The sequence below is a fragment of the Nymphaea colorata genome, chromosome 5, assembly GCF_008831285.2.
Source record: "Nymphaea colorata isolate Beijing-Zhang1983 chromosome 5, ASM883128v2, whole genome shotgun sequence".
Lineage (NCBI taxonomy): Eukaryota > Viridiplantae > Streptophyta > Magnoliopsida > Nymphaeales > Nymphaeaceae > Nymphaea > Nymphaea colorata.
In genome coordinates this window covers 6,208,348-6,273,118 of record NC_045142.1, presented here as the reverse complement: position 1 = coordinate 6,273,118, position 64,771 = coordinate 6,208,348, and the positions used below count along the sequence as shown (strand labels likewise).

Below are 64,771 nucleotides of genomic sequence, written 5' to 3'. Positions count from 1 at the left end.
CCTGAACCTTTACTTGGTCGTCCTTCTAGAAGTACCATACTTGAAGAAAGCCGAATGTTTTATTGGGTTTCAGAAACTTTACAATTCATGTCGGCATTTTCCTTCCAGGTGAGAGACTGAAAAGCTCTTTTTTTTAATACTCGAATCAACTTGACTTGGCTTCATGAGACACGATCTTATTGCTCTATTGTCAATTGAAAATTTACTAATTATATATATATATATATATTTCCCTCATTTTTTTTCATAAGGGCATTTTAGTCATTTGGCACCCAAGCATTGAACATCCCATCTAGATATGCCTACTTTCAGCTACCAACTATTAAGTGAGCTCCAAATTCAATGCCCCACATGACAATTGTAGCAGCCAAACTAGCATCCTACACAAATCAAGATCTTTATTTCAATAATTCTTTATTAATAGACCAAGATGTAGACAAGCTCATGTGCTACATGAGCCACGGACCCATCAATGTCATGGTGCACCCTAGCCTTTCAGCCATCTCCTTCAGTCGGTTCCAACTTGTAGACCAAATTCAAACTCAGTTGGAACGCTCAATTGAGAGAATGGTGAACCCACCCATGATCTCATCTCATGCTCAAGTTGCATCAACATGTTTAGATTGTTTGGCCTTAATTAGTTTCACATGCTTTTGCGCCGCGATTATAAGTGGACTCAATAGCGACGCGAACGAAATAATCGTCGTGATTTAGACAGGAAAATGTGCTTGATCAATCAATGATCCCATCTGCATGCTGAGTGAGTGTCCATTTGAATGAAAAGGAAATGAACAGCCTAAATGCTTGCTGCACCACTGTATCCTGCTAACGTTTTGTGATCAGGTGGTGCACTGCTTATGTGGCCAGCTTTCTCCTTGTAGATGAATGATGTCCAGAAGTTGGGAAACTTAATTGGATCCATTTTGGATCTCGCGTCGCTTTCTTTCAATATCGGACTTAATCAACGAGATAGAGATTCACTCTCAGGTTCAGATCCGATTAAGGACGTGCATCGATAGCGATACGTGTCGGGTTATTGCAAAAGGATGCCCTCATAATCAGGAGCAGAGCTAGAAATTTTTCATCAAGGGGGCCGAATTAAGGTTTTTAAATTTTGACTATGGCCGAAATATCATTTTTTTCAAATTTTTTATGTAGAATAAGTGAAATGTTCTAAAGTTTACATTTTCTTTTGAGGTGGGGCCAGGGTCCTACGTTGGCTCCACCTCTGCTCATAATTGAGTTCGTAGATGTGATTTAAATTAACTGGGTTGTGTATACATCTGATCCATTTGTGCCATGTAGTTTAATTTACATGGAAAATGTAATTAACAATATTATTACCTAAGCTTTTTTATAATTGACAAAAAGCTACATCACTCAAGAGTTTTTCTACCCAACATTATTCACCAAATTAAAGCTCTAACAGACTATATTTAAGATGCATACCGACTTCTTCAGTAAATTTCAGAAGTGTATATGAGGTTTTTACAAACCTTAAACTTAAGGTTTTGCTGACAATATAGAAATCTACATAAATATTGGCTAGAATATTGTGCATAATTTCATTATTGTCATCACATCAGAAAAAAAAAAAAAGGAAAGAAAAAAGAACAATGATTCTCTTTTGGCATTATATTAAAATCTGAATGTGAGAACAAAATGTCAAGGCAAGCAAGCCTTTTGTTCTTATGTGAGAGACGCAGGACCCTCCAATCTTGTCTTGTTCCTTGGCAAACAAACACATTGATTTTGAAAGTTTGGCTGCCAAGAGAATGGGTAAATGCCTCAAACGTGAAGGAACACAATGGTAAAACAAGCAAACTATCTTCCCTGGCTTAGAAAGGAACACGTTTGGATCCTTCTTTCAAGATGCTGATCTCATTGCTGATCTCGTGTGCATGACTTGCCAAAGATGAGATCATCGTTCCATGTCTTGCCAAAGATGAGATCATCAAGTCTCTCAACTTCAAGAGAGAACGTTAGCAGCCATGGCGATTCAAGCGAGCAGCCAAATGCAACTGGAACTCAGAAGGCGCATGATTGGTTATTTTGGATTTTGTTGGAAGCTCAAACTCATCTTGGATCTGTAAGGTCCCGTTACAGGACATTATGTTAAAGTTTGATCTAAAATTCGAGGCGATTTGAGATCTTTTGATCTATAGAGTCTTGATTTTTCAAACACCAACTTAAGCTTTTATGTTTGAAATATGCGTGAACTAAAACACAACTTAAGTTCTTTAATTCAAGGTTCCCAAGTGAGAATTCCTCCTCCTCCTCCTCTCTCTCTCTCTCTCTCTCTCTCTCTCTCTCCAAATGTCCTATTCGTCGGAGAAAATGGGGATATTGAATCCATGGTTCTCAAATCTGTTGTTTGCTAGAGTGGATGAATTAAGTTGAGGACGACTCAGATTAGACAATGGATCTCTGATTTAGAGTATATCAAATGGGTCATTAGGGTTTCTCTCGCTCTTTTTTTTTCTCTCTCTACTTGGTCGTCCACAAGGGTTGATGTTTGTTGGCTTTGAATAATGAGTTCTTTTTAAAATTTTTATATTTAATTTTCAAGGTATATTTAACTTTGCAGACCATGGATTAGATGTTCCAGATCCTGCTTCTTTAGAATTTGGATCACACGTTTGATGGGTATAACGTGACTACGATGGTTTAGATGATCAAATCCGGCCAACTGGATCGGCGACACAGATCCAACTCCTTTCATTCCTCACTAGCAAGGACCCTCATTATGATGGTGCAGCAACGACCTGCCGTATCGGGTGGGCGAGTCGAATCGGAAACATGCATAGACGAGTCTTTCTTTCATTTGTTAAAACATCTAAATTTAAAACTTAATATGCAAATACATTTCAGTTATGGTTAAAAATAGGTAAGAAAAATTTAAAGATTTTATAACCGTGTGTCCCTTCTCATTATCATTTTATAATCATGAGAGCAAGTTGATTCACTGAATCAGCCGATTCAATCACGAAACTAACTCCGGTTCGGTAGGCTCGTTTTTTTATCGACTGAGCCGAGTTTGTCTCTATCCCAGTCAAATCGACTCGTTTAGGGGCCGACCTTTCATCTTTGTCTCGCCAGCTTTGTCCCCAACATTGGGTCGTGTCTTTGCCATTCAATAGGCATACAAATTTAAAGGCATAATGTTCCAGTACTAATGGCTTTGTTTCAGAGAAGTATATGGTAGAAAGAGTCAGTCAACCAAGAAGTGTTGTTCGAATCAGTTCTTGTATTGTCTCAGAACTTTAGAACATGCCCATTGGCCCATCACCACTTTAGCTGGGCATTGGGCGGGGTTGCCGGCAGGTACTTGGTTCGACTCAGGCCCGGGCCTAGGCTTACAAAAAAGGCACCGGCCGGCCTGCTTGATCAATTATATGGCCGGTTAGGGTGGGCCTGATAAATTCGGGTGGATCGGATAATGTTTTTTAATATATATTTTATTAATATATATATATATATATAATATTTTATCATGATTAATTATAATTATATATTATTTTATATTAAAAATATATATTTTTTAATTTAATCCAGCCGAGCCCAGGCTCGGGTTTCGAGTGTCGGGTCGGGCTGGCCTGCTGCCCAAGCTTTATCACCAAACATTTTATATTGATTCAATTAAAAACAATAAATCAAACATCAGTCCATCCAAAGTTGAATCGGCCAATAAAAATCAATATGGCCCGATTCAGCGCTACATCGGTCCACATTTAACAGCCAGGGGTGGGCATCAGGCCTGGCTGGGCCGAGCCAGCCAACGGGCCCGACTCAGCCCAGCTTGGTTATAATAAAAATAATTTGTTTTAAATTATAAAATATTTCTTAAATTACAAAATATTTTTTATTATCAAATATATTTTTAGTAATAAAATATATATTATTCAATTAAAAAAACTATTTTTTAAATATTAACGGGCCGGGCTAGGGGCCGACCTAGGCCAGCCCACCGCGCCTGGGCCCGTGCCGGGCTGGATCCCGGGCCCCCACCGGTGGTGGCCCAGCCCGACGCCTACCCTTACTGACAGCCTCGCCATCAAGGGGACGATATTGCACTTTGGCTGATAGGGTCAATAAACACCAATATTGATCGCTTCGTTATCAATTGAGCTTATGAAAGTGGGAATGATGTGACACCCACCTGCATTTTGGAGGCCATTCTTTATGGTTGGCAAGGTGAAAACTAGGCATGCTTCTCACTGGGGGGGATTTTAAGGGGACTGGGGGGGATTTTAAGGTCCCCATTCCCTAGCACATGGCAACAAGAACACTAACACAGTGTTTCATATATACTAAAGATTAGAACAAATTTATAAAACATTAGAATGCAGTGTTCTCTGAATCTGTCTCAATCTTAAAAATAAATTCATAGATCACCTAATCTTGTAGTGTTTCGGTTGTCAAAGGCAATGAGAAAAAGGATGCAATTTGTAGGAGACATCAGTTCTATCTAGGCAAAGAAACATAGGAAGCTAATGGTGTGGAAAAAACTGACATGAGATTTTTGTTTCTATTGAAAAAGCTGGGATTAGGCATATCCTTGCCATAATATGTCAATAGAAATGCATCTTCATTATTGAACTTTAGACTTTTTGTGAAGTCAATTCCATAACCTTTTTAGGTGGGTGGATGGAGCCTTATTTCCACACATAATTTTCCTGTGGACTTGTACACTAACAAACTAAGATACACGTCTGAAAGCAGACTCTCTACCGCAATGTAGATAAGTTTCAAGTTAATTAGTATTCTCAACCATAATGTAAGATCTCTAAAGGGGTAGGCTAAACGGACAGAGTGAGGACCGCAAAGCAACCAGTATCTATTTTGAATCCTCAGAGCTTCAACTTTTTGTACTACGAAAAGAGTTGAAAACATAGCCGATGCATCACAGACACACCAAAAAGAAGCATCAACTTCCTGAACTGCGAAAAAGGAGAGAACGATACAGAAATGCAAGTTGAAAACATAGCCTGGGGCGTCAACATGAAACCAAAAACAAGCTTGGTATACGCTAAATGATGGGAAGAAGGTGGGGGTTCAGTCCTTTTGTTGAGTGGTAGAATGAAATATTCTTATTCACCCAACAATTAGTTTCTATTTAGTCTCTTTAACCGTGTCCAATCATATCAATGCATGATTAATTTGGATAGCAAGGCATTAATTCCTAAAAATAGTTGTGAAAGTGTATTTTTCTCTATGAATATTGCTAGAGATTCATCCATGGAAAACCTAATTCTGTTAATGAAATTCAGAATATTCCAATTGTTAATTTTTGGATGGCAACGTGGCAAATTTTGACGGATTTAACGGTTCAATTTTCCATGTGGATCTTTTGTATGAATCATGGTGCTTTAGCAACATCAAAAAGTTAGGTGTGCATTTGAAAATGTTTCTTTGCTTAATATACAAGCAATGGTTGAACTTGAAACCTTTAAGATATTTAATTTTTCTTCTCTTCTTTTTAAATGTCGTTTACTACTGTTTCTGTTAAAGCGATTGCCTGAATTTTGTAGTATTTATAATAAAAAAACCTTCCATGGTAGTGTACATAAACAATATTTAATTGAAGACTAAATGCTTTTTTTTTTTTTTTTTTGCATTAGCCTCTCCATGTGTATTCGATAATTAAATAATTATGTAACTATATTATGGAGAATTCTATGCTACGTGTGGTAGATTTTCTTGGATGACTAAAAATTAAAAATTCATTATTAAAAACATTATGAATTGTTGCTGCTTTATCAACTATCACTAATACTCATGTGATGCCTGCTTTTTAAATGACAGATTTTTAGACATGGTGCTCACGACAGCATAAAAATTCCCATTATATTACATCTAGTTAGCTTTGGTTTCAATTGACATCGGAAATTATTTTCTGAACAACCGTTAGGTAGTGTTAGAAAGTTACATATATACGAGAAACCTAGTTGTATTCACAAAGTTATGCATATTTAAAAGTATGTGTGAACCTTTAAAAGTCACATTTAACTTTTAAATAATCTATGCTCCAACATTCTAAGTTCTAAGTTGCATTAATGATCTTATAGTGCCTTTGCCTTTCCGGCATTCATCTCCAAATTTCTTCTGTTAGATGACTAAAACATAAAACTATGACCTCTTAAAAACAATACATAAAACGCCTTGAGGTGAGGGCCTTATTTCAGAACCCCGAGACACAAGAAGCAGTTCATCATCAATCGCAGGGAGAGAAGAAGAAGAAGAAGAAGAAGAAGGCACGAATTTTTATCTCCTGCTTATTTCATATCAGAAAGTGGATGGATTCCGGTTTCTCATGCTTTGGCAGAGAAAATTACAAGGGAAACAAGAGAAACACCAGAATTCGGCGATGCACATCCCTACCACTTGGTCCCTCTTTCTTCCACCACGAGCAGAAGTTGGAACCATGGAGAGAAACCACAGTATCACGGGACGCTTCATTTTTTTCACCCCTCTGTGAGGATTGGCAACTTCCCAACTCCAACTACAGAGAGGCTAATGGCCATTGAGCTTTTCTATACACCGATTTAGAATCCAAAAGCGGCCAGTATTAGTGGATCACAAGCAAAATCCTCCATTTCTGTACACGACTCTTGTCCGATTACAGACTTGAGAACAAAAAGGGGAAAAAAGAAAAAAAACAAAGGTATGTGCTGAGCAGCGAGTTGATCGAGCTCTAGAAAAAGGCTCGCCGCCGGAAAACTACCAGAACGAAGACAATCCGGCCGGAAGCTCGCTGTCTCATGAGTCGACATCGGAGGCGTATGCGCTGGCGGGACAGGAGCTGGTCGGGGAGTTCAAGGGAGAGCCGCCGCCGCCGACGGCCGCAGCGGCCTTCGACGCCAGTCCGGCAACCGACTGGCCGATCAACCGGAAAATCCTGGCCTTGACTTGCCCCCTCTTGGCCGGAGGGTTAAGGCTCTGTTTCCTCCTCTGGGCAGCAGCAATTCGGCCGGCGTATCCTTCCATTTCTGTGAAAGAGAGACCGTTGGGCGGCTAGGGGACGTCGAACAAGAGTCAAGAGTGGGAGAAGAGGAGGCGTAGCAGAGCGAGTGAAGTCTTAAGGGAGATGAGACGATAATTGAGAAGCGACGACTCAGGAGAGGCATTTATAGAGAGAGAAGGAGCCGCCGGCGGACGCAACTGCGCCGCCGTCAAGAAACGGAACACGCAAGATGGACGACTGCGGCGGCTTCCCGAGATTATTCAGAGTCAGTAACTTAAGAACGATGGAAAACGTGGGCACCACTCCATTTTTCATTATGGGCAGTTTTGTCTATGGGGTCTCAAATTCCTTTCCCCTCCCTTTTCTTTACAAGGGTATTTTGGTCATTTGACATCCACGCATCGAATTTAATACTTGAAAGGCAAACAAATGAGTTTCCTTTCCACGCGATGCAACAAACGAGACCAAATGTGTATTAGATGGCCTTACATATTGAAAGTAAGATCTTTATTCTAAAAGTTCTTTAATTAATAGACCAAGATATGGATAAGCTCATGTGCTACATGAAGCCTAACAGTTGAGCCATCTCCTTCAATCAATTCCAACTTGTAGTCCTCACCATTCAAACTTAATTGGAATTTGGAACAGCCAGTTGATAGAATGGTGCAAGATTCATGAATCCAGGATCTCTTGGAAGTTGCACCAACATATTTCTAGTTTGTGTTGCCATAATTAATTTGACATGCATTGCTGCAATTATAATTGGTAGATTCGATTAATAGCGATGCGCACTAAATATTCACTTAAACACATGAACATAAGCTTAATCAATTACGCCAATGCTCTCTGCATCTATCTATGCATGTGAAAGTGTCCATTTGTTGTCCTTAGTGAGACATGCAGGGCCCTCCAATCTTGTCTCATTCGTCAGTAAAGAAACATGTTGATTTTGAAATTATAATGAGTAACAGTTAAAATGTGAACGTGTACAGAAAGTCAAGACAGAAAAGATGCAAACCATGGCTTAGAAATCAACGCATTTGAATCCTTCTTTCAAGTTGCTGATCTCATTGCTGATGTGTGGACTCTCGTCTGCGTGTCTTGCCAAACGTGAGATCATCGTTTCATGTCTTGTCAAAGATGAGATCTTCAAGTCTCTCAAGTTCAAGAGACAAAGGTTGGCAGCCGTGGTGATGCAAGTTACGGACCAAACACAAACACTCGCTTCGCTTTGCTTCTGCGTGATTCATTTGTTGGAAGTTCAAAATCTGAAAGTTAGGCCAAATTCGTTTTCGATCCACACTAGTTTAGTTTTAGATTTACATCCAATCCATTTTTAAACTGAATCCAAACCATGTTATAGACATTGAGGATGGGATTTTTATTTAAAACTATATCTGATCTGAATCCGGTTAATATTTTTATTTTTACATCCTAATCAGTGTACATCCATTAGTCTTCTTCCGATTACTTAGAACACAAGCTTTCCTTTTACCGATTACTTAGAACACAAGCTTTCCTTTTACAGAGCAAGAGTTGACACCCTGAAAATTCGAAACAAAGACTAACAATCTACAGCCTCCACCTCATCCATTGCGCCAATCTCCTTAGGAACATAATAAAAAAATAAACTATTTTTCAGTAGTTCTAATCTCAATATCGTCAAAATAAACTGTTTTTGCCAACTAAAAAGTGTTTCTCTTTCAGCTGCTTATGTTTTTTTTGCCTTTTTTATTTTGTTGATCAGACATCAAATTAACTTGAAGCAAGGAAAGAAAGAAAGAAAGATAAAGGTGCTAGGCTAGGAGGCTTTCTTGTCTTTAGTAAAACAAGCTGGGTCTGCATGTCTTGTTGCATCTCTTGACAGGAGGGACAGCATATGGATTTGAATCTTGAAAGGATTGGAAGTCATCAAAATGATGAACAAGAAAAATCCAGCACAAAACAATTCAAATCAGTATATACTTTGACAACTTCTCAAGCTACTGAAACAATTGAAATCAAAATATACTTTTGACAATTTCTCAAGCTATTGAAGTGAGTCGACATATTGTGTTCTACACTAGACCTTAGCGAAAAGGCCCAAAAAGGTATAATTGGACCTTTGAACGTCATATCTAATATTACATTCCATGATGAACGCACCAGCAGGCAGCAGGCTTATAGTTGCATTAATGGTCTTATAGTGCCTTTTGCCTTTTCCGCATTCATCTCCAAGTAAAGGCCTGCAGAGGCCAGTTGCTAGGCTCAAACTTAAAACTACGGCCATTGTTGCTACAGGAAAAGCCGTCCTTTGAGCAATTTTTAGCCACTTATTAGTAACATACGGGTAGCTGACCACTTTTCCAAAATCAAGTACCTGAATTGATAGTTCCAACACCTCAGATTGACAGGAATCGGCAGTTCACTTCCGGTAATCTTCTGCATCTCTGCCTGAAATTGCTTACCCACAAAGTATGTGCTCCAAACTTCCCAGTCTGCTCAGGCATTTCCATGGCGCCCAGTTTTCGGTGCAGCAGTCGACAACTCCCCGCCATCTGACAAAAGCAAAGGAACAAGCAGTCATCTTCGTCCTGACCATTCCTGCCACGCCAATTCTCCCATCTCTACGCCAATTGGCAGTGTGGACATCTTTCCCACACCCATTCTCCCCAAACTTTGCTAGCGTGCATCCAAGCTGGACTTGCCGTACCACGCCCTAGACAAGAAAACTCCTTGCAAGCATCCCAGACCTGATCGGCACTCCAGCAGATCTCTTCCTGACTCCAACTTGACGTCATTCCTAAATTTGGTACACGAAGTCGCTAGGTGAAAGCACCAATTGAGGCACGCTTTGAGGGCCTTGTTACTTTTCTTTCTCCACCAGGCACGGAGACACAAGAAGCAGTGAAGCACTTCAGCAACCAGGAGAGAAGAAGAAGAAGAAGAAGAAGAAGAAGAAGAAGAAGAAAGAAGACACCAATTTTTATTTCAAGCTGATTTCATATCAGAAAGTGGATGGATTCCAGTTCCTCATGCTTTAGCAGAGAAAATTACAAGCGAAACAAGAGAGGCACCGGAACTCGGCGATGCACATCCCTACCGGGCCTCCTTTTCTGCAGTCATCCTCCACTACCACATGGTCCCTCTTTCATTCACCGCGAGCAGAAGTCGGAACCATGGGAGAAGCTACAGGCACAGGGTCACGAAGATCTTTCATTTTCTCACCCTTCTGTGAGGAACCGCTACTTCCCGACCCCATAATAGTCATAGAACTCCTCTATACACCGTATTTACAATCTAAAAGCTGCTCGTATAAATGGATCACAAGCAAAATCCTCCATTTCTGTACACAACTCTGTCCGACCAAACCCGTAATTACAGACTTGAGAACAAAAAGGGGGGGGAAAAAGAAACGAAGATTTGCGCTAAGCAGCGAGTTGATCGAGCTGTGGAAAAAGGCTCGCAGGGGGGTAGACCACCAGAACCGAGAGATTCCAGCCGGAAGCTGGCCGTCTCATGAATCAACACTAAAATCAGAGGAGTACGGGCTCGCGGGACAGGAGCTGGTCGGGGAGTTCAAGGGAGAGCCGCCGCCGCCAACGGCCGCGGCGGCCTTCGACGCCAGACCGGCAACCGACTGGCCGATCGACCGGAAAATCCTGCCCTTGACCTGGCCTCGCTTGGGAGGAGGGTTCCCGATCTGCTTCCTCCGCTGGGCGGCGGCAACTTGGCTGCTGTATCCTTCCATTGCCTCGTGAACGAGAGGAGCGTCGGCTGGCTAGAGGACGCCGGAGAAGATCGAGAAGGCGTGGAGCAAGTGAAGTCTAAGGGCGACTGCGGGAGACGGGATGGGGAGCGAGAACTCAGGAGAAGCATTTATAGACCGGAGGAGCCCGTCGGCCGTCGGAGTAGTGCCGCCGTTAAGAAACAGAATATGCCAGATTCCCATGAGCACTGTCCTGAAAACGACGAAAACCGAAAACGTGAAGGTTTCCGTCAGTGGCGTTACCGTGATTAACCATGGCAAGAGGGGCTTTTCTATTGGTGAAACCTTGCGCACGAAGACTGCGTCCGTCCGTCGGGTCCCTTGACCCTTTCAACGGTTTGGATTCATCCCCCGATGTCCTCGACAACCCGATCCGACTCCACGCGCCTGTTCTCGAGGGCAGCCTTGTGAGACACGCCATCTTAGGTAGCGTTTAAATAATTGGAACCAAATACTCGGGATTAAAAGTGCGGGATATTTAGTACCACGTATTGTTTTTCGCCGAATTTTTGTCCTACTTCTTGTTTGATTTCATGAATTTTTTGAACTAAAGTTTCTCCTCTAGGATAAAATTCAGTGTATTCAGACGAAACTTGAAGAACTCAATTATTGAAAATAATTTAAAAACACCCCGAGACATTCCAATATAACTGCTGTCCAGCTAAATTATTCCCATATATTCTAAGTTTGTTTCCCTGCAAACGGTAGCTACCCACTCTTTAAAGATAGAAGGAGACAAAAACAAGGTCCAATTATATACTTATAAATATTTTTTGTTGGCGCATTTTTTATTTATTTATGGAGCAAAATGATAATATATGTTCATTGCAGTACAGGCGATCATTTGCACGTGAAGCTTCAAAAGAAATGTAAGGAAATACACGTTTTGGTTCTATTAAAACATAATCATTGGAACGTGAAAATTTAAGACGCGGCCCCTTTATTCCACATGCGTATTCTTTGAATAGAATATGATACTTCATAAAGTGATTAATATAATATGAAAAATACTAGCATTATTACTGAGCGGGGGTGTGGAGCCACGGGGCTCAAATTAAAGTTTTTAATTTTGAGGTAGACTGAAATATTATTTTTTAAATTTTTTATATAAAATAAGTAAAATTTTCTAATATATATATGTATATATATAAACTGAATAGTGTAAAGTCACACAGCTATATAATATGCATTCATGATTCATTATGAGAGATGGTTAAAAGAAAAAAAAAGTGATGAGTATTTTCATCTTTTAATATTGGTTTACACTTTTTTTTCTTTATTTTTATGTCAACCATCAGTTAGATGACATAGTGACTTTATTTAACCAAAATCAATGTTTAAATGTTAGTATATATATATATGTATGTATATGTATGAAATATCTTTCATATTTAATGTGCATTGAAATATGGTAGAGTGCCTTGTGATTTTGGTATCTTAAGAAAAGATAATTGGGGTTCCAATTCATTTGGATGTGTCATGTGTGTATGGATTGAGGATACTTTCCGCACATGCGCGTGCTAGAGAGAGAGAGAGAGAGAGAGAGAGTCGTTGTCTGTTAAAGTTGTAAAGCTATATAGCTTGTGGTTGAGAGAGAGATGCGGAGTCAATCTCCATTAAAGTTATATAAAGTTATTGTGGTTGAATTTGATTATGTGCTCAACACAGCTGATTTGATAGGATCAACTGGCCTTTCCATTATGCTGATTTGATAGGATCAACATTTTGGCATTTCATGGCTCTTCGTTCTTTAGCGTTGTATACAAAACACATGCAAATAGTTGCATGTTGCATCAAACATATGTGTTGCCGCGATTACTAGTAGATTCAATCAGGAAGCGAACTAAATTAATGATGCTTGCAATTTAAACACGAAAATGTGGTTTAATTGATCAATGATTGTGATGGTGCAGCCTAGCATCTCATTCAATCAATTCCAACTTGTTGGACAAAATATTCAAATTCATCAAATCAATGATGAAAGCTTCATGAATCCACTATATCAACATGTTTAATTAAGTTCACATGCATTGCGGCGATTATAGTTGGTAGATTCAATTAATAGCAGCGCGAAATAAATGAACTTTGTCTTCAACACAATAACATGAGCTTAATCAATTATACCAATGCTATCTCCATCTATACATGTTAAGAAGAGATGTTAAGCAACAACTCAACTACTGTTGCATGACTGTGTACTGGTTTTCTTGTGCGATCGGTGGAAAATGAGAGGCACTATCAATCAGTGGTGGAGTCCAGATTTTTTTGGCTGAGAAACACTTGAGTTGGCTATATAAGTTTGGTCTGGGCACCGCATATAATGTTTGAGTCACGCTAATGTGATATTGAGACATAGTAAACTGTAATGAGATTCTTTTATAGTGCTCACACCAGCCAACAAGTAGCTCCACTACTGCTATTAATACACATTTCCTTTGCCAGCTTTCTCGGAGTGTAGATGACTGATGCTCAAAAGTCGCAAAACTTATCCGATCAAATTCGGATCTGATGTCACTTTCTTTCAGTTTTGGACTTGAATAAGATATTTTGTCAGTGAGATTTCAGATGATTTTTTTTTTTTTTTTTTTTCATTGAGTCCGATAAGGACATGGGCTGCCTTGGATCTCAAGTTTAAGGCTGATCTGAAATCCCTTTTATGTGGCGCCCTAAGAAAAGACTGGATTTCAGATCTGAATGTTTGGATGACACCCCACCAAGAAACTTGGTTTTGGAAAAACCAATCTTGTTTGAAAACCTGGTTAAAAAAACCCCATAACTGGATCATGATGGGGTTCCTAATATAGAACTAAATTAGTTTGCATTAATTCTCTCATAGGGAACTAAATTAGCTTGCATTTCTCACAGAATATATAGGATTTATGACTTTGGCGAAATATAAACCTGTCCCCCCTTTTTTTTTTGCTTCTTCATTTTCACAAACTTTTGCAAACATTCAGGAAATTCTTTGAGATTTAATGCCAAAATTTTGATTCGTTTTCCCCACACAGTACATGCGCCTTCATTTTTTATCTTTAACAATTTGAATGATCTATAGTTGTTCTGACACGCCAAGTAACCATGAACATTGGCTAAAATGTGGTGCATAATTTCATGTTATTGTCATTATTTTCGCCAACGCTTTGTCTCATTCATTCCTTAACAACGAAACATTAAAGTAGAAAAAAGGCAAACTATCTTGGAACGGGGAAGAAAAGCCGAACACTAGGTAGAAACAGGGGCTATTTACAGCAAACTATTACAGTATCAAGGAAGAATACAGTTGACATGCTTCCCAGCTCCCAAGGCAAAGGCCTTCCCCCTTCAACCCTGACTTGGAACCAATCAAAATATCCAATCGATTGTTGCTTCTGATTGTAAGAATGTCACCTTCTGGCTTGTGAAGAACTGGTCTTGGCAGACTTTCATAGCAAGAGAACAGGGGAACAACAGGCGCTCAGCTGTCTTCTCCAGGTGAAGAGGAGATTAACAAACCATCGTTCAGAACTGAGGCCAGAAAGCTGCTGTTCGGAATCAAACTGAGACCTGCTTTTTTCCATATGCCTGAACCCGACTAGCGCCTAGGTGCTTTGTGTTCATAGTGTTCCATCTGTGCTTCAAATAGACGAAGTCAGTCGGTCTGTACCAAAGAGTCGGTTTCCATGTTCCCACATGAGCAAGAAAATCTTTAAAAACAGATCTGACCCAGATGAGCAATATACATAAACTGTTCCCCCAAAAAGGGGTTTGTGCTAAGCAGCGAGTTGTTCGAGCTTCGGAAAGAGGCGCGCCGTCGGAAAACCGCCCGAATCGAGAGAATCCGGGCGAAAGCTCGCCCGTCTCACGAGTCGACGCTATAGTCGGAGGAGTACGCGCTCGCGGGACAGGAGCTGGTCGGGGAGTTCAAGGGAGAGCCGGCGCCGACGGCGGCCGTGGCCTTCGTCGCCAGATCAGCAACCGACCGGCCGATCGACCGGAAAATCCTGGCCTTGACCTGGCCCCTCCTGGGGGAAGGGTTCTGGATCTGATTCCTCCTCTGGGCGGCGGCAATTTGGCTGGCGTATCCTTCCATTGCTCTGCGCACGAGAGGTCGTCGGCCGGCCTGAGAAGAGAAGGCGTAGAGCAAGTGTGAAGTCTAAGGGCAGCGGCTTGAGGTGGGGATGAGAAGCGAGGCCTCCGGAGAGACGTTTTATAGACGGGAGGACTCGTCAGACGTCATGGTGACCGGAAATTCGTCATCATTAAAAGTTAGACGTGTTTTTTACAATATTAGAAAGTTAAAAGCGCTCTTTTATTATTTTCTAATCCTTAGGTGTATTTCTAAAATTTGCTCAGAATGGGAAAAAAAAGACAACTTTGTCTGAGAGCCGTCCCCCTCAATCACCACCTAAAATTATTTCTTAAAAAACAAATAAGAAAAATTGTAGAAAAATAATATAAAAATTATAAAATATTCAAAGAATAATTTAAAATCGAATAAGAAAGAAGAATGAATCTTTCTGGCAAATTCTCAACACCCTTCATGTGAAGATGGCTTGGCGTTTACAGCCGCATTGTGATCCATGAACAAAATGTGTGGAAATTGCACCCCATCATATTTTAAGTTGTTTCCATGCAAAAAACCAGCTGCCCATTCTTTAAAAAGTTCTAAAAGAAAACAATATAATAAAATAATATACGCCTCAATTATTTATTTTATTTACACCAATGCTCGTGATATTTAAACAAAAAGAGTTAAAAAGAGGGAGCCAGAGAAGAAGACGGAGCATTTGCACGTGAAGCTTGGAACAAAAGTAAACGCAATTTAATGCAGGTTTTTTGCCAGCTATGTAAGAATGTAATCCTTTGGAACACGCAAATTTAAGACGTGCTGATGTAAGAGATGAAGGTGGGAGGTAGAGAGGCTCGCTGAGTTTTATCGGGAATAGCTTTAATCAAGTTGAATCGCTAGAAAATCTGAACTAAGGTCAATGGCTGAGCCAAAAAAAATTGGCTATGGGGCACTCGTATATAGTATGGGATAAAATTTTGAAACTAAAATATATGTTATTTTAAAAATAAAGCAAATAAAACAGATTATTTGTTCTATTTAAACCAAGAAAACAATCAGCATTTCATGAAAACAATCTAACAAAATATAACATATTAGACGTTAGACGAAAGCAACAAAGTGACAAAAAAAAAAAAAGAGGAAGAACTGAGAAGATAAATCCTACCGGAGTCCCCCAATGTGGAACAAGATTGCCCATGTGAGAATCAAGATCCGGCTACCACGCGCTTGCACAAAAATCAGACCAAGAGCGTTGAAATTTGTAAAAGGAGGGGAAAATGAAAAAAACCTAACACATTCGAAGAAGAAATGATTCAATCATTCAAGAACACAAAGAAGAATCACCTAGCGCCCACTGCCTTGCCAGCTGCTAGCTGCTGCAAGCGTGCCGCCCTTGGGCCTTGGCCCTTGCAGCCTTGTCCTTCGCTGTTTCGCGGCTTGGGCACTTCACCCCTTCGGCCTTCTCCTTTTTGAGTTTTGATGAATTTGGGTGTAATGGGCGGGTTCATTGTTTTAAGTTTCTTGGTGGAGTTGGATCGCTCATCGCATGGGCAACTTGGTGTCAATACTGGCGTGACTCGTGAGGCTCTATTTCACATGATGATTTTGGGCGTGATGGGCAGGCCGACTGCTACTGCTGGGCCCGATCCATTTGTGGCATGGGCAACCCTACGTCAACAAGATGATTTGCGTGTTATGTTATGTCAACAAGCAAATCATCACATGGAGCTATCTTGTGCTGGCATGGTCAGACGCCCATGCCAGCCCCACGCTGGCTCCGCTACTGGCTAAGGTTCACTTGGTTTGCCCTTAACTTGGCCAGACTCCCCTTTATTAGGCTTGACTTGCCGATTCAGGTTGTTTTAAAGCTTGACTCTTTTTACCGAATCGACGAGTCAACTGGCTGACCTAGACATGGGTTTGCCAACTATGAGGATGAACACTACGTCATTGCACGCCTTAAAACACGAAATCAACCTTTTTCATACATTTAGAAATTGGTAGGCACTAAACCCTTAAATGCTAGACCCACACGAAATCATCTTCGTCATTCATCTTTTAAAGGTGAACAATGGTTAAGAAAAATTCAAATGAGAAAAAGTTATTCATGAATGCTAGATGAGCAAAATCTACTTTTTCTTTGTTTTTCTCTCAACCATCTATCTTAACGGCTTAAATAATTCGTTTTGCATCCAGCACCTAACGATCTGGTACCTACCAATTTTCTAAATAACGATTACATTTACCTAAACAGGGCAACAACGTAATGCTAATTCGGGTTTAATGACAGAATCTGTTTAATGTGAGGAAAATGCTATTCAAACTTCCTCTAACATTGGGCGAGTTGGATTATTCAAGAGGACCAAAAGGTGTAGAGTACAATCCATCACTTTCTCTTTGCCAACTTAGCTATTTTTTATGGTTGAAATGGAAACAAGTTTCTTTCTGTGGGTGTCTCCTCCATCACATAATGGTCCCATCCCATATCTTTTATTTTAAATGTGCACTCAAGTTAGCTGCACCAAGATATTGCTTTATGAGTTTGGTAACTTAGGTGAATAGAATGTGTTTCTAACTTATAGGGACCCAGCTCATTTGGATGCATATATAGATTAAGGTTACTTCTTCACATGCTAGCATGTGCATACACCGCGCATGCACGTGTTTGTGCATGCTTTAGAGAGAGAGTCATTGTCTCTTAAAGTTACAAAGTTATTTTGAGAGAGAGAGAGAGAGAGAGAGAGAGAGAGAGAGTCATTGTCTACTAAATTTGTAAAGTTATTGTGGTTGAGTTTGATGATTTAAATGCGATCAATGTAGTTGATTTGATATGATAAACTGACGCTTCCATTTTGTTTCCAAAGGATTTCCATTGCATGTGCTTTCTCTGTGTGGATCCTAAGTGGTAGAATGTGCTCTATACTCGGCGCAGACGATTGACTTCTCACAAGGTCACCGCTTAGTTTTTTTTTTCCAAAGAGCAGGTAGAGAATCCCACCGCCTGAGAGCGGAAGACCCTGGGGCGGAGCCAGAAATTTTTTATGAGGGTGGTCTAATTAAAGTTTCTATATTTTGATACATGCTGAAATATCATTTTTTAAAATTTTTATATATAACAAGTAAAATTTTCTTTTAAAATATTTTCTTTTAAAATTTTTATATATAACAAGTAAAATTTTCTTACAAGTAATAATGAGAAGATGGTGATAACCACTTGGGCTGCATGAGCCAAGGATCCCATGATCCTGATGGTGCAGCCCGACCTTTCAGCCATCTCCTTCAATCAATTCCAAGTTGCAGACCTAATCCAGTTGGAACGCTAATTGGACAGAATGGTGCAAGCTTCATGAATCCATGACCTCTTGGGCATGCTCAAGTTGCATCAACAATATTATGTTTGTGTTGCCATAATTAATTTCACATGCCTTGCACCGATTGTTGGTAGATTCAATAGCGACTCGAACTAAACAGCAAAGCTTAATCAACGATCACAACGGTGTTTGCATCTATATGTTTTCGAGTGAGCAAGCGGATTAATCCCCCGACTCGGCGAGAGCTGAAGCAGAACCTCCTTTCTTTTTCCTTTTCTGCAAGAACCCGAGTTGCGTCGGTACCAAGTGGTAAGCAGGGCTGGAGCCATAATTTTTTTTTATGGACCATTAAATATATAATTAACAAATTTTCAATTGGTCATAGGGGGCTGGTTCAAATAATTGGACTCAAAACCACCCAGTTTCAATCATTAAAAATAAGTGAAGTACTTGGTGATGGGATTTTTATGTGCTTCAATTTGCACGTAGTCAGGGGCAAAACTAAGGTGGGGCCCTCTTGGACCTAGCCCCACCTCAATTTTTTTATTTAAAAAAATTACTAGAAAATTTTATTAGTCTTATATAAAAATTTTGAAAAATAATTTAGAATTAATTTTATTTCCATGTAAATTAGATGCTATATATGAAAACCAATACCAACCGGACTTCATTTAGCTGGAAGTAGAGAAAATCATGAACGATGTATTATTCCCTAAGGTTATTCAGAATTAATCAACAAAAAAGTTCATGATTTTCTCTACTTCACGGTAGTCACCAAATTAAATTAGTGAAAATTTTACCATTTGTGCTCCAACAAACAGATTCGAGAATCATACTGACCTTTTTTTTTACTAATTTTCAAATTCACATACCAGATTTTTGCAAAACTTTATAAAGGCTAAGAGCATGCTGGATGGTAGAAAAATACACTCAACTTTTTAACGCAGCTATTGCTAATGTTTTAATATTTTAAGCTGCTAACTGACAAATGAGTTGCTATTGAGGGCTTAGCTGATATAGCTCTCTGTAGATCATTCATAACTTCTCTTACACTAAAATTCCACCATTTTAATATTTGTTTAGATCTTTTTGAAGGATTGATATCTAAAGTTCAGAATCTTTGATCTCATTCGCTCTCATTTAAAGAAATTACGGAAGATATTTCTGCAAGTGCGTCGAATAATCGGTTGTCATTTCCATTTGTATACTGTTAGTAATAGTACGGCATGTTCCTTATATATTGTTTATTTTTGCTAGCCGTGATATAAAAATTAAGTCATGACAAAACATGCGTCTCATATCTTCACGGACTTGAGAACCATATCTTAGGGTATACAGTTACCGTGACAACATAACTAAGGCATGTAGGAAGATTGGCTAAAACATTGTGCATAATTTCATTATTAATATCATTATAATACAAAGAAAAAACAAAGGATTTCTGTTTTATAATATGTTTGCAAGCCAAAAGAATTTGAATATGAGAACAAAATCTCAAGGCAAGCCCGTTGTCTCTTATGTGAGACATGCAGGTCCCTCCAATTTTGTCTCGTTTCTTAATAAAGCAAACACGTTGATTTTGAAATCTGGACTGCCAAAAGGATGGGCAATGCCTCAAGTCTGAACAAATATAAAAAGTATGAAAATAAGAAAACTATACTCCACATGGCCTAGAAAGCAACACATTTGGATTCTTTTTTCAAATTACTGATCTCATTGCGGTTGTGTGGACTCTCGTGTCCATGTCCTTTTAGCAACGAATGTATCTTTTGTGACAGTCTTTAGCCAAAAAAAAAAAGTTTTGACTATATATATATATATATATATATATATATATATATATATATACACATATATATAAGAGAGAGAGAGAGAGAAAGAGTCAAATTTCTGATTTTTTTTTTTTATTGTTCAAGTGAGATTTAACTTCAATAAAAAAATTAGAAAGAGCAGAGTAAATTCCAGACCACGGATTGGATGTTTGTGATTCTGCTTCTTTGGGATTTGGATCACATGCTTACGCAGGGTTTAAGTCTGATGTTTTAGACTATCAAATTTGACCAACTGGATCGGCAATACAGATCCAAGATCCAACTCGTTTTGCCCTCCGATATGGTTAAAAAATAAATGATAAACATGCAACATAAAACTGAAAATACATTTCAATTATGGTTAATGATAATAGATAATAGGCAGCAAAAATATAAACATTTTATGTCGGAGTATCTAATACTCATTAACAGATTGTAACCTTGAGAAGATTGACCCATGAACCGGCCTCAAGGGGCGTAGCATAATTAGTTTGGCAGCAGTCACGTAGAAGAAGTGTTGTGAGTTTGATTCCTACGAGTGCTACTTTCCTAGACTGTAAGTGGTAGGACCAAAACATTCTAGTCGACATGTGTACAGGCCACCCAAGTTCTGACACAACGACGCAATGATATGCGCAGGGGGAGTATGGGGTGTCTTTGAGGCATCTTTTCTGGTTGACGGATTATTAACCTCCTATTCACCCGGACTCACGAAACGGCCAAGCTCGTACAAAATTCAGTTTGCTAGGCTTGTTTATGAATCGACTTGGCTGAGTTTTAGATCAACGACAACCAACTAATGAACAATGAAGTCGTCTTTGGCATGAACGACGGCCATTTCCGATGAGCGGGACACTATTTCCACCGCTTCAGTGAAGGATGAAGCCTCATCCCTTCTCCTCAACCCCCGACCCTAGGGTTTAGGACTGCTTAATGGTGTCTGGGGGTGATGCCTCCATTATGCTTCAACTTACATATGGTTGCCCTCCTCCTTTCTGCTGTGTAGTGGCTTGATGCAACTTCAAAAGTTCCGCTTACCAGCTCCGGCCCCAACCGTTACCCCAAGCTCCCTTTGGGGATTTGAAATGAATGACCACTTCCCTATATATATTGTCAAACATAACTCTAAGGCTATGATCAAGGAAATTAGAACCTCTGCCATGCCACATTATTGAATTTGCTAGCAAACATTCAAAATTAATTTGATATATTGATTAATCATGTACAACATATAGGAATCATGTTGCCAGTTTCTGATACAAACAGGAAGGGACAATCAATTTTCTATGCAAATGACCCAATAGGGCCATGAAAATACATAAAAATCTCAACTGAGAAAATAGGAATGTCAATATATCCGATTTGAATTGGATATCCAACCAAACTGATCAGAAAAAATCGGATGTTGATTCGGTTCAAATTTATTTTCAGACAAATATCATATATCTAATGCTCTTACATTTTGAAGATTGGCAAAATTTGGTTCAAAATTCGGATTCTGATATGTGCGAAATCCGAATGAACCGGATTTTTTTTTTAATCACAAGCAAGACTGAGGAAACTTTTCCCACTTGCCAGTGATAACTGAATCAGACTTCTTTTTTTCTTTTTAATAACAAATTGAGCGAACATACAAGCAGGAAAGATGTAGGGGACTATGTGCCAAAACAAGGCAAAACTGAGAAATGGAGAACTTACTTTTGGTGGAGTGACTATGGGCAAATGGGCTTTAATGTAGTATGTAGATGCTATGTACATCGTGCAGGGAGATGTGGAAGGATAAAGATTAGGGATGTTCCTAGATCAGATTCAGATTACAACAACCTTAATCATATCCGCTTTTTCAGATATTTATATATTGGAATTCAAAAATGAATACAAACAAAGAAAAGTCATACCCAAATCTGAATTTGAAATCTAATTTCACAATCTGAATCTAATTTGAATTTGATTTTTACGTTCTAATCGGAATCGGAATCCAAATTTTAGACCAAATCTTGCCTATTTTGAAAATGTGAGAGTATTGAGATAGAATATCTATTTAAAACTAAATCCGATCTAAATATTAATCAGATCAAACATTTAGAATATCCGAACCCGATAAGCTTTTTTAATTGGACATCAATTTTTTTTTTCATATATGATTATTTCAAAATGATTTGGTCAGATATTCTATTCAAATCAGATATATTGATATCCATAATAAATGGTCAAATATTCTATCCAAATTAGATATATTGATATCCATAACAAAAACCATTTGTTCTTAAAGAACAAAGAAGTTCAAAATATAAGCATTGGTGTAAAGTATAGGTTTGGCAGAAAAATCGTTAATAAAATAAGCAAAACGTCATTATTGGCTTTATCGTGAAAGTTAGTGGGCGTAATGTCTGTGATAATTTTTATGACGCGAAATAATAAAATGTCACTGAACATCGATTTTGACGATTTATATTTACCCTTTTTTGCTGAGGGCCCAAGCCTGGCCTGATGATAATAAAGAAATATTTTTAAAATATAAAATAAATTTTTAATATTATATATATATATATATATATATATATACTAATAATAATAAATTATTTTTTAAACATTATCGGCCTCCATAGGGCCGATTCAGGCCGACCCATCAGGCCTGGGCCCAGACCCAGGTCCGTATCGGGCTGAGTACTGGGTACCAGCCGGCTACCTAGCTGGTGCCTAGTTAACCGTCACTAATGATTAAATTTTTTTTAAAACGAACACATCAGTAAAAGTTCATTTTTACTGACACGGCTTATATAGTTTACCCAAACTGGCTTGGAGGGTCTATTTGGATGGGGGTTTCAACCGAATGAATGGAGTTTAATGTGAGCACTGAGAACCCTGTACTGGGGCGTGATTATTTGTCGTTGATCTGCTCCTCTTGTAGGATTGCAAGTTCCATATTTTTGTAGTCATTTAGGTCAGGGGATCATCTCTGTTTTTCTACTGTAAAAGTTAGCAACAAAGGCTTCTTGATAAGTTTTCAATCGGTAGAATTTGTTTATGATTTCCAGGTGAGTGGCCGAGACCAACCACCTATGTTATAGAGTGCGAGGTGCGGGTGCAGGTGCCGGAGCGGTACATCTCAAAAAATTTAGGTGCCACGGTGCGGCAGAAGTATTTTATTATTATTATTTCTTTTAAATTTTATTATATATATATAACAGAATACGCATGTGTATATTATTATTACAATTTAGTTATTAATGTATATAACATACTTGAATAATTGTATATTTAGTAAATGGTTTAGCCATCGAGTTATCTGGGATCAATTACGCTGTTGAATACTGAAGTTCTTATTTTCTGAATTATAAAATGCCACACACTTTACTAAATGTACACAAATACTCATATTACATTACAAGTTATTCAGTTGATGAACAAATCAAACTTAGAGTCCCAAACTACTTACCTTCTTCATCTATTTACATAAAAAAAAAAAGCACTATAAAAGCTATGACCTTAGCCAACCAAACTACCAATCAACTTTCTGACCAGGTAAACCCGGTTTTCAATCGATCTGAATCCGAATCATGAGGTACTAGAACATTCTCAAAGAAAATTATAAAGGATCCAAAATATTCAGGCCTGAGGTTTATGAGCTCATAAAAGCCGATTTCGACACTGTAATTATTTTTTTAATATATATATATATATATATATATATATATATATATATATTAATTCTTACATTTCAACACCCAATTTAATAAAGGCGACTAGGAATAATATATATAATATAAATATAAAAATAAAAAGAGAAGGTCCAAAGGGTCGCTAATGTGGCCTGAAACCGATTGACGTGGACCTCCCCCCAAATCCAGATCGGATAATTTCAATTCCAGCGTGGGATCCACCTTAATTGACATAATATGGAAAGTTTCATGGACCTCTAGGAACAAGTTACATCAAATGCATTTAAAGTTAGTGGGTCAAATTCATATCCACCAATAGATTGTTTTAATTTATTTCTTTGGTTAATGCTCGTATAAATTAAAGTTTCTAAATTTTGATATGCGATGAAATATCATAAGTCTAAAATTTACATGTAAGTTTTTAAAAAATAATTTTTTAAGGTGGGGCCAGGTGCGTGCAACTCACTCTCGCTCCACGCCATGATACAATGTCCGTTTGTTGTAAATGAAAAGCCGAACCTCTTGTTCCTGTCCTTCCCAGGAACAGGCTTCAAACGCCCTCCTCTGTGCAAAGACAGTAATCCAAATGAATGATGTGATTTTGCAATCTTCTCATAAAAGTGTTCTCTATTTTAAGATGTAAAGATATTAATATGCTATCACATTTATAAATAGATTGGTCAACAAGGGAACATGTACTAGTCAAGCCAAAAGGCCCATCAATTAAAAAAAAAAAAGTTCAGTTGTCAAGATCCGAATGCATCATAATCACATTATTGTGCTCATACGGCTCCATTATCATCCCATATGTCGGCATCAGAAAAAGAACATGAATTATTCACCATTCGAAAACATCAAAGCTAAAGAGCAGATGCAAGGAGTGAAGGCTGAGAAAGAAAAGAATGCATCAAAAAATAAGACGTAATATTTAAGACATATATGAAGCAAAATCCAGACATTTTTAAAGTGAAAAAGAAGCATGTAAAACATAAATATTGAATCAAGCACAATATGACATGGGGATGAGTAGAAACGCAAGAGAACATTCAGGTCTATGCCTGTTATAGTAAAATGCATACATTATTATGATAATTAAACATCCAAAAAGTAAGAAGGAAGTGAGTGGGATGCTGCTAAATGATAACAAAGGTGAGAGGAAGCTACCCAAAAAAGGGCCAAAGCCTTTTCCCATTCCCTCCGACCTTGACAGACCTGCAGTATATATACCAATCAACAAGAGTGTTGTACTACTATCATTTATAGTCCAGAAGAGTAGCAGCCATAAGAATCGAACAAACAACTGGGCTCTCGCTGCCTTGCCGCCCGACCAACTATGCTACGGCCCATGAGGCGACTAAATAATAATGAGGAAGGATGGTTAAATAAGCGGGAAGTTGGGAACATGAGCTTCCTCTATTAAAGGTCTTCGTTTGATAGCACTTTTCCTTTCAAAAGCTACTAGTAGTGTAACCTCTCTTTCCTTTATGTAAGAGATAGTACACCATGGTTTTCATCTTTAGAGTTCCATATTCCTCTGAAACAAGATACCCATTACATCTTTAACTTCATATCATCCTCTTCACCAACTACATGGTTGTATTTGGTGAGGCCAGCCATTAGCCAGGTGCGGAACTAAGGAGAGTGGTTGGGGTCATGCGCAAGATTTTGAAAAAATAAATTTTACTGCTTATAATTTTAAGAATTTTCAATTTGGCGAAAGTAAAAATTTCAAAAAATATTGTTTGGCCCTTGCAAAAATTTTGAAAGTATGGTTTGACCCCCCAATTAAAAATTTCTAGCTTCACCCTTGCAACTAGCAGTTTCAATGGTCGGAAAATAACATTCTTCAATGTGATTAGTTGCTCACATGACAGGGAGGGGTTGAGTTGTAATCTCTGAGGCTCTTAGCTTAGAAGTGAAAATTAGTGGTTTAGTTTGCCCAGAGGGATGTGGCAAATTTGGTTGATTAGTGGCTGGTAGGCGGCTAGTCTCTGGTTCTAATATTAGTGGTGGGCTAGTTGCCAAAGCTAGCGGTGCAAACCAAGATCATCAGGAGGTTGGCATAAATGCTCTTCACGACTTTATTACTCATGCAAAAGATCTAGTTACATGTTCAAAGTCCAATTCAAAATTGCTTTCCGCATATTTAGCCGAACCGAATCCAAATCTTTCACACTTCAATAGTTGTTGGTGAAGCCCTTGGGTTTGTCCATACCCATCAAGAACCACTGTTCATAGCTTCATCAACAGGTCAGTTTGATTCCTTAATATGATCCACAGATTGACACATAATGGAAACAAAAGCATAAGGTGGAATCGATAAGATAAACATCAAGGGGCACTTAGATGTTGCTCAATATTTGACAGGACAAAAAAGTGGGTTTGTGGCTGAAAAAGGTGAAGGCAATTGATCACATGGCATCTCTTCATTCAATGAACATTTTGCTTGCTGATCTCACTGCTTAGCTCATCAATGGAATTTGTTGGACAGAAGAGGAAGAAGAAGATGATGATGATAAGATCTTAGGATCCCCATAATGCCAAATGAATCAGTGTGAACACATTGATCTGCTGGTGGGAGCAATAATTGCAAAGAAGAAACTTTTGAATATTTTTGAGAGGAAAATTGGTAAGAATTTGGAAGCAGAAAAACATTTGAAATGCAAGTAAATTTTCTTCCCTTCTTTCTTCTCCTTTTGCTTTTGAAGAAACATTCAAGGGACCAAACCACTTCATGGGTCCATGTTCTTTGTTGTAAATCTAATTACCATGACCTACAAGAATATAACTTTGGAGAATGAACTATTGAAAAGTGTAGTACTTGATCAAGGGTCTTCACTTCAACACCCCTCACTACTTCTTTCTTGCAAGATATTCTCCTCATTTAGACAATTTTTTGGTTTTAGATATATAGAAGTTAATTGGTTAACAGAAGTACTTTGATTCGCCAAAATGCAAGTTTTTTAGACAGTTTTCAAAGAAATTGGTATCTTCTTCTTTGAGTATAAGAAGTTCAGGCCTTGTATCTCCATTATAAGGTTGATTTGTGAATGTCGTCAAACTAAAGAGATTTGACAAGCTTAATAACCACACAAAAATATCCTTTGCCGCGGGTTAGAAGCAACATGAACCCCGTAGTCGGCACGGAATATTTTAAGCTTTTACGAATTGAAGGAGAAGACAAGATCTAGTACTTGAACCAAGTACCCTTTCCTCCTATAAAAATATCATACACTGGGTGGGTCCGCAAAAATGAGCGGGACCCACGTGCATATTACAATGCTGTCGTTAGAGGAGAAAGTACTCAAGCTACTCGGTATGAGTAGTGTATGTAACCAGTAGCAAAGCTAGAAATTTTTGGCTAAGGGGCACTAATACTTTGTATTTTAGTGCTTTAACGGGCACCAATACGTAAATTAGGCAATGGCTATTAGACATCAATCTATAAATAAGCAACTTCTGTGGGACTTGTAAGCAACTACTCACACAAGCCCACACATGCCTTACCATTGAGTGTAAAGTGGCTTTAACTTTAGCCAGCAGGAAAAGATAACACAAAGTTTGGGCCTGAGAATGACCAACTGTGAACTGTGATATAGTCCAAATAAGAGAGTAGTTGCAATTGTTGTGTGTTTCAATTGTTGGCAATGCATATGTTTCCCATGAATCTATTAATTAGCTTAGCTAAGAACATGCAAGGAAAGGTCTTACATTAGCGAATGGCTCGAATCACGAAGTTGTCGCAAAGTAGCGCAGCTTAGCTGGCTAGGCCAATTGTCAATATATTTTCATCATTCAATCTTAGCAAGTTGGAATCTTTTCTAAGAAAAAACTGTTGAAAATCATGGAGATCAAGCAATATGAGGCTGATTAAGAATCTTGAATTCCTTAACTGTATGGTGCCAATTAATAAGAGGTCAGTGGGTTTTGTATCATCAATCTCTAATAATTAAAACAGTTAGATGGAGTGTTAGCAAATCTGGTTTTCTTCATAGTGACCAGAATTTGATGATTAACGTAATTTTTATATAACAACCCAACCCACTCCTGGGCTCGGGTCCTTGGTTCGGTGGATCCTCAGTTTGGGTTTCAATCCTAAAAAGGTTAGAAACCAGGACAATCATCTCATTAAAGCCTCCCTTTATAAGTCCTTGAAGATCCCTCACAATCTTCAATATAGGACTAAACTTCTGGGGTGTTATATTTTATGTACACATTTTTCTTCTAGCTGTGCATTATATTACTGAGATCTTTGTTTGTTCCAACCAAAAATGTGCCGTGGTTGGTAAATACAGTGATAGGGGTCAGTCCTTCAATTGGCTTCTTGATCTAAAAAAGTGTTTCCTGCATCTTCAAACTTCCATAGGAACCAACATGATCTTATAATGGGAACCAATCATTGAATTGGGCTTCCTTATGTAAAAATATGTTTTTTAGATCATCATATTTTGACCTATTATAACCGTCATTGTTGGAAAGTTACAAAATCCAGTTGTCCGAAGGTCCATTTTTATCAAATCAACCATGTAGATCACAGCCATAAGTAAAACAGAAACCTAAACTTTACTTGCATGTAGTCTTTTATAAGAGACATAATCCCCAGCATGTTGTGCTTGCAAGCAAGTTTTTATGATAATGCATGTTGAAGTTTGCTTTGGAAGTAAGTTTTTATGATAATGCATGTTGAAGTTTGCTTTGGAAGTAAGTTTTTATGATAATGCATGTTGAATTTCTTCTTGAGACAGGTACACATGCTTATGCTGTTGTTATCTAACATAAAAATGCATAGCTTTTTATTTCATATCTAGGTAAACAGTAAGTTTTTTTTTACCAATCTTAGGGTAAACTTAAAGTTAGTTGGGATTTCGCCAACATTCATGAGGTCGGCAACAACTCTATGTGAATCCCATGACTTCAAAGAAGAAAAAGGAAAAACTAGAGTGCTCCAGCTGTTTAGTTACCCTCTTAACTTTACTGGTGGAGTCGGAATTTTTTAACCTTCTAAGCGGCCGATCCAACAATCTAAACTATAGTGCGGAGCCAAGGTCGGGAAATTCTTGCTATGGGGCACTAATTATAAATTTTTAAGGAGCACCAATATATAAATTAATAATTTTTTTTTTGACATAAGAAACGTAGGTGGGTCTGTGTGGTCAATTGCCCACACATGCCTCTACCCATTCAAGGGTGCGCACTGATAATCTATGATGGTTTTATACTTTATTGTTGTCATACTGTATTTGAAGTCAAGTTGGTAGGCAAAATTGATTTGTCTACTGGTTAAGAGTTAAGAGTAGGAGCAGAGCTAAGAATTTTTTCTTTTTAAGTAAAGGGGAAGGTGTTGGACTTTTCTTTTTTTCAAAAATTTGCAGGGTCTAATGACATTTTTAAAACTTTTATAAGATTTTTAAAATCCAACAAGTACTTTTGTAAAAAATCAGCAATAGTCAAGGTCTAATACTGAAAATATACATCTCTTCCGACTAGAAAAAAAAAAAGGAAAAATAAGGTTGGCCTTGATATATAAAAGAAACAATGTCGATGAAAGTCGACTTTCACTGATGTTATATTTTCCACGCATCGATAAAACCTTTTTTTCTTAGCGATAAAGTAAGCTAGACCGCAAGCTAGTCTAGGTTTGAACTCATGACAGTTCAAACCTTCTCTCTAACAGTTCATGATAAGGACGGGCAAGTGCCCTCCCTCACCTACATGCGTCTCCACCATGCTTGCACAACGGATATGGATCTTTGCTCTGAATCCAGCTCCAACTATTCTATTTCACTAAGTAAATCTGGATCCGATTCGAAATCCTTACGTACATCCAAACCAACTACATGTGAAATTCTTAACTATGTTTTGAACCTTGCTTTGGTATTTGATCTCACCACCACCAAACTGATTCTGATCCGTTTTTTAGCTTTTTGAGCCAAGTCGTATTTGAACATGTGATTTGTCCAGATCTTTTCAAATTATCATCCAAAAAAAATCTCCCACCTAATGGGCGCCCTGCCAACTTTAAGGCAAAACAGTCAGTATCGAGGATTTCAGATCCGTGGATTTGATGTCCCATGACTTTTGTTTCGTTTTGGTTTTGTCTCAATTAAAAGTTTTGGAGATCTTGTGTCCACCGCCTACCTCGGCGCGACCTAAATTTGTAGGTCCGCCGTTGAAGCAAAGGCTACGAGTGAGATTGACAGACTTAGCAAGTCACATGGTTTATGTGATTCACAGCTCACCCGAGCCCACTTGGACTCACTTCCATGCACCAGACCTGGAAGGACACGTGTTGAGAATGTTTCGGGTCCACAATTGACTATTCATCTACGCCTATATTTTAAAGATAGAGAGAGAGAGAGGTTATGAATATTAGACGAACAAAATAAGATGGTGCTTTGCATTTAGCTACCATTAATTAAACAACATTCATAAGCTCTCTCTCTCTCTCTCTCTCTCTATATATATATATATATATATATATATATATATATATATATATATATATATATATATATATATATATATTCAAATCAATTGGATGTTAAATAGCTAAAACATAAAATCTATCATTTAAACATAGTTACCACATGAGCATGAGCAATATTTTATGATACTTTTAACAAATACTTGTAGCGACATATTTTTAATTTTTAGTTATCTAACAACACTCACAATGGATTCAAAGTAGAATCCGCAGCCGTTCGTGTGAAAGCAAACCACCTAAATACCGTTGAAGACAAAACGAGGGAAAGAAGTGACAGAGAAGCGAAGAAAAGTATCTTCAATGCTTCCTTTTTACCTGAACCTGGTCCGGTTCATTGTCCCAGCCAAACAACATCCACCATGAATCGAATCCAAGAACCAAAATCAGGTCCAGATCCAGGTCTTCGATAGCAGCCCTGGGTTTGGATCTGGATCCCAATCCAGCTTCTAAATGGTCCGGGTGGGTCTAATGAATCCCCACCGGGCCATGGATCCAGACCCAGTTCGGATCCAGATACGAAGTCAATCACGTGACATGGGTGACCGAAGCGAAGCATGTTGGTACGGGTCTGACCCGGCCAGGCGGTGCCTGTGGGTCCAAGGCAAGGAAGAGAGAGAAAAATTATATAAAAAATAAAAGAACTGGACACGTTGCCAATTACGAGAGGATCAACAGCGGGCCACTAACTCTCATGCTTGTACGGACCCATCGAAGGCCCATCTTTTTCCCTTTTCTCTCTCCACCGTTTCTCTCTCTTCACTCGGAAAGGCAAAAAGTAAAATCTCCCTCTCCCTTTATTGCATCTCCTTTTTAGTGGAAAGATCTTCACTTGTTTATTTTTTCTTCTTTTCTTTGTCTTTTGAAAAACTGGGTTTTGGAACAAGATCTCTCATACATGGGGCCTTACGATTGTGAACAAGTTTGGCGTATGAAGATGAACAAACTGCTGAGTCTATCTTTTTGGCATCAGCGTGGTTCTTGAATGAAAATTTGTCCTTGTAATGGTTTTCATATGTACATATAAGAATGAAAGTAAATCTCCTTCGGTCTCTGCAAATAAATTCTTAGCAGTGAAAAAGCAGATATCTGTTTCTCGTACTAAGCTAAGTATGGAACATCTCCTTTTCTCTCTCTTGTTACTACCAATCGAGTTTGCCCCCACGGGCAACGGATGTGAAGCAAATCTCTATTTTTCTCTTTCTTACGTAGTACTAGTCGAGTTTGCCTCCACGGACAACGGAGAGGTAAAGCAAGTCTCTCTGTCTCTCTCTCTTCACCAATAAATATAAACCTTACCCCCCATAGACTTTCTCTCTCTCTCTCGCTCTCTTCTCAGAGATTCATAGCAGTCATACAGCTAATAGATAGGAACCTTTTCCTCAAAAAAGTCTCTCTCTGTTTGCTAGAGGAAAGGATACAGCTAAATTTCCGGCTCTGAGAAGTAGGCTGAGGAAGATGAGAGGAGAGAAGCGTGAAATTTGAAGGTACCTGAATAATCTTCCTTCCCAAATTCTGGGGCTTGGTTTTCTTTCTTTTTTATTTCTCCAATTTTGGGGAGCGGTTATTCCTGGGTGTTTGCTCAATAGCTTCGTTCTATGTTCTTGTTCGTCTAGCTTTTTTTTGTCCTTTTTCATGCTCAAGTTTGGCTATTGGTTTCTTTCTTTCTTTGTTCTGTTGGTCCTTTTGAGTTGCAAGGATTTAATGATCGCTTCATTTAAGAAGATCACTAGGTTGTACTTATTTTGGTCGTTCTTTTAGTACATGTATTTCTTTTCGCTTTCTGTTCAGTTACTGCCAATTTTTCTGAGACAACCTGAAAAGTGCCTTTCTCTTTCCGTTTTTGTTTCATCTCCCTGTTAATTGGGCTGTGTCGTTCTTTTTAATTTAGGAGCTTTCATGATGAAGGGGCTTATTTTTCATTTGCATTTTTCACAAAAGCTGATTTATGTTACTATCCTAACCTGCAGAAAAGAATTCAAGTTTGGCGCTTAAACTTTTATGCAGATTTACGGATACATGATTATTAAGCGTTTTAAACATTTAAATTTTGATATTGCATTCAGAGGCTGATGCACTTTCCTTGATTTCTGCTTCCCACGTTACTGGAGATGTCGCTACGTCCACCAGATATTATTAAACGTTGACCTTCTTATCCAGAAGATGGGGGATGAGTTGGGACATCATTTAGTAGTAGAACGCCATGCAATTTCTGAAGCTTGCCCAAGCTTTCTCGTTAACAATCATGCATGTCAAAAGTAATCGACAAATATCTAACCATTTCCTATTAGTTCTGAACCATTATATTCCTATTCTTGATTTTGAGCAAAATAAGTCATTTTGTAGCATTTCTAGAAGCGTTAAATCCATGATATACCTAGCATGCTGAGAAATCGTTGTGACCATCATGCATCAAGTTTCATGGGATGCATAAAGCCATAGAGTTTTTCCTCAACTTGCGCTGTGGTACCTGTATCCTCTTATTTATTTCCTAAGATATTAGTTTCTAAGGCTCATTTAGACTTGTATGATTGTATAGTCAAACATCATAACGTTGTCCACAGTATAACAGTATATGTGTATCAGTTGATCGATAACCAAGGACATACAGTGCAGTACTTGGTTGACTAGTTGACCACAGAAGAAGTAAGTCTGTGCAAAGCCTGGCCCCGGCTCTGTATCCAGACTGGCACTCTTTGACCCTGCCCAAGCTCGGCTCAGGTGTCTCTTAGTCTGAGCTTCTGCTTGATAATGAGAACAAAAAAGAAATGGTTAGGGAGGATGAAGGATTGTAGTTGGTGTGAGGTCTTGGAAGTGTTTGACTAATTTAAGGCCATATTACTGTCAGCTTTCTTGTGCATTTTAGCTGATCAGTTTATGCCTGTATTCTTCTATGTGTAGGAGAATGGCTTTTCCTTAAGTTTTATGCCTTTAAATGGTGGCGTATCATTCTTATTCATGTCATAACTACAAAATCTTTTGATATTATGCATTACCATGTTCTAAGGACTTCCTATAAAAAGGAAACAGGTGGATTGTATGATAATCTTGAAAGAAGCAATCTTGAGAAAGTGACTAGAATTGCTAGATCATGGAGAAATCTGCTGCATGACTGTTTAAATTTCAACCTTATTGTTCGTAACATGACTTTTCCTAAGAAGAATTGCTTGCAACCATCTGAATTATGCACATGAAGAAGTGTGAGGGGTTCTTGAGAAACTAGTACCAGGTACCTTGACATAATTTATTTTCTATGGTCTCTGGTGTCAACTTGCACACATTTTCCACCATTGTCACAGGTGCACTTTATCAAGTTTGCAAGTGGTTTAAAAGTGCTCTGTGGGCTTCCCTTTCTTGAAATATTGCTACTTGTTTCTAGGGTCATTTCTTTTATACTCTTGATGGAAATGATGTGGGATGGAAGGATTTGAACCTCTGAATAACAGGACCTTGCCACTTAGCCACAGCCTATTTCTGATATGTTCAAGATTAAGAAAGATGTGTTCATTAAACCATTCATTCCTGGGAAGATGTTCCACCTATCTGTCGTATTCAGGCATAGTTCTCCCAAGTTCTTCAAGAGCATTGCCTTTTCACTTACCCAAGGAAACAATTCACCAAATTTGGAGACAAAATAGCTAAAAGCAGTTAAGTCTTTCTAGATTATTTTGGATTTTTGAGTCACTTAAATAGGGCACTTTGTCAAAGTTGGATGACATGCTGCAGATGAAATTGGAGAGAGAGAGAGTAGCTATATGGGACTCTTTTCCTACCTTATATTGATTGACATACGTGCAGAGACTAATTTGTTCAGTTATAACATATTTTGACAAGGTTGTGGTGATGTATCTAAGATTGTTTCCTTGGACATGTACCGGGAACAATTTGCCCAGACACTGGCAAGATCTCGAACTCGTCTAACTGCAACTAAAATAAAATCATGAAAATGCAAAATCCTTGTTTGTAATTTCACTGTCTAAAACTTTAAATGATTGGACCTATGTCCCATCTTGTTTTTACTTTCTGGTTTCAGTTCTATTTTTCTCCTGTGGCATCCATTGACACAAAGGTTAAAATTTTTGTGTCATTATATTGCTGAAAAATTCAAAGTATGTGGATGGATTAAGATATGTTGATATAACATTAAGATACATTAACATGTTGGCATATTAACAGCACCGGCTTGACATTCATGGTTTCATGTGGCATAATCATGCCAAGTATTAACTCGATCAGTTTAGAATCTTTAGATGATCATGATTCTTTTGCTTGCAATGATTACTGTGGATGGGATATTCTCACCAATAAGCACTGATTCTAACAAGTTCATTTTCTGCTCCCAGGAATGTGACATCAAGTGTGTGATTTAAGAAGATGGAGTTGTGTGACTGCATTGAGCCCCAGTGGCCAGCTGATGGGCTATTGATGAAATATCAGTATATATCAGATTTTTTTATTGCCCTTGCTTACTTCTCCATCCCTCTTGAACTTATTTATTTTGTGAAAAAATCAGCAGTTTTCCCATATAGATGGGTGCTTGTGCAGTTTGGTGCATTTATTGTTCTTTGTGGAGCAACTCATCTTATAAATTTATGGACATTTACTGTGCACTCAAGAACAGTAGCTGTTGTGATGACAATTGCTAAGGTTCTCACTGCAGTTGTCTCATGTGCAACAGCATTGATGCTTGTTCACATCATTCCCGATCTCTTAAGTGTAAAGACACGAGAGTTATTCTTGAAGAACAAGGCTGCTGAGCTTGATAGGGAAATGGGCTTGATACGTACTCAGGAAGAAACAGGCCGACATGTGAGAATGCTTACCCATGAAATTAGAAGCACCCTTGATAGAGATACAATATTAAAAACCACTCTCGTGGAGCTTGGTAGAACTTTAGCATTGGAAGAGTGTGCTCTATGGATGCCTTCACGAACAGGTTTGGACCTTCAGCTGTCCCATGCCCTTCGGTATCAGAACACAATCGGATCAATTGTACACATTCAACATCCTGTGGTCAGTCAAATCTTTAATAGCAGTCGTGCAGTTAAAGTTTCACAAAACTGTCCATTAGCTAGGGTCAGACCACTTATGGGCAGATACATGCCAGGGGAGGTTGTGGCAGTCCGTGTTCCACTTCTACACCTCTCAAACTTTCAAATCAATGACTGGCCAGATTTTTCTATGAGGCGCTATGCTTTAATGGTCCTGATGCTTCCTTCGGACAGTGCAAGGCAGTGGCATGTCCATGAACTTGAGCTTGTTGAAGTGGTAGCTGACCAGGTTTGTATGCCATTAATTTTTCATTTCTACTTTGACAAAATTCATGTTTCAAATCAATTTATGATTCAGATTGTTAGATTTTTCATGGATATATTGATTTTGTTAATGTTCTGATAGAGGGATGGCTGCCACTGAGAAAAAAGACTTTCTTGTGCATGGCATTGCAAATTTGCATAGCTTACATAATAAAGTTTTGTATGACAGATTATTTTTCTATGAAGTGTTTGTCAACCATAACGGAGTAATATATCTGATGAACATGAGGAAAACAAAATGATAATGCTGCAGAGTATCTTGTCTGAGTAGAACCTTCCCATAGTTTAACTGTGAAAGTTTGCAGTTTCGCAGTTTGATTCGTTGCTAAGTTCTAAATGTGTTCTATGATCTCTAAAGTTATTATTTAAACAAAGACTTCATTAACTTTATACTGCATTTAAATAACCAAACAAGTTAACATGTTAGGACCATATTTGCCTCAGTTAACATGTTCAACATCTAATGTGATGATTGAGAAGTGAAATGTTTTTGGAATAAGGTTTAGGCCTTGAATATATTCTATTTTGAATCCTTTAATCTGGTTCTCCATAAGGACGTTTCCTTAGAAGTAACGTAGCAAATATTATTGTGCTTTTTACCTGTCACTCAAATTAGCATGCGTACCACTGAGATGATACTTGAAAATGTAGGAAACTTCGTAGATGTAGCAAACCCTATGTGAGACATGCTCAACATTGTATCATTAACTTTTTATGACCTTGTTATTAATTACCTTTTATTTGCTTTTTACTTTTTTATTGTTTGATTAGTTTTATTGTTTTACTATGTTGGCTTACTTTCAGTTTTACAGTGGAATTTTCTCCATGTTTTGCTGTGTTTTCCAAGCTTTTATATGGGAAATGGGTTGAGCTGTGTGTTTTTTCAGTTGCTAACAAGCCATGTATTTTATGGTACCCTTTAAGCAAGTCTGAACCTGTACTTTTGCTGTTTATTTTTCCAAACAAAATATTTGGGTGGATTTTATATAGACAAAAACTGGAGCCTTTTGCCATCAATTGTTAGTGCAGTCTTAAGGCTCTAAAAGTTTCTTTTTCACCTCTTGGAAAACATTTAGCAATGCATGCTCTCTAGTCTATACTGAGGAACCATGTTAAAAGTTGTGTACATCATCAATTTAGATTGAGAGAAAACAAGCATATACCATGTTTTTCTGCTGCAGAATGAAACAGGGCCTAACCAAAGGCACATGGATGACTGTATTCATCTCCTGACTAATTATGATTTTCCTTTTTCTTTTTATTTTCTATTTTTTCTTTTTTTACATAAGGTGTAGATTTGGTCTTTATAAGGGACTATTTTCATTGGCAAGAACTTCTTTCCTTTTTGTTCATCTTCTTTGATTTTACTGGCAGGTAGCTGTAGCCCTTTCCCATGCTGCAATATTGGAAGAATCAATGCGTGCAAGGGATCAGCTCATGGAGCAAAATGTTGCACTAGACTTGGCACGCAGGGAAGCAGAAATGGCAATCCGTGCTAGAAATGACTTTTTGGCTGTTATGAACCATGAAATGCGGACACCTATGCATGCAATTGTTGCTTTGTCTTCTCTACTTCTTGAAACTGAACTAACTCCTGAACAGCGTCTAATGGTGGAGACCATCCTCAAGAGTAGCAATCTTTTAGCTACACTTATAAATGATGTTTTGGATCTTTCAAGACTTGAAGATGGAAGTCTTGAACTTGAGATTGCAACTTTCAATCTTCATTCTGTTTTCAGAGAGGTATTTTATTTGTTCATAATTATGTAATCAGTGTTTTTTGGTTTATGATTAGACCTGAATCTCTTGTCTAGACAAGCATCAGGAAAAACATACATGCTTTGTTTTCTGATGCAGGTTGTTAATCTGATAAGGCCCATCGCTTCTGTGAAGAAGCTCTCAGTTTCACTGAGTTTGGCTTCAGATTTACCAGAATATGCTGTTGGTGATGAAAAACGCCTTATGCAGATTCTTCTTAATGTTATTGGTAACTCGGTCAAGTTCTCAAAGGAAGGGAGCATCTCTGTTTCAACTGGTGTTGCAAAAGTAGAATCTCTAAAAGATGCACGATCTCCTGATTTCAATCCTGTTTTAAGTGACCATGACTTCTATTTGCAAGTTCAGGTTGACATTTTGTTTTAACTTTCACCAACACCACTATTTGTTGTTGCTTAATGCATGTGTTTTTTTTGTGTGTGTGTGCATATGACAAAGTGGTGTTTATGGCTGCAGGTTAAGGATTCTGGGATGGGAATTAGTCCTCAGGATATTCCACATATATTCACCAAATTTTTGCAGTCTCGTAACTCTGCAAATAGAGTTTCTGCCGGCACTGGTCTTGGGCTTGCTATCTGTAAAAGGTATTGTAAAAAATGAAGTTGGTGCTCATTGACATAATGTAGATTAATTCTTCTTGTTTTCCTCATTCCTTATCCAATTTACATTTGGCAAACCAAATAATTTCTGCTCCTTGAATTCTTATGAACTTCTTCCTGGATGTACAGTGCTAACCCAAAATGCTGCATTTCAGGTTTGTGACTTTGATGGGAGGACAGATTTGGCTTGAAAGTGAAGGTCTGGGAAAGGGATCTACTGCTATTTTCATTGTAAAATTAGGGATCTCTCAGAATTCAAATGAATGTCTATCGCAAATTGTTTCTAGAACTCCATTGAATTTCCGGCCAGACAAAGCTAGGTTACAAGTTCTTGGAGCAGATGATAATGATGTGGTCCCAACAAAACCTTGGTATGAACTAAGTGTATAGGAATGTCAAGTGCCATGCTACTATTCTGGCATGGAGTATCTAAATCGACCTCCTGGCAGAAATTGTATACTGGCATTCAAGTTGCTACGCTCCACGTTGAGATGGTTCAGTTCAATGCAAAGTTTAACACATGAATTTTACCATGAAAGCCTGTTTAGATTGCCAAGCATAGACCTGTCTGAATCTGCCCGTCTACAGGTTACTTGGGTAACTTTTACAGACCTTTGTCCTTCTATAATGTTGGATCAGATTATAGAGATCAATGGTCTACAGTATAGGCAAGGGAACTGCCCTTAATTATGACCTTGTTAATCTGAGTTCACCAGAAGCTAGATGCAAGCCCATATAAATTGGAGGCCCTCAAAATTTCTCATTTTCTCCTGAGATTAACTACTATCAGAAGTTTTTCTTTAGATTCTGTTGCTGTAAGATTACTTGGATCAGTTTTAAGTAAATCTGCCTTGAGAGACCTTTGGTTGCGGCACTTTTCACATTCTTCTTTCAAAAGCCACCAGGTAAGGTGCACTCTAGCTCTTACAAGTTTAATGACAATAGAATTTAGCTTTCAGAGGTCGCAGCAGCTATGGCTGTTTGAGATTGACCTGTTGTCCTGCATTATGATCATTTAAATTGAAATTACATATCCTTCGGAAACTTGTATCATTTCATTGACAAAGAAAACATGTAATCTCATATGTCCTGAGAGTCTGCAACTTGGGACTGGAATAAAAATGTTTAGTATTTGATAGAAGCAATGATCTTTTAGTTCTTCGGTAGAAAGTCATAAACTCATAGTTCTTATTTCTTCCTGTTGGTCTTTATGTTATTTGTACTTGTGAAATGATTTTGTAAAAATAAGATGGCATCTCTGGAGTCCTTTCTTCATTAAAGTATGATGTCTTATGTCCTCGAATTCAATCATTTTTTAATTTAATTATCTAATTGTGCGAAGCTTGTACTGCACTCTTACAGTTAGAAATTGAATGGCAGAGTAGTAGTATCTACAAGATAATGAGTATTGATATTTGTCTATATTATCCCTAAATCATATGCTCTCTCTCTCTTTCTCTCTCTCTCTCTCTCTCTCTCTCTCTCTCTCTCTATATATATATATATATATATATATATATATATATATAGATAGATAGATAGATAGATAGTGTGTGTGGGTGTGCGCGCGCTTGAAGACTTCTCGCCCTGTTTACCAATTCAGGATCATAAAGAATGTTTTTTTGTTCATAAACGCTTGAATTTGTGTGTGAAAAAAGGATCCCCAGCTTCGAACTTTTTTGTTGAAAAGGAATTTAACGGAATGCATGAGCGTGAATGAGATTAATGTCTACATCAGAGTTCTCCTTGTTCTATCTGTGTTTCGTTTGTCTGTGTTTTCACCTGCTGTATGACTGTCTGTGATATTGATCTTCTTTTCAAAAGGTTGAGTTGACTTCCTTGGAGTAAAGCTGATTGCTTATAATTACTTTGTCCCATATGTCACACGTTGAAGTTGGCTATGTGTGAAATGAATTTTAACTCCCTCTTTAAAGAGGGAAAACTTGTGGACTGCTTATGTCACATGAGTATGAGATTTGGCTTCCTGTGTGGGTGTGGATGCGGGTGTCAGTGCAACACATACTAAAAAATTTGGGTGCAGAGTGCGGTGAATACATAGTTACATACATATATATATATTTATATATACATAATATTGTCGTTTCTTTGCTTAATCTGTTCTTTTTCTTCGCTTTTACTACTGTACATAAAGAAAGAGGGAGAGAGAGAAGGAAAAAAAAATGAAACCTGAACAAGAGAGGGTGCGGTTAGGGTGTGCGTCAGAACCAGACCTGTGTCATGTTGATGCTGAAGAATCTGTGTGACATAATGGACTAAAGTAAATCCAGCCATAGGAACAAAGTAAAGGTTAGTAACTAGAGCATATATAGCTTTTTTTTTTTTCGAAATTCAAATTCATACCAAGAGAAATATATCAAATTTAAGTGATCTTTTGTGCCCATTAACGAATTTTGCCTTTGTCTTAATACACTATTAAGTAAAAATAACTTGGTTACTAATCTGACACCTGACAACTGAATCATTGGAACCAGACAGATATGTTCTTGAATTACCAAAATTCTTGGGTGTGAAGCTAAATTATTGAAAATATTCAGACTATCTTCTTAAACAATCCAATAAAATGATCTACCAAACCCAAAGTTAGGTTGTTTGGAACTCTGTTGCTTGGTGGGAAGCAAGTGGGTATTGACCACATTTTTAAATAGGAGAGATGCTTTGGTTCCACTATCTTATGAATATCATATTTGAACTTTATTCAGTGCCATGAATTTTCATACATAGTTTAAGATGCTACTTTTTGGAGACAACCTTTTTGAATTAGCTGCAGACTTAGTCTTTCATGGAGAACAGGCCAAATTTTGTCAAATTTATGCTGCTTGTCGTTTTCTCTTTTCATCTCTATCTGTTTTGAACTGCACGTGAGAAATATCCAGGTTATTCTGCCTGGCATTCAGAGGAGAATCACTTGACAAAACGGATACAGAAAATACGACCACGTTGGCTGCGTTGTTAGCTATAATAATGAAAAGCTAGCACAGAAACAATTCAAAAGAAATCCGAGAACCTTATCAAGATTCGTCTTGTTTTATTCTAGTGATGTCAATGGGTTGGATACAAACAGAATATATGCTCTTTACCTGTCTGCTGTGTAAGATATTCACACACTCGGATTTGAATATAGATGATGAAAGTTTATAGTATATCCGAATTTGAATTCACCATTCAAATCTGATGCAAATCTGATTTTTAAATTCACAACTGAATCTAAACCCAACTTTTAAGCCAAACATGAACTGCATTATGATATATTAACAAACAACATTTAAAACCCAACTTTTAAGCCAAACATGAACTGCATTATGATATATTAACAAACAACATTTAAACTATGTAGATATTGGATATAAGATATTTATTTAAAACTAAATCTGAATCCAATCGGATATTTATTTAAATTCAAAGAAAAATCTCAATGGATATCATTTCTTAAATTATAATTTGATCGAGTGTTAAAAATTTTTCTATATCCAACTTGGGTATTTGTCCCGACCCTATTCCTACTTGTGAGCCTCACACAGGCAAATACCAGCAACTCTGGTTGGAGGAAGTGAATCCATTTGGACACCACAATAAGAGCATGATATGTGCTTAACTAGCTAAATCTGATAGAATGTTGGCATGTATAATTCACACCAACTGTGTTGCATGGATGTGCTATTTTCCATATGCACGCCTGCTGGTGGTACAAGAAAGCAGGCTCCAACACTAGATATGCTCGAATCTTGGGAAAGGAATCACTTAATCAACTTGGGCATGCATTAACGAGTAAACGGTATCAAGTTGAGACGGGATAAAGAGCATACATTAATGTAGGAAAGGCATAAAGTTAAACTTAGGTTGGGATATACTTTTGGCCTAATGTTTTTACTATTCGCAACATAATTCTTCACCAACCCCAAAGTATACGGGTCGGGTTGGTGAGCTGGTGAAAGCCCAATTGTCCGTTCCATTCCCATGAGTGCTACTCTTTTATGTTGTTCATTCGCAGCTAGGTTTTGATGCTTCCCTGGAGGGAAAAATGAGTTTATATGCAAGAAGATATAATTCCCCATCATGCTTGAGCAGTGCAGCATAGTTGGTTGGGCTTGCGGGCATCAATTCGATTCTTGTTGGTGCTACTTCTCTGAACTACAATTAGTGGTTCACCCGGTTCCTAATGCAACTATAGACCCCAAAGGCAAGAGGAATAAAAGGGTTTCAGCTTTTCACATGGGTGGTGGGTTCCCCCCTACTCACCCGAAACATAATTCTGCACCATGAGAGCTTTCTTCGTCGTCATCACCCCAAGGTTTCACTTTCACTTTGGTTGAACTTCATCTTTGACAGGGAGCTTATAAGCTTTAAGTTATTGGTAAAACTCAAATCTCCTTCACTATTTGAAAGGGTGGCTCGTCATGACATTGCAGCAAAGATAACCGTATAGGCTTCGAACTTGTGGCACCCCTCTAACTGACTTCATGACATTCACAAGTGGTAGATTCCTCTAGCTTTATAAAAAAAATCTCTTCAACCTTTAAGAATAGATGCATCAAAAGTTGGGCATTTCATGAATTATATCTACATGAGATAACAATTGAGTGATGATTTCTGCTTCCAAAACAATTCTCTTTTTCCTTTTTTATCATTTTAGAGGATGTTCTATAGGTGCTGAAAATGTACATTTTTTGTCAAATATGCAGAAAGCCATACTTGATGTAGAGAGACAAAGGGTTGGGTGCCAGCTTCGGGCCTCACCCTGTCAAACAGTGAGTCTCTCCCATTTACCTGGAAAGACAAAGGGTTGGGTGCCAGCTTCGGGCCTCACCCTGTCGAGCAGTGAGTCTCTCCCATTCACCTGAAAAGACAAAGGGTTGAGTGCCAGCTTCGGGCCTCACCCTGTCGAACAGTGAGTCTCTCCCATTCACCTGGAAATACTGGAAAAACCATACTTGATCTAGTGTTGTCTGCATTGGATATTAAACCTTCAAATAATACGTTCAGATCATCTTTAAGAGGGCATTTGATTGTCACGGATCTTAGACTTGAGAGTCTGATTTAGTCAGAAATCCATCTTAAATTTATAAGAATCGTGGGCATAATTTCAAGATCAACACTATTCTTCAATACCATCGTGATAACACCCTCCAAAAATTTAACTAAAAAATTATAACACACCAGTAACTCAACCGATTGCACTACTCTCACCGGACAACTAAATTAACGTTAAGAGGTAATGAAGCCAAAAAGGAAAAAGCAAGACTGAGAAAAGAGACGTAGAGGAACAGAATTCTCTATGTTACCAGGAAAGCGGCGGCACTAGTAAAGCCGCCACTATCGTACAAAAAGCTCAAAAGTTCTCCAGTTCAATGCCAGAAGAAATGAAAAGGAAAGAAACAAATTTTTCTTCAAAAAAGAAAAAGAAAGACAAAAAGCAAATGAATTAATATCTCATTCTTTTGATTACAAATTACAAAAAGAAAGTAGCAAAACCCGTTTCTGAAAACAAACTTACTGCCCAAGAAACAGGAGCCAAAAGTAGAGGAAGAAGATCAAGAGACAAAAAAAGCAAAAAGATAAAAGATCCATGAAAGAAGTAGAACTCCCGTGAATCATCCAACAGAGAAGCCGAGAGAGAAGCAAAAGGGAAACCTTGGAAGAGAATGCCAACACCACCCTCTCATCTTCAGAGGGAGAGCCTGAAACAGACGGACCAGGTGAGCCTGCTGCAGGAAATTCGACCAACTTGCCCTCACGGCCACCGCTGACTTAGAGACGAAGTCCGCCGCCTCTCTCACCATCGAATGGAAGATGTGAGCCTTCACTTGTCCTCTCTTTGGAGGTAGACGCCCCATATGAACACCTCACAATGTCTGTACGTAATTGTATTACAGTAGAAGAATGACGGAAGACAGCAGAGGAGGATGAAGAAGAAGAAGAAGGATTTTCTGGAACCTTCTGTTGTATCGGTGGGGATATGGCCGGAGGCCTATCTCTTGAACGATCTCATCTGCAACGTAAAGGCAGGCAGTGGTGGCAGTGAATTACTGGCTGTGTTAAGCGGCAAAGGAGAGAGTCACCTGCACCAGCTCCGCCCTCACCCAGTCGAGCCCTGCATGTGGTTCAGCCTGCAGAGAAATGGATCCTGATCCAGTTTTTCATGATTTTATTTTTTTTTCATGTGTATTTTTTTTCTTTAATTTGATAACGAAGAAATTACTCGCTAAGCTAAGTTGGTTTAATTTATTATACTTAGGGAGTGGTTGACAAGAAAAACATGGTCTTATTGAAATATATATATAATTTTAACAGTATAATGTTTTGTTTTAAGAAACTTAATGAAATGATGTTATTCATGTAGGTATTAAGAACTCCATCCAGAATTATATGACCTCTTCCGTTAGTATTTAATTAAGAATATATATTTCAAAAACATAATACTTTTTTGTCAAAGCGTTTTCTGGTCGTAATTACCTCTTTAATGTCAAAACACGATGTCCTTACCATACATTTTCTCATTATTACTTTGTTAATCTTGCTTATTAAATTTCAATGAAGGGCATCATCGAAAAAAATCTAACACCAGTCATAACTTTTTTAAAAGGAAATAATACTGTTTGAATGAAATGTTATTCTTAATTTGATGAAGAGTTATGTGAGCAATAAATTGCCCCCTCACAAAAAAGAAAGAAAATAATAAAAGGTTTGGATGTTGGGAAACCTCTCTCCTTATCTTGGTTGGTCTATTGTCGCTTGACTCGAATGCGACAACAATGTCCTTGAGAGGGTTGGTGTAACGGTCAGGGCAGGAGTTGGTAGCTACCAACTGTTTTGAATCATCAAAAAGTTAACTTTTAACTTTTTATATACCATAAAAAAAAACCACTGATATGCAAGTTGAAGCACGGCGATGACAGCACAAAAAAAACTGCAGACACTGTATTCCAAAAAGACGAGTAGCTTGTACTTAAAAAGGAATTGAGTAATGGCTTTGACCTTAAGTGGTGGTGGGTTTCCCCATCTACCAAAAAAATGATGACAATAATGATCCTGAATACTATTAATGTATTTTGTGAAATTATTCTTTTAAATGCCCAATACCATTCATGTTGCTTTCATTGATTTTAATATTTCTAGTATCTTTTGTTTACGCGTTTGTGACTTATAGGGAAACTGTATTCAGATTGAGAGACTTTTTCCCTCATCAGACCATTGGCATAAAACTATTGGACTTGTATTCCTATATAAGATTGTTATCTGCTTTGATTTATGATGGGGGTTGACCGTAGTGAGAATTAAACCAGAAACTTTTTATCTTTTGGGATAATTTTATCTTTTTTAGTTAGAACGCTGCTTGTGTCATGGTAAGACGTTCTCTTGACATCCCAAAAACAATTCACCACGTGGCATCTGAGGGGTGCTTTTGCCATTTCAGAAAAAGATAGGGGTGCTTTTGACATTTCAGAAAAAGATAACGGCATTTCTGTCCTTTCATTTATTTTCATCTTCCCAATTTTGTCCCTGTAAAGGGTGGTTATTTTTCAGCATTCCTAGAGTTTGGCTGAGGACATTTCCGTCATTAGGCAACCGACCATTCATGAATGCTGAACTCCAAGCGTTCAATCTCTGTTGCTGTTACCGAGTCTATACATTTATATGTCATCAACAAGAACAACCAGAAAATATATTACAAACTTCAAACGCTTAAGTTAGAGCTCGAACAAAAAATATAAATGGTTTACACAGTATAAATCATTTATCCGTTTGTGGTTCAGGCAAAGAGTGGCATAATTTTCAGCCATCAACTAAAGAAAAGCTTGGTAAGAAAAGAGGTAAAGAAAGGTCATGAGGTGAAGACGATTTCCGATCTAAGAGTTAAATCCTGTTACTCTGTACTGTGTAAGCTTATCATGGCGTCATCCTTTCTAAATTAGCAGGGCGGTCAGAGATCGATTGAGTATCTTCTGTCGAATGATCTGTTCCTTGAAAGGTTCTTTGAAAATCAAAAAGAAAAAGGATTGAAAACTTTTTCATACCACCTCCGATCGTTTGTAGCGTCGTCCAGAACCGTGGCTTTGAAGGCTTCTGTGTGTCGTCGAAGACTTTGAAACAGTTGACCTGCTCGTCATTCGGTAGCCGTGAGCGAGTCGAACTGAGGGATAAGATCATAAGAATTAAGAACGCGTCATTTTGAAGGAGACTTGAACCAAGTCCTCTCTTTGTCTGTCTCTGTCTCTCTGCGTTCTAGAACCCGTTAGATTCATTGGTTTTGTAATAAGACTAGACTTCACTTCTACGATTTGGTTGGGAAAATAACAAAGTTTGCAAGTTGGAAACCAACTGTTCTCATGAATAATGCCATTTTGATGGCAAAATCTAATCACAGATTTTCCTGTAATTGCTTTCTGATATGTAATTCCACTCGGGATTACTTTTTCTTGATATATGAAAATTGGTGAAACGCCTTGACGCTCGATTGTTCCACAGACCTTCCTATTCAAAAGAGGTCTAATGTCTATTTCAAACCAGAGATGAACATGTTTTCTTGGCTGAGAGCAACAAGCAACACGGGAGGAACCATGTTTGAGAACGCTTCAATGAAAGAGGATCATCTGTAATCTGTTCATCTTGTCCGACGCCATTATGGCAAAATTCACTCCTATCTGTTACGCAAGTTTAGGAAGTGATCTCTTGTCATGGATTTCTTAGAGATGTTGGGTCATTATTTCAGAAAGGCTTATGGCTGCTCAACTATTTTTGTTATGATATTCAAGACCGTTGGCTGGTGATCCTTTTTCTATTTCTTATGTATTATTTATAACATCTCTATGTATCCCTGACTAGAGTAAGAATGAAGAATTCTCCTCCCTTTCTAGCGCGGGTGTAGGCACTAAAGTTGAACCACGTAAATCCTCTTGGTCTTTCTTCTTCTTTTACAGTTTTCTATTTTACCTGCTCGTTCTAATACTATCCCCTCCCCCTCAAATATGATTGTTCTTCTGATATCAAAATTTAATCCCATGATTTTCTTTTCCCCAATACTTGGGGTTGACACAAACAGCGCAGAGTGAACCTCCTTAACCACAGGTTGTCTGTACACTTGAAACATGGTTTGCAGAAGAGTACTTTATGAGGACCAAACCATGACTGTTTGAGTGATAGCTCCAGTTCCTCTGTGTGTGTGGGGTGTGTGTGTGTGTGTGAAAGACCATGCCCATATTCTTATTGTTGCTTTAAATACAACAAGGTTTGGCCATCAACTGATTTAGCAGCCTTTCTTTTTCCTTCCAAGCACAGTACATCTTTGACAAGATATCATGACACTAAGAATGAACAATTTATTTCCATGGATGATCTATACAACATAATTAACAAGACCCAAGTTTAGAAAGACTTTGGGAACACACTGTTACATAATTCATCCTCCAAGAGCCAACCCCAAAACAGAAAACCTTACATTGAACAGGCTAAAACAGAGATCCTCTCTGATACTTGAGAAAAAAGCAGTACAGAGAGGATAATTATTACATGTAAACAAGTGTAAAAGGGAGAAAAAAAAAACCTACTAACTTCTCCCACTTCTCTAAAGCAGAAAAGGTGCTTGCTCTAACCCCCAAAAAAAAATATTGGTAGAGCTGTTGCAGAATCTACGGTCAGACTCTTCGTGTACTTGCCCAAAAATTTTGAGTACACAAGAGTCCTTCGAGTCCAGGATGAGAATCCGAACTGCTGAGTCGATTTCAAGGTAGATAAGTGGAGGGCTGATCTCCTCTTTTTGTCTCCTTTTTTTTTTTTTTGGGCAGAGATGATGCCCTCTGGGAGAGAATTACTTTCTTTAAAAAAGAAGGGACACTTTTCTTTTGCAAAAAGCATATTATTGTAAGTTTGTAACTAACCAATGAAATCCTAATTTCCAGAAACCATTTTACCAAAAACTCAGCCGAATCAAAACACAAGCGGAAACACGAAAAGAAAAGGAATCCATCAAACTTCCAGATAAGGACCATCAACTTCTAACTGATCAACAGTAAAATCTCTCCCCTTCAACTGAAAACAGTCTTTGCAGAGGAAGCCAGAATGGTTTCTGTTAACTGACCCTGACCATGTGGGAATCGCTCCCCGACGGGTCTGAGACGGTCTGAGTTGAGCAAGAATTGAGAAGGGCAATCGCTTCCTGAACAGAAGGATCGACATCCTCTGAGGATATCCCCTGGCAAGCCACGACAAGAAGCGCGAAGAGAGACCTGAACAAGGAACGGAAGATCTGAGCCTTGATTTGGCCCCTCTTTGGTACAGGATGATGCCCCAGAACCCTTTCCATGTCTCTATTACATAAAGACTCCATGAGGAGCAACAAAGAAACAAGGAATGAATGAGAGACAGAGAAGGGGAGAGAGAGAGAGAGGAGAAACAAGGACCGCAAGGAGGGAGAGACAGAGAAGGACAGGGTTTGCAGCAGGACAACACAGATCCTCGCCATTTATAGACAAAAAATTACGACAAGGTTTAACATTTAAAGTAGTAAAGAATTTTATGGCTCAAGGGAAAACAATGGTATCGGTATGTATCGCATCTGAGTGGATTTTTAACTGAAATAGGAGCGATAAACGGCGTTAATTTAATGACCATACGCGCATGATAGTTCTAGAAACTTAAGTGCCGAAAGTACTTTGCTTAAAATATCACAAGGGTTTTCCACTCGACAAGATCTACCGATAGTGATTGAAGACAGAAAGAGAGGATAATGACAAACTTTTTTTTTAATTAAATTTCTGATTTTTGCAGTCATCTGAGTGATGTCATATTTTTTGACTGTGGAAGAGCATTATGATCAATCCGTATAGGTATTGATTCACATCTCTATCTTCTTTTAAAATTATTTACTAGTGTTTAGGTAGAGGGATGAGAGTGGGACACTAATCCTTATCCCTAAGCTCGAGTGAATGTTGAAGAATTTTTCTTTTTCTCTTGTTTAAGGAATGTATTTAGTATCTTGAAGTCATGTTTCTTTTATACTTCAATTTGTATATTAGTATTTTTTTCTTTTTATTGACACAAAGGGTTGATACCAGGAGAGTTAGAAATAGAGACCAACCACATACCAACCTCTGCCCCATCCATTTAATTAATGTTGATCCGAGAAGTTTTAAAGATGTTGACGCGGCAAAAGCATATGGAGAACAATGACATGCACTTCTTTTTCTTTCTTTTTAATGAAACGTCCTCACTTCCAAGTTTGGTTGTTCTTTTAGGGCATATTAGATTGTTTAGTGTAAGTCAAACACATAATTACAATAGACTTCCTTTTCTAATTACCGGCACTTTTATTTATATGTATTTGTTTGAATATGTGGAGAAAGGTGAAAACACTCCAAGTTAAGTGCGAATCAACATTAGGCATAGTTCAACCCTGAACGAGAAGAACCAACGGGTTTTGGAGCCATCATCCCATCTATCCGTCGGAAGCTTACAGGATTTTTTTTCTTAATGAAATGATGTCTTTCTCCGGCAAATGATTATATATGATACTCTCGACGAACTTGGTTTTGCCAAAAGTTCAATTTGAATGCAAAATCTGATTATGTAAGTTTGTGTTCATCCAAAAGGGAACTTAATTTGCTTGAAACTCAGGGATGTGGGGTTTAAGAATTTGATCTCCCTGGGATGTAGAGATGCAAATTATGTTGAAAGAATTTGGTTCACTTTTGTCTTTTATATATATATATATATATATATATATATATATATATATATATATATATATATATATATATATATATATGAGTGCGAACAATAACTTTGATAATTCAAGTCATGCAACCATTTGGGTTGTCCATTTAAAGTTGATAGATGGTTGAAGGAAAAACAAAACCCATTTAAAGTTGATAGATGGTTGAAGGAAAAACAAAGAAAAAGTGATATACATTAAATATTATATGACGACAAAGTTTGTCACCTTTTTAACCAATGCCTTTGAATATGATCTGTTGACAACCCCATGGATAATTGTATTGGTTTATTCTGGAGTGAAGAAAACTCATACTTACTCACAATCTCCGAAGGACTTAGAAAACATGTTAATCATTTGTAGAGAAAGAGTTTGAGATATAGTTGAAAGACTTAGATGAAGAGCAGTACATCATGCGCTCACCTTTTACAGTACAAATGACTTGTGCCCACATGAATCGATGTGACAAATTGACTTTAAAACCAGCTTCAAGTTCCACCAATTGATTCTTTCCTTGGCAACCAAGCCACTCCTCTTAACACCATCTTTATATTTTTTCCTTCCTGTTATAAAAACACAGACTTATATTTAATAGAAGGACGACAAATTTGATTTCTTTCGCTTAACTGGGTGGCTGGATTGCATCAAAAGCATGTGTTTGAATATAAGAATCCATATCCAAGTATATATTTTTTGGTTTTTATATATATATTATCAAAACTTGAGCTTGTTTTCATAAAATATCTCAATAAATAATCTAAAAACCTCTTTTCCACATAATAATTCCATTCTAGAACCGATTTTCATATGTTGTTGACCCTTTTAGGGCTTTAACATTGCGTGCAAAGAACGCTTTGTTCCTTTCACCAAACGCCACCTTCTATGTCAAGAACGTCTCCCAAGCTAATACAATTTGAAGTGCCTTTACAGCTCGACTGTTCACACACCTCCCTCTCAAACTGCATAATGCCTTCTAAAGTCTGAAGTCATCTTCAACGCAGTCGGCCATTTTATTTAAAGAGTTTTCATATTGTTGCCATTAAAAACATTCCGTATTATATGTCACGCTATCATTAGAAAAAAAAAAAAAATCTCACAGCATCTATAATATGGTACATATTTATAATTGCTAATAAATATAAGTACTGTGCATTACGGTAAAAATTTATTATCTGTAATTAATATAAGTAGTAAGCAAAGTGTCGAATGATTCTGTGTTGCTTGTCTGATTTATAGTTTTCCGTTTTAGATAGAGATCGGATGCGTTGAATATGTTCATGATTGATTCAACATGATTCTACACTTGCACATGGAAGCCTCTCTCTTGGTGCTCAGTTCAGCCGGCGACGGCGTCCTGCATGGGAGTTTCTGTCTCGTTTCCTGCTGGTTCCTTCTCTGTCAGTGACCCCTCTCTGGACGGCACAAGTGATGGGAATATTCCTATGGGCTAAATCAATGAAAAGAGCCGTATGAGGCCCATTTGAACTAAAACTAAAGAAGCTTCTTGGGCGTCAAGAAATGAAATTTTCAATTAGTTAGTTTTGATTTAGTGCCAGAGTTCAGCCTTCAACCATGAGAAAAAAAGAAATTTTTCATGCTCATGCATGGTGACGCCAGAGTTCTTTTGTCTTTTTGAACTGTAAACTTTATCCAACTTTTCGGCCTCCAATCCCTTAACCCGGCCAGCCTCAACCCAGCCGCATTGCAGCTTGCTTGCAAAATCTTTTTTGAGCTAATCAACATTTTTAGGGGCAGAGCGAAGGGGGGCCTATGTGGGAAAAAAATTACATGTAAATTTGAAAACATTTTAGTTGTTTTATATAAAAATTTTGAAAAATGATATTTGAACATATTTCATCCGCATGGAAGCAAGAGATCAAAGCAAGATTTAGTACCAGTGCTATCAAAAAGGAAATTAATGCTTAATGACAAACATGAAATTAGTGCTTAATGACAAAAAAACAATACCAGGTGTTCAGTTTTCTTCGTTAGAGTAGATAGATCCAAAGGCTTTTTAATACGCCCAGAGCCTGGGCTTGGCCTCATTAAAATAAAAAATATTTTTTTAAATATAAAATAAAATATATTTTAATAATAAAATATATATTATTACTAAAATAAAAATCATATTAAAAAGATATGGGGCCTTATCGGGCCCGATGCCCAGCCCTAGGGGTTTGGGAATGCAAATGGATCAGTTACTAGTGTTAGATATTTAGTTCAAACCAGTTCACTCATCTCTTACTTTCAAGGTCTTGAGTTGTATTGGGGACCTGAACAGTACACCTTTTGAAGAATGTTGAAGGGTGTTGCAATCGTACTGCCTCTCATCCGAGAGAAATAACACATGAAAATTAAACCAACGACGTGCCTTTTTATTTGATATTGCAAAATCTCGATGTATGCTAAGCCCCTCATGGTAGGGAATTGTTAATTGAATCTTAAAGTCTTCAAGTGCATTGATTATAAAAGAAAAAAACTTATTTAATAGGCTACACGCGCGGACGCGTGTGCCTTAAAGGGGTGGATTGTAACACTCCAAAAGTTTAGTCTCGTATCAAAGATTATGAGGGATCTTCAAGGGCTTATAAAAGGAGACCATTAATAAAATGATTGTTCTAGTTCATAGCCTTTTTGAGATTAGAGCCGAAACAGTTAGAGGGTGGGTTGTGATCTGTCTAACCAGGGGACCGAGCCCGAAAGTGGGTCTGGTTGTTACAAGGATAATGTATGTACTTGACAACACTTATACCAAGTCAAATAATAATTCTTGAAAATATTCTCATACCTAAAGGAAGCTGTCAATAACCAAATTCAAGATAATAATTCGATTGAATCTCTTTTGTAGAAGGCAGGTCCTTCAAAAGATCTGTTCATTGAAGGATTCTTTGAAAATCAAAATGAAAAAGGATTGAAAATTTTTTCATACCACCTCCGATCGCTTGTAGCGCCGTCCAGAAGCGTGGCTTTAAAGCATTCTGTGTCGTCATTCGGTAGCCGTGAGCGAGTAGAACTGAGGGATAAGGTCATAAGAATTAAGAACGCGTCATTTTGAAGGAAACTTGACTTCTAGAACCCGTCAGTTTCATTGGTTTTGTAATAATACCAGACGACTTCTACGATTTGGCTGGAAAAACAACAAAGTTTGCAAGTTGGGAACCAACTGTTCTCATGAATAATGCCATTTTGATGGCAAAATCTAATCACAGATTTTCCTGTAATTGCCTTCTGATATGTAATTCCACTTGGGATTACTTATCTTTAGTTCTTGATATATGAAAATTGGTGAAACGCCTTGACGCTCGATTGTTCCACAGACCTTCCTATTCAAAGGGATGTAATGTCTATTTCAAACCAGAGATGAACATGTTTTCTTGGCTGAGAGCAACAAGCAACACAGGGGAGGAACCATGTTTGAGAACGCTTCAATGAAAGAGGATCATCTGTTCATCTTGTCCGACGCCATTATGCCAAAAAGTTTAGGAAGTGATCACTTGTCCATAAATAAGAATGAAGAATTCTCCTCCCTTACTATAGTGGATGTAGGCACTAAAGCCGAACCACATAAATCCTCTTGGTCTTTCTTCTTCTTTCACAGTTTTCTACTTTTACCTGCTCGTTCTAATACTATCCCCTGCCCCCCAAATATGATTGTTCTTCTGATCTCAAAATTTAGTCCCATGATTTTCTTTTCCCCATTAATTGGGTTAAACAAACAGCGCAGAGTGAACCTCTTTAACCACAGATTGTCTGTACAATGGAAACAAGGTTTGCAGAAGAGTAATTTATGAGAACCAAACCATGACTGTTTGAGTGATAGCTCCAGTTCCTCTGCGTGTGTGTGTCTGAAAGGCCATGCCTATATTCTTAATGTTGCTATAAATACAATAAGGTTTGGGCATCAACTGATTTAGCAGCCTTTCTTTTTCCTTCCAATCACACTACATCTTTGACAAGATACCATGACACTAAGAATGAACAATTTATTTCCATGGATGATCTACACAACATAATTAACAAGACCCAGGTTTGGAAAAGACTTTGGGAACGCATTGTTACATAATTCATCCTCCAAGAGCCAACCCCAAAACAAAAAAATTTACAAGGAACAGACTAACACAGAGATCCTCTCTGGTACTTGAGAAAAAAGCAGTACAGAGAGGATAATTCTTACATGTAAACAAGTGTAAAAGAGAAAAAAAAAAAACCTACTAACTTCTCCACTTCTCTAATAGCAGGAAAGGTGCTTGCTCTAACACCAAAAAAAATAGGTAGAGCTGTTGCAGAATCTACTGTCGGACTCTTCGTGTAGTCGCCCAAAAATTTTGAGTACACAGGAGTCCTTCGCGTCCATGAACATAATCAAGAACTCAACCGAATCATGACACAAGCAGAAACATGACAAGAAAAGGAATTCATCAAACTTCCAGATAAGGACCATCAACTTCTAACTGATCAGCAGTAAAATCTCTCCCCTTCAACTGAAAACAGTCTTTGCAGAGGAAGCCAAAATCGTTTCTGTCAACTGACCCTGACCATGTGGGAATCGCTCCCCGACGGGTCTGAGACGGTCTCAGTTGAGCAAGAATTGAGAAGGGCAACGGCTTCCTGAACAGAAGGATCGACATCCTCCGAGGATATCCCCTGCCAAGCCACGACAAGAAGCTCGAAGAGAGACCTGAACAAGGAACGGAAGATCTGAGCCTTGATTTGGCCTCTCTTTGGTACAGGATGATGCCCCAGACACCCTTCCATGTCTCTATTACATAGAGACTCCATGAGGAGCAACAAAGAAACAGGGAATGGATGAGAGAGAGAGAGAGCAACAAGGACGCAAGGAGGGATAGACAGAGAAGGACAGGGTTTGTAGCAGGCAGCAAAGATGCCTCGCCCTTCGCCATTTATAGACAAAAAAATTACGACAAGATATACTTTTCAGTAGACCCAAGAGCTGTTGTTTGGTGACGCCGAGTTGTAAAATTTTAAGATTATTTTTTTTTTTTAAACGGGAATTGTGTTATCAAACAAAACAAACAATTTTGATTCATCAATTATAAGCTCACTCTTTAATCAAAATTTTGTAATTATGATTCCGTCAAATAAGGAAATTATGACTTGAGAATTTTAATTTTTTTCATCTTTATTTAGAACGCATGTTATTATCGCCTAAGCGTTTATTTCTCGGTGGGTTATAGACTGATTTTTAATATTAAGTGAGAAAAGGACGTAAGATTCTATTTGCCTTTTGTCATCCTCATAAAAGAAATTATATTTTTATTAATAGGCCAGGTGGTTGCTTTTTGGAATGCAACTTCTACAGGGGCACATCCAACGAGCTTGACTCGGCTTCACTATCCTAACTCGAACTAGACTCGATAGTCACTTGTCGAGCTGAAGCTGGACTCAATTAAGCTCGATAAGCTCGTTTTGTTGAGCACGAGCTCGATCATGAGCTCGACTAAGGCTCAAATACGTGAGCTCGACTAAGACTCGAATACGTGAGCTCGATTAAGGCTCGACTAAGGTTCGAATTCCAACGAGCTTGACTCAGCTTCACTATCCTAACTCGAACTAGACTCGATAGTCACTTGTCGAGCTGAAGCTGGACTCAATTAAGCTCGATAAGCTCGTTTTGTTGAGCACGAGCTCGATCATGAGCTCGACTAAGGCTCAAATACGTGAGCTCGACTAAGACTCGAATACGTGAGCTCGATTAAGGCTCGACTAAGGTTCGAATCGGTTTTACGTGAGCTCGATTAAGGGTCGACTAAGGCTCGAACCGGTTTTTTTAAAACCGGTATTTTAATGACGAGCCGAGTCGAGCTTTACGAGTGGACTCGACTCGATTAGTTAAACGAGTCGGCTCGTGAACTCGAGCTCGACTCATTTAACTAATAAAGTAGCTCGAACTCGCTTACAAGTCAAGCTTAAACGAGTCGAGCTCGAGTAGCTCGACTCATTGTGCACCCATACGTCCTGCATGGGAGTTCCTGTCTCGTTTGCGTTTGAACGTTTCTATGGCATGACCACTTAGATCTTAGTCCCCCGGGCATCCGAACTGCTGAGTCAAATTCCGTTGCAATAAACACATTTACTTGAACTGAGCGCCCAGTGCACTCTCGCCAAACATGAACAGAAAGCACACAACCACTGTTCTCAAAATTTACAAGGAAAACACCGCTTCTTTCTGAATCAAAGCCTTCATAAAGAGCCAGATGAACCGACGAACTGGTTTACCAGAAAAACCTGTTTATTGAAAGGCCGAATCAAAGCTACTGCCCACGCAGGGTTGCATCGGAATCTTCTCAAAAACACAAAGAAGATAATGAGAGAAATTTGTTCAATCACAAAAAGGAAAAACCCAATAGAACCTGAAGGAAAAACCCTATAGAATCAAAGAATTTGTTCAATCTAGCGTCCTTGCAGCCAACAATCGCTTCCTTGATAAATGAATCATAACCTTTGAAAATGAAAAGAGAGATGGTTAAATTCACAATTTTCTTGAGTTTAGATTGTTCAAACCACTCTGTGTTTGTCATATCATATAACAAAGAGCTGCAACACGGAAAGAAAAATCTACCAAGAGGGCAACACTCTTTTCACTCGTTTCTTAGGAAGTTCAAGATGTTCATTTCTTACAAAGTTTAAGAAGCACGTATTGTAACACTCCAAATGTTTAGTCCGGTATTGAAGATTGTGATAGATCTTCAAGGGTTTATAAAGGAAGACTTATAAAAGGAGGTCATTAAGGAGATGATTGTTCTAGTTCGTAGCTTTGAGGCTAGAACCAAAATTGCTGGAGGACAGGTTGAGATCCGCCGAACCAGAGACCCGAACACAGGAGTGGGTTGGGTTGTTACAGTGTTATCAGAGCCTGTTCAACACTTGGACCTAGGGTCCCACACGCGTGGACGCGTGTGCCTTAAGGGGGATGGATTGTAACACCCCAGAAATTTAGTCCTGTATTGAGAATTATGAAGGATCTTCAAAGACTTCCAAATGAAGGTCATTAAAAAGATAATTGTCCTGATTTCTAGCCTTTTTAGGATTAAAACCGAAACTGGTAGGAGGTAGGTTGAGATCCACCAAACCAGGAGTTCGAGCCCCAAAGTGGATGGAACAACAATAATTTATGATACTTATCAGCAATGGTGAAGGTGTTTCCGGCAACAGCTTTTTAATTTTCAACTATTGTGCATTCGGTAGATTTGATGATTCTATTTTAAATGAAATGAAAGGTTGGGTGAATATTATTTATTCCTTTAGAATGTTTTATTATTTTAATAACATACTTCAAAACGAAGGCGACAAGTAAAAGTAATGTTAAATCATCATAACAAATCGAAAGCCGCCCCACCTTGACGTCGAGATGGATCTCATCTGCATCTGCAAAAATGCGTAGACTTCTTTATTTTTTCACTCCTTTCTTTTCTCACTAATGGGAAATTGTTCCCACATAGATACCATGCTTACGTAACTTGAAACTATAGATATTATCACAGCATTGGTCGATCGGATTTAGATTGGATATTCAATTGAATTGCTTTAAATACATTGTTCCGCATATGATTGAGAAATTGGGCATATCCAGGTTTTAAAAATGACATTTAATCATATCCTGATTTGGTTATAAATATATTCTCTCTTGTTAAATTTTCCTATATCCAACTTCAATATTTTTTGAAAGTCCATATTGTTAATATATGTTAATACAGCATAATGCAGTTTGGATTTGATTGTCAAATTTAAGTCGAATTTAGATTGGATCCCCACTGTAAATTTAAAATTCAGATTTACATATGATATATATATATATATATATATATATATATATCAAATCCAAATTTGTACCTTACTATGTGAACATCCAAAAGATTCAATCTGATCTATTGACAACCCTATGAATAATTTTATTAGCTTATTCGGGAGAAAATAAACATGAAGAAAAGTCATTCTTATTCACAATCCTCATATCATGATACCAACACCTCACTGTCGTCACTTCATTAAACTCTACCTTACTACCGTTGATCTTCGGAAAGTCAATGGTTGGGTCTAGGATTACTTCGAGACCCGAATGGAGAGCAGTACATTTGTCAACTCAAGATCGGGTCTAGGATTACTTCGAGACCCGAATGGAGAGCAGTACATTTGTCAACTCAAGATCGACAACAACTGAAATTTGAAACGTGCTTCAAATTCCGCCAAATGATTCTTTCCTTAGCAACCAAGCCATCCCGCTTAATACCATCTTTATATTTTTTCTTCCGGTTTCAAAAAACATACCAGATTCAATAGAATGACGACAAATTTAGGGTTTGATTTTCTTTCCCTTAACTAGGTTGCTGGGTTGCATCAAAAGCATGTGTTTGAATATAAGAATCCAAATCCAATCATATATATATATTTCATCAAAACTTGAGCTTGTTCTTATAAAATATTTCAATAAATAATTTAAAAACCTCTTTTCCACATAAGAATGCCATTCTAGAACCGATTTTATATGTTGGTGTCCCTTTTAGGGCTTTGGCACTGCGTCCAACAAACGCTTTCTCCCCTTCTAGATGAAGAATGTCTTCCAAGCTGATAAAATTTGAAATACCATTATAGCTCGCCCGTTTCACACATGTCAATGCCTTTTAAAAGTTTAGAGTTATTTAAAGAGCTTTCATCATTATCTATATTATGGTAAAGAAAGTCTTAAAGATGTATGATTAGTAATTAACATAAGTACTATTCATTCATGGTAAAAATTTATTATTTGTGACTAACATAAGTGTCATGAAATACTAATACGCCTCTAATGATTCAGTGTTGTTTTTCTTATTTATCTTTTAATTTTTTTTGCTCATGATTCAACATATTTTAACCTTTTAATTTTTAATTTTAACAGCAATATATACTGTTCTCTTGACAGAAATGGGAGTTTTGGTGAACAATATGGGCAATTGCCCACATGTGGATCCTACAAGTGTGAAAGAAAGACAACCCACTGACTTCACTTCTCCAATAGCAGAAAAATTGTTAATTCTGGACCCACATAAAAGGACCCACATAAAGTTAATGGTGGAGATGCTTGAGAGTCTACCATCTGACCATTCATACTGGTCTGAAAATTAAGTCGAGAAGAGACCTTCTGGACCGTGACGAAAACCAAATTCGATTGGTGCTATAGTTGGAGCGGGAGCTGTTAGGCTGTCAATTTTTGTTTGGAATCTCTGTGGTGTCAACTTTATGTGCTTTAAAAGGGGAGTCATTGACACGCAGGTTAAAGCGTGACAGGGACAATATCATTAAAGACTGAAGTACTGAAAGCAGGCCGTGTACTATAGAGTGTAAGCTTCGGCTCTGTTTTGTTGGGTGATAGATGAAATACTCCCTCTTACTCAAGAGAAAAAAAAAACATTTATTTTTCCCCTCAACAAATATGAACATAACCCATTTTCACAAAAATTTACGAGGACAAAAACACTGCTTCTTTTGGAATCAAAGTCTTCGTAAAGAGCTAGATGAACCGACGAACTGGTTTGCCAGAAAACCTGTTTGTTGAATCTTTTAGAACTTTTGATTCAGAATGAAAAAAAAAAAAAATGTGGAGGGCCTTCTTCTCAAAAACGCGAAGAAGAAAGCAGAGAAATCTGTTCAATACCAAAAAGAAAAAAACCCTATTAGAACTGCAGGAAGAACACCCGAAAAGGTACCTGCCCTTCTAGCATCCTTTGCAACAACCAATTGCTTCCTCGAGAAATTATCATGGCCTCTGAAAAGAGAGATGGTTTGATAACATTTTTCTTGAGTTGAGCTTGATCAAACGACTCTGTTTTTCATATAACAAAGCAAAGCAACACAGGAAGAGAAATATACAAAAATCTAAATAAACATGTCACTCGTTTACACAAGTGGCCCTCGGAGAAAAGGTGCACATAAAAGCACCGGATAATCTTCTAAGCACATCGCCCGGCGAGCCAGGAGGTCAACAAGGGGTGTCAGATACCTGACCAACCTGACCAAGGAGTGGAACATCTGAGCCCTATGTCACAATGGTATGCGTACGGGGTTTTCGTAAATCTTAGTACGGATACAGCCACTATTATATATAATTAATTCAAAAAACTATATATAATTAATTCAAAAAACTAAAGAAACCAAATGAATCAAGAAACCAAATGAATCCATAGATAATCTTTTCGCAAGTCATGACAAAAATGTTCATTTTCATTTCTATAAAAAGCTTCAAACAATGAAAATGCCAACAAAAAAGGCTGCTAATGAATAAATTATCAAGGTTTCATCTTGGTTAATGAGGCTTCTTATGTTAATAATTATGCAAGTAAAAAAAAACAAAAAAAAAAAAGATCAAGTCATTTTCTTTTTACTTTTTAGTTATAATATAGTTTGGATCTGGTTTTGACCCAAAACCAGATCCAAACGTACTGGGTCGTACTGCCCTACCTACGGGTACCACTGTACCAGCATACCGATACGGGTACTCCACCAAAAGTGGCGTCCTGGCCTCTTCTTGACAGCGAGCCCCTCTCCATTTTTGCCCTCTACCAGGGGAAATCCACCAGTAGCAAAGACATGTATATCTGTGTTTAGTCTTTTGGGGTGATGTTTGTGTTATGCTTCGGCTTGTATATCCATGTTTTCTTTTTATTGATCCATAGGACTATGCCACGAGAGTTTGAAATAGAGATCGACCACTTACCAACCTCTGCCTTCAGTTTAATTAATGCTGATCCTAGAAGTTTTGAAGCATATGGAGAACAATAACCTTAACTTCAAGTGAAGACAAGCACTGGGAAGAAATGTCCTCACTTCCAAGTTTGGTTGTTCTTTTAGGGCATATTTGATTTTTTTGGTGTAAGTCAAACACATAGTTACAATAGACTTCCTTTTCTGATTACCGGCACTTTTATTTATATGTATTTGTTTGAATATGTGGAGAAAGGTGAAAACAATCCAAGTTAATTAGGCATAGTTCATCTTTGAACGAGAAAAATCAACGGGTTTTGGAGGCATCATCCCATCTCACCGTCGGAAGCTTACAGGATTTTTTTTTGTTTTTTAATGAAATGATGTCTTTCTCCGCCAAATGATTAAATATGATATTCTCGACGAACTTGGTTTTGCCAAAAGTTCAATTTGCATGCAAAATCTGATTTATGTAAGTTTGTGTTCATCCAAAAGGGAACTTAATTTGCTTGAAACTCAGAGATGTGGGGTTTAAGAATTTGATCTCACTCGGATGTAGAGATGCAAATTCTATTGAATGAATTTAGTTCATTTATATATACACGATTGGATGAATGATGACTTTGACGATTCAAGTCATCCAACCATCTAGGTCGTTTATTTGAAGGTGACGGATGGTTGAATAAAAAACAAGGAAAAAAAAGATATAAATTAATATTAGGTGTGAAAAAAAACTCATTTATTTATTTTAAACATCTAATGTTGGTTTGAACCAGGGGCAGAGGGAAGGGGGGGGGGGCGCCTAGGCCATGCCTTCACTCCTGCCAATGATTTTTTTTTTACATTGAAAAAAATAATATTTTTTAATTACGTAATGTAGTTTTTGTATTAGAATTCAGTTTGGCCCTACTCGGATCTAGAGGTCGGATTGCCGGCCCACCTCTCAAGAAAATCCTGGCTCCGCCCTTGGTTTGAACTGTGTTAATCATATAGTTGGGTGACTCAAAAAACCGATGTCTTTGAATCTGATGTGTGGACAACTCCATGGAAAATTGTCTTGACTTGTTCTAGGGAAGATAAACATGAAGAAAACTCATCCTTTACAATTTGAAGCCACACTGAAAGGACTTAGAAAGGATGTTAATCATTTGTAGTGAAAGGATTTCAGATATAGTTGAGGGGAGTTGCCCGAAAGAGATGGCAGCCCCTCTCCCTTTTCCCTTATCACTTGGTTAAGAGCTGTTTCAAGACTTAAAGACTTAGATGAGGCGCAACACATTTTATTTGAAGAGTTTTCGTATTTTTTGCCATTAAAAACATTCCATATTATATGTCATGCTATTATTGGAAAAAAGAAAAAATCTTACAGCATGTAAATGATCTATAATATGGTAAATATTTATAATTGATAACAAATATAAGTACTATGCATTACGGTAAAAATTTATTATCTGTAATTGATATAAGCAGTAAGAAATATCGATACGTGTCGAATGATTCTGTGTTGCTTGTCTGATTTATATTCTTCTGTTTTAGATAGAGATATCGCATATGTTGAATATGTTCATGATTCAACATGGTGATTCTACACGCGCACATCGAAGCCTCTCTCATGCTGCTCAGTTCAGCCGGCGATGGCGTCCTGCATGGGAGTTGGGAGTTTCTGTCTCGTTTCCTGCTGGTTCCGTCTCTGTCTGCGTCATCCATGACGAAATTTATTACCCCGTTGGCCTTTCAGAATTGGTGTTGGTGTTTTTGTTCAATGTATGTCTTTTTCTTCATTGAAGACCGAATTGGAGGTTGGCACTTGCTAGCTAAAATCAAGACATATAATATGGACTAGTAATTCACATTCAGCAGTACCCAAAACTTTATCTGTCTTCGCATTGAAAAGAAAAGAGTCATCGTCAAGTTTCTGCCACAGCAGTCGCATCTATGGCTGACGCCGGCATTGCCAAAGATACAGTTTAAGAACGTTGCGATAATCAAGGTAATGGCAACTGCAACAGAAAGTAAAGATAACAATAGCATTACAAAAAATTGATGAGATTGTTCTAGATTCTCACCCCTTGATTATACGTGGGGAATAATTGTAACATCGCCATAAGTAAAGGTCTGCATACCACCACCATCGACTCCGATGGTGGTCCTCCATGGTGTAAAACCATGAAATTGTCTTGTGCATTGAAAGTCTGTCCCCTGTGGATGAGATTTATGCCTGACTTCAATATGATCAAAGATGCCAATTTGCATTGGATGTTTCTATTGTATGACCTCCATACTGTTCAATTAAATGACCGTATCGCCTAACATGACGTCTTAGTTTATGGGTACCATCAATTGATTTAGCAGCATTTCTTTTTGACAGACCACATCTTTGAGAAGGCATTACTACACTAAGCAGAACTATTTATTTTCATCCATCATATATACAACATAATTAACGAAACCCAAGTCGCCAATTGGCGAACACACTGACATCATCAGCCTCCAAGAGCAGAGCAGAAAACCAAAGATTGACAGACTAACACAATGATCCTCTCTAATACTTGAGTAAAAAAAACCAGTAAAGAGGGGATCCTTTGTACATGTGATGCAGAGTAGGACCAGACCCGTTATGTACCCGACTCTAGTTCCACGCTTCACGTCCCACCTTCGCCACTTCAGTGCAAACCATGAGACCTCAGTAGTAGAATACCCTACAAATTTAGAGCATAGTCAAGACGAGGAACCTCTGCGTAGATCCTTGAGGCACACGAAGGGACAACCATAGCGCACATATAGTCATTCATTGGCGTAATCTATTTGAGTTGTGATTTTGGATTATATATTGTTTTGAGATCCATTTTGTACTTATATTCAATTTGTGTATGTTTGGATCTATTCAGACCTAGGTTATGTGTTCAAGACTTAACCTGATACTTTCATTCGTCCAGATAAATGAGCAACGAACTTATTTTGTCTTTAGTTGTCTTTAGTTGAAGTGTGAAAGAAAGTAACCGTCACTCCTCTAATGCTTTTGTCTTCCTCTACAGTTGAGTTTTTGTTTCACTTCTTTTGTCATTACTATATTTTTACTTCGAAAGTAGTAGCTGTAAGAAGGTTGTGAATTGTCATTTCTGCAAGTGAGCTTGCAACAACATGTAAACAAAGTGTGAAAGAAAAACCCACTGACTTCACTTCTCTGGTGGCAGAAAGGGTGTTGGCTCAGACCCCCACTAAAAGATTGGTAGAGCTGCTGTAAAATCTGCTATCTGACCTTTCACACTCATGAAAATTGAGCAGAAAAGAGTCCTTCGAGGACCATGAAAAGAATCCGAATCCGTTGTAGGTCATCGATTTCAAGGTTGAGAAGATGGACGGCTGATCCTTTCTTTTTTCTTTGTCTTTGCAGCAATGATGTACTCCAATGGAAGCAGCACTATTTTCTTTTAAAAGAATAGCCAATTTTCTAATGCGAAAAGCATAATGATGAAATTGAAACGTAAACGACTACTATTTCAATGATCAAAGAAAGGATCATGGAAACTACGATTAAATTAAAGCAGCAAAAACATGTATTTTTCTGCTAGCTGAACAGAGCCCCCTGTTCCTGTCAACAAACATGAACTGAAAGCACAAACAATTTTCACAAAATTTACAAGGACAAAAACACTCCATCTTTCGGAATCAAAGCCTTTATAAAGAGCTATGTGGATGAACTGAGGAACTGGTGTACCACAAAACCTGTTTATTGAAAGGTAGAGCCATCTTCTTCTCAAAACACAAAGAAGAAGAGCAGAGAATTTGTTCAATCCGAAAAAGGAACAACCCTAAAGAAGAACCTGCAGGAAAAACACCTGCAAAGCTACAAATAAGCCATAATAAGAACCATTTATTAAAACTAAACCATCTATTACTAAAAATAAAAGAGAAACGAAAACATCAATTATTAGTTGGCAAAAGGCAACTAGAAAACATGTTTTGACAGACGGAAACAAAAACCAAGAAAACTCACTTTTTAGGAAACGAAGCCACACATAAAAGCACAGAAAAAGATACCAATAAGAAACAAAAAAAACACCAACCATTGAAAATCCAAGTCCCCAGAAACCATCCAACTGAATCAAAACACAAGCAGACACATGAAAAGAAAGGAATCCATCAAACTTCCAGAAAACGATCGCGCACTTCTGAACTGATAGGCAGTAAAATCTCTCCCCCCTCAACTGAAACCACTCTTTGTAGAGAATTCTTCTAACTGACCCATACCATTTGGGCATCTCAGCCTGACGCGTCGGAGAGAGACTCAGTAGAGCAAGAATTGAGAAGGGAAGCAGCTTCGTGGACAGAAGGATCGACATCCTGTGAGCACATCGCCTGACAAGCCAGGACAAGAAGCGCGACGAGAGACCTGAACAAGGAACGGAATATCTGAGCCTTGATTTGGCCTCTCTTTGGTACAGCATGATGCCCCAGACCCCTCTCCATGTCTTCTCTGTTACAGAGAGACTCCACCACTAGGAGCAACAAGAAAGCAAGGAAAAAGAGAGAGAGAGAGGAAGAGGAGGAGCAAGGAAGCAGATGAGATGAGAGGGGAAAAGGGGAGGAAGAACCGGACTAATGGCACCTCTAGTAAGATCAACACCATTTCTCA

At 38.0% G+C, this 64,771-nt stretch overlaps 1 protein-coding gene across 1 annotated transcript; it reads left to right on the top strand.

The window, feature by feature from the left end:
- The first annotated feature begins 31,055 nt into the window (after positions 1–31,055).
- On the top strand, positions 31,056–38,856 carry LOC116254406 (ethylene receptor-like). Its single transcript, XM_031629786.2, has 6 exons — positions 31,056–31,512; positions 34,369–35,305; positions 36,715–37,083; positions 37,198–37,464; positions 37,573–37,700; positions 37,871–38,856. The coding sequence occupies exons 2-6, from the start codon at positions 34,400–34,402 to the stop codon at positions 38,103–38,105; spliced, it is 1,905 nt and encodes a 634-aa protein (XP_031485646.1). The 5' UTR covers positions 31,056–31,512; positions 34,369–34,399; the 3' UTR covers positions 38,106–38,856.
- The last annotated feature ends 25,915 nt before the right edge of the window (positions 38,857–64,771 follow it).

What these genes read in the sequence shown, in the direction of transcription:
- LOC116254406 (XM_031629786.2), top strand. Translation starts at nt 34,400, where the DNA reads ATGGAGTTGTGTGACTGCATTGAGCCCCAGTGGCCAGCTGATGGGCTA. An exon ending in TTGAAGTGGTAGCTGACCAG is followed by an intron (nt 35,306 to 36,714) that starts GTTTGTATGCCA and finishes TTTTACTGGCAG; the next exon opens with GTAGCTGTAGCCCTTTCCCA. An exon ending in ACTTCTATTTGCAAGTTCAG is followed by an intron (nt 37,465 to 37,572) that starts GTTGACATTTTG and finishes TTATGGCTGCAG; the next exon opens with GTTAAGGATTCTGGGATGGG.